General features: G+C 39.7%; 1 protein-coding gene across 1 annotated transcript; it reads right to left on the reverse strand.

Annotated features, from left to right (window-relative positions):
* Positions 1–2,623: 2,623 nt before the first annotated feature.
* SCIN (scinderin) lies at positions 2,624–51,406 on the reverse strand (the record flags this gene model as incomplete). The annotated part of the gene is made up of 16 exons (XM_080340322.1): positions 2,624–2,757; positions 3,948–4,008; positions 5,212–5,289; positions 7,001–7,122; positions 7,599–7,776; positions 8,288–8,458; positions 10,792–10,882; positions 11,067–11,188; positions 12,372–12,587; positions 12,787–12,875; positions 14,638–14,770; positions 17,283–17,375; positions 31,885–32,034; positions 44,987–45,148; positions 46,692–46,846; positions 51,208–51,406. 16 exons carry the CDS (start codon positions 51,404–51,406, stop codon positions 2,624–2,626), a joined length of 2,154 nt encoding a protein of 717 aa, XP_080196448.1.
* Between the last annotated feature and the right edge of the window lie 20,683 nt (positions 51,407–72,089).

Here is a 72,089-nt window from a genome sequence, read left to right on the forward strand (position 1 = left end):
TTGTGTGCACTACACATATATGTATGAAAAATAAACTTCCTCGCTAGCAAGTAAACCCAAGAACAATGTTGCCAGCAGCTGTTGTGCTTAAAGCCCAGTTGGGAACACTGTGCTGTTATGAGCTCTCAATGCTCTTCTCAACATCAGTCATCAATGTGCCAGAACAATGTATTGTAAACCCAAATGCCCAGGCCAGAAGACCACAAAAGCTCCTCTGTCTTGTACAAGGGAACTGAAAAGAGGCTTTCACAGTGTTGCAGAATATGCTGGCAGACTGTGCCAGGTCAGAGCCCTCAGTGTTCCGGAAGATGTTTTGGTACAAGGAGGGCAAATCTTGTCTAATCCTTGGTTAAGAAACTACTATAAATGTTATTTTTTTTTTAACTGAGAAGCATCATATAAATGTGTCAAAGACAACCATCACATAATTACAGGCTGCTCAGAGTCTCCATGAAGTGCAGTAGCTGAGAAGCTGAAGAGGTCTTTGTGCTCCTTCCAGCAGGAGAATGACATCTCTTTATCTACTCTCACAAATAAAAAGCAAGGCCTATCTTTTAAAAACAAGCATCCACCTATTTCCTCCTATCTTATAAATTTGTCGTTTCTATAGTCAATCATTTTTGCAAGCAGAAAGCTACAAAACCAAATAGTTTTATAGCAACAATGGTAGTTTTTCTTAAAGATGAAATCACAAGGTATCTTTGATTTTTGTAGGTTTTGTAGGTTTTGAAGGTTTGTAACCTTCAAGTTGTTGAGAAGAGTTAACCCTCCATTGGGTAAAATGGCACCAATGTAAAAACAAATAACCTCTCATGGTATTGTCCATCTAAAAGGGAAGGTGCCTACTGGGATATTTAGGAAGTTTTGCTAGACATCGGTGGAAGCACTGAGCAACAAGATGTCAGAAAGAGGAAGATCACAGAATCACACAGAGTCACAGAATGTTAGCGATTGGAAGGGTCCTCGAAAGATCATCTAGTCCAATCCCCCTGCCGGAGCAGGAACACCTGGATGAGGTTACACAGGAAGACATCCAGGCTGGTTTTGAATGTCTCCAGAGAAGGATGTAGAATACTGTTTTTTTGTAATTTTATTTTAAATGAAATTACATTCAAATACAGCCCAGCTATATTAGCAGAGAGTTAAACAAATGTTTAAAGCTACCAAACTCCTATAATTAATCTCTTAGCTTCGCAATTATTTTGTCATTGATATTGACTATAAGCTCAGACTAAATACCCACTTTTGTATTACCCAGATTCAAAATCATAATCATGTTAAAAAAATACAAAAATGTCCAAAATTTCACTTTCCAACCTAACTTTTAAGAATAAAAACATTGAAATGCCTTCATTAAAAAGCCATATTTAAATGATTTATGGCTGTACAAAAGGTTGTTTAAAACAAGCATTATAGGATAAGTGATCAAAGCAGTGCTAAAAATTTGAAGCAGTCCTTACACACATTTTTATGGCTAGATTACCAATTAAAAACCACTTTCCAATTAGAAAATGTACTCTTAAAATCACTAGAATTAAAAAAGCCCAAATACTTGTGTCTGAGAGACATATTCTATGATGCATACTCACACTCCAAATTCCCAAGACATGGAATGCTACTGAAACAAGAGGTTTCCTTGTGCTTGCTGTACTTCATATTTGGCTAAAAACTGCTTAGAAAAATAGTAGAAACACATCCTGCACTTGATGAGGTGAGCAGTCCACACGTTGGAAAAGAACTGAGTACTGCTGACTAAGGCATCTGAAACAAAGTATGGCTTAAGTGCAATCTGGTTAAGGCAAGAGTACATATGTTTGAAGCTGTTACTTCTTCTGCTTCCACTTAAAAGCACTAGTGCACTCCAATGTGTTTAAGAACTTTGATTTAAAAGACCTGGTGGAGCTGAAGATGCTTCACAGAGATAAATCTAAAGAAACTCATTACAATGAGCTAGACAGTCCCTCAAAAAAACCTTTGTCAGCTTCATATTATTACAGCCATTCAGTCCAAAGCTTCAAATACATGTTCTAACAAGACAAACAAATCTGTTAAGCACAGCTTTCTCAAAATACTCATGCCTTATTTGCCCTCTGCAAGGCACAGCTCCCACTCTGGATCAGGCATCATCTGAAATTATACGTGAGTTTGGCAACATTTTTACCTAGTAAGTAAATAATGTCCAGTCCTACTCTTGCAACAGATATAGAATTAGCCCTTTATGAGGCCAAATTCTGTGCAATATTATGCTGACCTTAATGTAATGGAATATCTGTGGCATCAGTTTGGATTTTGAAGTTGAGGCAGGATTTGGCCCATTTTATCACATTAAAATAATCTGATCCACAGCTTCTGTTTGAAGAATCGATAGATTAAACAAAGTATTTGTAGCACTTTCCATATTTGCTACATGAAAGGCCCACTTGCCCGTTTTGACCAGTTTACAATTATTGTTTATGCTTTCCAGTGCTAAGAATTTCTAGGTTACTCACAGAAATACATCAAAGCTTGGGAAAGTGTAACAACACGTGCATCATATTGTTGCATAAGCTTATGCTTAAAAATACTAGAAAGTAGCTGGGCTCTGATCATTCTTTGGCTTGAAGCTGCAGCCTCCTTGGATAGATCAGTTCTTCCATTTGTTGGCGTCCCAAGCCAGGAACCAGCCTGTGAATGTTGGGGGTTCATGTCCCTGCTTCACGATTACAATGGGGGTCCCTTTATCTCTGCCAGAGGGATCTGTTTCAATATAGCGTTTGGCTGAAAACAGAGAGGAAGTAAAACATGTAATATATTAGTTCATTCCTTTGGTATTAAAAATACATTAAAAGCCCCAGTGAAAGAACCCAGGGCTACTATAATGCAGTATTCAATTAAATTATTTCAAAGGCAATGAGATGACCAGGTGATTGCTGATTTCTCCAAGCTGCCAGTGAAGAAATTTTCCACGAGGTTAAAACAGAGATTGCTGCTCTGATCGGTTCATTGCCATACAGCTGGTTTTGGCTCTTGAACAGGAGAAAGAATTTGCTGGTGCTGTGCAGATGCACAAGCTTCATTCACATTTTTCCTATGTAAAAGCTAGTATTGTTTCCCTTGACATCACAACATGACATCAGTACATATCAGAAACACAGTTAGGTAACCCGAGCTGCTCCAGGGAAACATCTGCAAGCATTTTTAGCACAAACTTTGTCAGAATGGCTCAGCTACTTGAAATCACACCAGAGGTGACGTCTTTTTTCAAGGAGGTGCACACCACATGAGTTGTCTTGATTTATCCTGCAACTGGAATTTCCTCCTCCAAATTTAATTCAGTGAAGGGTGGCAGTGTAAGGACTTGAGGATTTGTTGGCATTCCTTTGACTATATTCATTAGTGTAGGGTGTAGCTCAGTAGGTATCTTCTTTTAAATTCTCTCTCTTTGCAGTTTCTTTTTATTGAGCTTTCCTATATATTCTTTAAAAAGCTCTGCAGCCTAGCAATGCTATCTTGATTAATTTTACCCTGTATAAACTTACAGATAAGAAAGATACAATGAGTTTTAAAGCACATTTAAAGGAAAAAATCATCTTCTCCAGGATTAAATCCTAATAGGCTCAGCAACCCTTTTAAACACTACCCTGTTTCCCCGAAAATAAGACCTACCTCAAAAATAAGCCCTAGCATGATTTTTCAGGATTTTTGAGGATGCTCAAAATATAAGCCCTACTCCAAAAATAAGCCCTAGTTACAGTTCATAAAAAAAAAATCAATTTAAATAGTGTCCAGGAAGCTATACATGTAAAAAAGTAATAAGTTTTGGAGCAAAAATTAATATAAGACCCTGTCTTATTTTCAGGGAAGGAGAGCATAAACATAACTAGATTTCTTCTACATCATCTTTTTCACTTCTTTAAGCAATATTGATGCTACTTCACCCAGAATTCTGCTAAATTGATTTGATTTACCAGATTTAACAGATTCCTGTCGCTCAGTTTCATTAGCATCCTTCCCAATCCAAACAAAAACCTGCAAAGAGAGAAGAGAAAGATATAGCTCCCATGTTGTGATAAGGAAGTTGTGTACAGCAGGTAAAGTACAAAATAGTTGGTTCCACTAAGAATATAAGAATATACACTATGAAAATACTGGAGAGACACAGATCTCTCACACACCCTTGCAAAGAGAAATCTCTGAAACCTCCCTGCTCTCTTGACACTGGAAGGCCAGACCTTTATGCACTTTGATGGAAGGAACTCTAATTACCTTTTCCACAGATACTTTTTACAATTTGCCAAGGAAATTGCTCTTTAGGTGCAGGTAAAAGCACTTAACAGGAGCTGTCTCTGGTTTGACCTCTGCATGCCCATCAACGCTTGTGCCCTGTGATCAGTGCTACCCAGCGTCACTGCTGGATAACCCACTGAATAACCCAACAGCCCGAGCCTCGATCTTTTTTTTTTTCTGTCAAGGATCCTTTTGGAAACCAGCTACATGTCCTGGACTTCTTCTTACCTGAGTCCGTATGTCCCATTTACTTTCCATCCAGCTCCTCCACCCACCTTCCCCAATCACTCCTTCCCACATGGACCTTGGACATTCCTTCTCATTTCCAAAAACCTCAGTCATTTTTTCTGTAAGGGTTAGGCTGAATAAGACAGCTAAAGTGTGGGATCTGTGCCCTTCTCCCCCTTTCCCTCCAAGGGGAGAGGAAGGATAGAGAGAACGCGCTGTGAGGAACAGATGTGCCCTCCACACCCACAGTAAGTTTGCCTGTTATCCAAAAAGCTCTCAATGTTTTCAGTGAACCTGGGAAAATGACAGAGATTGTTCCTGTCACCTCCACCTAGTTATCCTGAAGAAATCTGTGTAAGGGTCTAGTGTTTGTCCCCGTCTCCAGTAACACTTTTTGTAGGTGCTGTTCCTACATGGATTTTGTGGCTTCTGAATAATTTTAATGCAAATACTTTCTTTTTCTAAATTAATATATTTTAGTGATAAAGCCAAGAACATTATTGAGACCCTTTCAGAATACTGATGGGGCTTATACTCTCACAGCCCCCATGGGTTTTAATGGGAAGTGCCTGCCATTGTCTCACATTAAGCTTGTATATTCATTCATGTATATTTACACTAGCACATCATATAGCTCAAAAATATAGCTCGCTCTGGTATACTTTAAAGAAAACAAAACCTCTTCCATAAAAAGCAGTGGTGAAGTGCACAGCTTACCTGCTCCCAAGTATCCAGCAACATGACATCATCTTCAGCCAAATCATCCTGAGTGAATTCTCCTGGGACCTCCTCAATCTAAAAAGGATATTATGTTTGGTGGGTTTTTTTGTTTTTTAATGATTTATGAAGATATTCCAATTTTGTTCAGACCAAAGTTATTTTGTAAAGGATAAGTCCAGAAGCTGTTGTGTAATTCTTTTTGCTCCTAAAAAGTCGAGCCCTAAACTGATTTGATAACTGTGTCATGGGTGTTTCATTGAAAGGAAACAAATCACATAATTGCATGTCCTATAAAATCAGCTCTTAGTTTGTCAGAATTGATAGGATATCCCCAGGAGAGGCAAAGGTTTACACTGTAATTGTGACTATTGTTGAGACTGAGGTCTACCAGAAAAAGGGGACAGGGAAATTTTCATAGAGCACCTTGTACCAAACAAACTAAATAAATCAGCTGCTAACGGCTGATATATTCATGCAGCTTACTCTCAACAATAAGGAAAATAAACTGCTTTGGTTTGCAGGTGTTGAGCTCAGTGATGAAATACATGCCCAAGCAAGCTTTGCAGGTACTTGACAACGAGACATTACAGTTGACTAAGCCATCGAGGATTAGTCCCCAAAGGAAAGGCAGACCTCTTGCTCCTTCCGAGGATGTTCAGGCAGACAGAAAAGCAGTTGAATGTTGTTCTGTATAAGGAGGAGTGATAATAATATAGCTACTGGTCAGCCCTCTACTTTTGAAGGACTGTCAAGGGTTTGGCTATGCTTGGTCATGTAGGAGTGTTAAACGGAGAATAAGCATATACTGCAAAAGACATTCCTCTTCCCCAACCTGTGTTATGGTGGCCAGAAAGTCATAATGATCTGACCTGCCTCTTCTGGTGAGCTCTAATGGTGGTGATTCTATTACTAGGGAAATGCTACAGGACAGATGAGGTTTCACAGAATTTGGAGGGAATTTAAAACAAAAACCAAACACATACATAGCTCTCAACAGACTATTATAGAGAGGCTGTGTTTCACAGGAATGTTTTAGAAGCTTGTTAGAAGAATACACTTTACTACTCTCATAAGATTTTGAAGTCCTTATTAAAGGATCCTTTTTGTTTTATCCCTCTCCAAATGAATGGGCTGTGCCTTAAGGAGATTGCAGAGTTGGTAGCCAGCTATGTCCCTTACCTAAAAATTAGAGCATCCTTGCCAATCAGTGACATAGCATTGCCCTCCCAGAGTACGGTAAGTAATTAAGCCTGAATCACAGGCTTAACACAGAGCACACAGCTCTGGGTATTTCTGCTAAGGAAATAGGCCTTCCTGCCTCCTTGAGCACAGGCCAATACCTTTGAGGCATAATTACATGTCTTAAATCTATGGAAAATTTCAGACTGCTAGGGGTTTTTGGCAAGGGACATTTATTTTCTTCACCACCACTATCCAACACAAGGCACTGACCTGCACTTTCTCAGCAAAATAATAGCAATCTGGCAGTGCTCTGCAAGAACACAATTGCATTTGACTGGGCAAGCATCGCATCTTTTTGCACCTGCAAGCCTCTAGTCCCAGGCTGGAGCTGGCTCTGCGTGCAAACTTCTGCAGTATTAACTCTTCTGTCTGTCCTTTGCATTTGGATTGATTTAAAGCACCAAATGTCAATCCTCTAGCTCTTGCCAAGCACAGCTAACTAAGCCAGATCCCCAAATTAATTTCATGTCTGCTGATTCCTAAGGCAAAATGAACCAGAAACTATATAATTAAACAGAAAGGAAAGTACCCCCCATATACTCACAATAAATCTACCAGTCTTATTAGAACAACCATACAGGCGAGGGGGATGATCTTCAGCCTTTGTCAAGAGTTGTGATGAGGTCTGATATTTTTTTTTACCTCCAAGTGCTTTCCAGAATTCCTCTGAAATACACAATATATAATTTATTCAGCAGTTAATTTAACATTTAATGTTTTAGCTCGTTAGATACTCTTTCAAGAATCCCCAAACAGTATTTTTGCTGTCTCAAAGATGACCACATTTTCTTACAGTTCTTCCTGCAGTTTGTCAACAATAAAAATATCACTTGCACACCTAGAAAGAGCAATGTGCTATGTCTTTTTCCCCCTCTAGGTACTCAAGGTAAACAAAGGATGGACCACATTCCTCTGCAGCTCCTTCTACTGCCCTACAGACTTGCAGGGCATCGCACTGCTGGTGCATTAGCCACTTCTGGATAGATCTGTGTGATAAATGTCAGGTTGGATTTTCAAAGGCAGAGATTGAGTATATGCTTCTGCCTACAAAATATATGATCGTAAAAACAATTTAGGCTGTATCTCCACGCAGTGCAGTGTATTCTCAGCTGCCTATTAGCAACCATGGGCCTCATACTGACCGGGTTCCTGGCCTTCATTAATCTTTGCAGTCTGGCATTTAAGAACGCTGGCAATGTGTTGAGCTCCTTGTTCCTCTTCTTTATTTGCCCCTTTTCCTACCCAGGTGTAGCCAGAGTTGTTTGGCAGTTTCAGAACAAAGACATCATTAGAGTTTAGTGACAGTGAGTCAACATCAACCTAGATCAAAAAAGAAATTGTTTTATTCTCCATATTTTCAAATAATGTGGTCACTATTTTGCATGTTTATATAAAATATGTAGCTAGATGTTAATCAGCTATGCTTTTTTCCTTTAATTTTTCCATAGATTTATACTGATATAAATTAGAGAAGAACTTGAGATAGAACTACCGTGAAGGGCAAAACTTAGGACTGTTTGGCAGAAGGAAAGATTATCTTATAAAGTAGGAAATACTGTCTCATAAGGGTTGCTGATTTCTTGTCTATTCTTTGTCAGCTAACTGTTCACTATGTGTTTTCTTACAGTTTCTTCTGAAAGATATAGATTGGTCACAGCCAGTTACATCATATTCTCTTTGATTTGTTGGACGGGTTGGTCACATAGAGCAGTGGATTTGGAGTCCTGCATTCCTACCAGAAGCGACTACCCACCAAGATTAGTTGGAGAGGCTTGTGCAAGCTATACCATTTCCCATGGGGAATAAATTGTTTACTTAGCAGTGTCCTTACCTCAGCAATCCGAGTAATAGCTGCCAGGTTCCTGCGGATTTGGAAGAGTCGTGTGGGTGGAGCGGGTTTCTGACCTTCCTTCTTGGATGTCCCGTCCTTGTAGACAATAAGTGGTTTGTTTTTGAACAAGCTCAGTAAATGTGCAGGCTCTTTGCCTTGGCTGACTCGGACCTGTACATATGTAAAGAAATGCAATAAAATAAACAAAAGGACACAGGTAGTTATTTTTGGTCTTTGTTGAATAGCATAGGGGACGTTAGCCAATAATGCTAAGTACGTTAGCACAAATGAGAAGTTGTAAGCTGAGAAGATCTAAAAATATAGTTCCAGACACATTAAAGTTAGAGCATTTGTGAGATTTTTTGTCAATCATGCTGACACAAAGACAAGATTCAAACTTTTAACATAATGTTTAGCTGATTAAAATGGCTGCTACCTACTGTAACAAGAAAATTACTCTTTTTTTCAAAAGAACAGTAATTTCATAGAGTTTTATAGGGTGACTTAATTCCCCTGAAAAACAATCTTGGAAATTTCCGTGCCCTGTATTTAAGCAGAAGAGAACAGTTATTCATCCTCTTCATTAATTCTGTGTGTTTTATCTGCAAGAAGATGAAAAAGATGAGCATAAATCTATCTTGCAGAGGATAACATGGATGACAAAAATGAACTTCCGTTAGCTATGAAGAACAACTATTTTTAGGTTAATGCATGATAAAAGTTACTTGTATGCAGCCGTTTATTCTTCATTTATAACAATACCACCTGCCCAGGTGGAGGGCCGTGGCTCCCCACCTTTCACTCACAGAAAGAAAGGGAAAAAAGGGGAATAAGGCATGGTATGTAGCCCACAGAGAAGCGGGGACTCCCAGCTCTGTAGCCCTGCCCGGTGAGGGCTGGGGCAGTGGGGCTGGGGTTGGTGGGGCCAGGGGCAGTGGGGGCAATGCTGGCTGCAGGAGCAGCTGCTTTTGCTTATCCCACCACAGGGCAGACCAGTAGCATTGCCTGATAAGGATATCCTAGGACATGTATACAGGATATCCGAGGACATGTAGGTGCCAAGCTGCGGCAAGGGTTTATAAATGCCAAAACAAAACAAAAAAAATCCAAAGAAAAAGAACAAACCAACCCTCCTCTGGGAAACATGCCTACAAAACAAATGGGCGAATGACGTTTTAATTATCATTTGTACTGTAGTGCCATCTAGTGACCACAAAATATTACCTTTAAACCTGTCAATGCTAATACAGGCGTTAAGCACCGGTAATATATTCTACGTAGCCGTGTGCATGCATACAAATGCACATATGCATATATACATATGTGTGTATACATGCACATACATATATATATTCCTAAATTAATTGCAGGCTAAAAGTACTTTTAAGTATCATGACTACTGCAGCAGGAGTGATCTCCTTCAGCTTTAATAAAAAGGCTTTTTAAGCACATTATTATTGTAGCTGTTAGTAGTAATACTATTATTACTGCAGTATTAGTATTGGCCTTATTTATGAGGCAGGACCATATTGTGCTGAACTCTGTCCAAATATAGAACATGTGTTAGGAATATTTCAAGGAGTAATTAACTAAAAGTGTTCTAATCATTAATATAATTTCGATCATAAATCATAACCAATTAATAACTACAAGTATGGTCTGCTATGTAAATTAACTGTACCTTGATGGGTGGGGGAAGCCCTTTACTCTGGTAATTAAGAAATGAGAAGCACAGAATTATCTCCTACTGCCTAGAAAATCTCTGCCCACCCCTACTCATCTTCCAGCTCTAGCCTCTCTGAGACAAGAGGAGACCTCTCACCTCCCCGCCTCCTCACCACTCTGCACTAGCGATGAAAGGTGAGTACACATTTTAGTCATGCTAGGGCTAACTCATCTCATCACACCTTTTAGCTGCCAATGTCCTCTGCTTTGCGTCGCGCACACCATTTCTGCAAGTGGGGATGTGCAAGCACTATAGGATAGGATAACCCAGGTTATGTTCCTCACTACAGCAGGACCAGTCCACACCCTGGAGCACAGTTTCTGCAGGCTCTCCCCTTCTGGCTATCATGTGGCTTTCATGTGTCCCAGTTTTGGCCCTCTAAAAGTCAGATGTCTTGTCTGAGCTAAACATCATAGCTTTCTACATAAGTTAATTGCCCTGGGAGGATCTTATCCTTTGGTCTCCACTGACCACATACAAAGTTTGTAAGGCTAGGCAGGACTAAAACCCAATTTTTAGACAGAGAAAGTCAAAGGAAGACAAGGCAGTTTCAGGTTGTGTTATATCTGTGTTCTTTTGGACATCTACATTCAGGAAGGATGATTCAAATTGGAAAATCTCTAGTGACTTTAAAAAAAGCCCATGGTACTTGGCTAGATACAGGCCATGAGCAGCTGATATTCCCAATCTTCAAATGCTACCTCATCCTTTTGTTTCTCATTAACATGTGCATATATTGCAAGCTCCATTGCATTTTATTTATGCAACAGACACTAACCTGCACAGCCTGACCGTTCAATAACCGATCCAACTGAACAGTCAGAAATGCAGATGCAGTCAGTTCATCTCTTGTCGCATGGGCTCCTTGCCTGGGAAAGACAATAAGAAAGGCAAGGGTTAAGTCCAGTTTCAAAATAATCCAGAGCTAACACCTAATGACAATCACACAGTAAACAACCTTGCATCTACATGTGGTTCTACTCAAAAGGACATAAAGTCAGGATAAAATAATATCCACATGCTGGAGATCTGTGCACAGCCGACCCAACGTACCATGTGTAGATGATCTGCCCTTTAGGGTAAGTGTAGAGGATAATGTAGCAGTCACCACCATAGAACTGTCCGTACGTCTCGGGTTCCACAGGAACCCTGCCACTGCTTTCCACACGCCAGATCTGGGGAAACAGAGAAATCACTGGAGAATGCTGAACTTCATCCTGAGACTCTTCAAGAAGCAATTTATTGTGTCATCCCTTGAGTGACCTTTGTTTCTGTTTTCTAGTGTTATAGAGTAAAACCAGGAAGGTTTCTTCATGAGGAAGATAGATCCACCCTGCACCCACTGAATGAATGAATAATGACAATCAACAAGCCATTGCAGCACACTTTGGCTTGATGCTTTAATGCCACATGATCACCTCATAATGCTACGTTGAACTTACTTTCTTAACATCTCAAGATGATAATACGATATGAATGGCATAACATCATGATTCATCACAGAACTATCATATCATTTGGGAGAGGCACACTAGAGTCAGATAACACACTGTTAGAGGCAGATTTCTTACTATTTGATTTACCACAGCCCAGTTCAGTTAACAACTGTTCTCCAAAAACATACTGCTAAAAATATACAGTAAAAAAAAAACAAAACTTCAGATCTATGCTCTGGCTCAAGCCTACAGACCATCCCAAGTATGAGGTTGGAAACCTAGAAAATATGAACTGTAGGTATTTATCTTTTTCTTCCAGAATCCTAACATGCAGATCTGTAGTCAGCAGGCTGTGTTGGTACAATGCCAAACCAGCTCTGTGTAGTCCAAGGATGTTCCTGCAGTGGGATAAGCATAGATCAAGAAAGACTGTACAGTCAGTCACCTTTTTCTCTCCAAATCCAGGCTGAGAGACACACTATGAACTAAGAAGGCTCCTCTGGAAAGCAGATTGGATACATACATAAAGACACAGAACTAATTTCTTACTCCAAGGGCAAGTTTTCCCATTCCAGATTTCAAACTGATGTGAGCTAGGGGGTTTTCTTTAGGCTAAGTACCACATTTAAAGTATAACTTTCAGAAGTATTGTGAAAAGGTGAAATGTTTCTGGTGCTCGATTTCTGTTGATGACTGGTAAAAAAAAAATTCATAAGCACCAAAAAAACATGACCCAGCATGCACTGACAAAGATATTCACTTTCTATTTCAAAGTACCTTTTCTGATGGTAGAAGAAACACTGCCACTAATGTAGTGTTACTCAACACAACAGAGCAAATGGCAAAACATAGAGTGGCAGCTTATCCCATAACAGAATAAGATAGATAGGTAGAGTACAATTTAATACAACACAAAAATTACCTCTACTTTCCCTGAACCGTCATCTACCATGTTATGCTGGGCAGCCATTTGTGGAGACTCATGTAACTTAGTAGCATCAAATTCAATCTGCTCAATTTTAGCCACTCTCTCTGTGACATATACTTTGCCAAAACCATCACTTTGATCTTTATCCTTCCAGTCTTTGAAAAATTGTTTGAAAATCGGTGTTTCACCTCCTTCAGGAAGGACTTGAATCTGAAATGAAGCAAGACGCGTGAAATGGAACAAAAGCAAAACTGACAGTTACTTGAACATAAACTTTTCTGAATTACCTGTTAGTGAAACATTGCCCTTATGTCTTATAAGCCCTTACGAGTATTTTTTTGCTGATTTAAAAACAAAGTCTTTAACAGAGCACATACTCTCCTGGTATCATCTCATAAACAGATCACACCTGTGTGTTGGCAGGGTAATTCATCTGCTGTATGAATTGTTCGGCATTCTTCATGGCAGCTTTTCTCTCTTGCGGGTTAGCATCTTTTCCTGGTTAAAACAGAAGCATAACAACACATGGGAAAGTACAATGAGCTCACAGATCCTCCAAAAACAGGATGTCCTTGAGACAGGTTCTCTTTGACATTGCTCTTGCCTCAGTCTTGAACGAACACAAATGCTGGACATAGCATGAGCAGTAAGATTCACACAAAGTTGAATGGCCAAAACAGTACCTGAGTGGCTTTAAAAACAGTCAAAATAATTTTCTTTTTTCTTAAAAAAAAAAAATGCATTTTTTTTTGCTTAGTGAGCGTGTTTCTCTCAAAAAATGTTGTTCGTAATATCTGTGTGGTTCAAGTACAAGAACACTCTGGCTCTTTTCTCTGAATCTTCCCTTGCTGGGCTGCAATGTAGTAAATAATGTGCTGTCCAGAGCTGCCTTCACTTCTTCAGGCAGTGCCACAGCCCAAGTAAAAGAAATTCCCAATTTGTCTAGCTGGCCTGTGCAATTTACCACCACCCTTCCTTATCCATTGCTCCTTGTTCAGCCCTGCTCAGTGTCAGACATCTCTGAAAATCTCTGCGGGATGATATTGTGTTATCAGGTCTGTGGCCCAGCTGGCTGTCAATGACTATACTCCAAAGACCTCTTAGTCTAATAAGATGCTCTGATAAGCTATTCATTGTATTCCATTTTGAATGAGACTATTAGCGAAGTAATTCACACTCAGTTTAGCGGTCTGAAGATTTCCAGCAGAGATGATAACTGCAGCCTCCCAGTGCCAGAGTGAGACTCACAGACTAATGGGTTTCTTCCACACGTTATTGTTACCAACAGTAGCAAAGTGAGAATGCACAGAAGAGCACATGGAGCCACATTCAAAGAGCCTAAATTGTATTTTATTTATTTGATGCCTGATCCCATTGGCTTGGTTCTTCCAGAAGCTGTCAGAGCATGAAAACCAGGTTTGGGCCATCTGAGCACAAGGCTCCCAAAATGCTCTCTTTTAAAGGATGTTTCCCTCCCTCCTCCTCCCCCCCAAACTGGAGAAGTTTTCAAGCAAAATGCTGAAAATGCTTCCTGGAATGACTTCAGCAGTTTGACAACTGCGTTGATCAATTATATGCTATGGCACATGGTAAAAAGAAATGCAAAGGCTGCAGAATAATTAATACACTGCCTCAGACAAAAAAGGGGAGATACTCAGCACTGAATGCAATGGCAGCACCACAACAAACCAGCTACAAGGTGTCCAGACCTCATTCCCCAGTAGTATTCTCCTGGAAAATGTTCAGTCAAAGCAATTGCAGACACTCCTATGAGCACCGATGATACCACAGAGAAAAAAAGAAAAAAAGAAGCAAAGTATCTGCAAGCTTATGCTTTTAGTTAGTGCCTGGCACACACACCTTTCAATTTCACACCTCTGTGGAGCAGTGTATGGAAATATAGTATCTACCCATTATCAAACCTTGTGTCTAGATTTTCTCCCAGAAGATAGGGGTTTTGTGACAATATGAAGGACTTGTAGAATTTTTTGTTTGCTTTGTAATTACCACTTAGATAAGCATTTAAGCACCCAAGCTTACAGATACCCCCAAACCAGCAGGATCCTTAGACAAGACTCAGTGTTCTGAAGCCCTTGACTAAGTGAGCAATCCTTGTCCACTGGCCAAACCAAGGAAGAAATATGTGCAGGGTGCTGGGTCCAGCCAGTATTAAATTCTTGTTCGTGTCCCGAGGGTGTTACGTCAACTCCTTAGATATGTCAGTGTAGCTTCTGCATTTGCAACAGAAGTGATCTCTTACCTTTCCACACAAAGATCTTCTTTGCAGCACCATTGTCCAAAATGAAGCACTCCTCAGACAAAAGCATAGCCATGGAGAAGGGGTTTTCCTCTGCTACCACGGACACCTTCATGGATCCACTTGCATCCGACACCTAAGAAAGCAATCAGTTGAAATTTAGATCAGCTCTGGCTTTTATAACCAAATTAATTTCTGCTCCCCAAATTACTGTAAAAATCAGTCACTATTCCTATATAAATGGCTGTGTGAAATTTGTGTGCAGCTGGGAAAGTAAGGTAGGCTTATGTTTTTTGCTTGTTTCATCTATTTTACATCCAACAGAGGGAGATGTAGTGTTAATTTTAGTGAGTTTGTTGGATCCCTGTCTCACAACTTCTTAAAATAAATGGGTTTCTCTTCCATTTTCGATTCAACTTCTCATTCAGTGAACACCTCTACAGTTAAAAACATGTATTTTCTTCAGCCCCTCCTATATGCTCAGCTGAACTGGTGGAATCCCTAGGTGTCATCTTCTGCTACCAAGCAACCCACATTGAAGCCAAAGTTACACATACATGGTGAACAAGAGTATTTGAAATTATAATTGAAATAGTCCTACATTGATTGTAACAAGTGAAATACCTACATTTATAACCTACATTTTTTCAATTGGAAACTGTAATATAAGACCTGTTGCAGACTCTGCTTTGTAACCTCTACCACCACTGTAAGTTCATTTAAAACCTTTTAAAATTCACACTTGCATGGCTGAAAAGACCAGTTATTGCTACTGAAAATAAGTTATTACTATTGTAATAACTGTTATAGCAGTCTTTATTTCTTTCATAATTAAATATTAATTTTAAATACACCATTATATTGTATATTATGAAGGCAGAAGATGGAAATTACCACTGCATATTAAAAAAAAAAAAAATAATAAAAAGCTATTTTACCTACTGTGAGGGCTCATCATAGACCTATCTCCTGACTTTGGCACTCACTGTTACATTGCAGCATATTTACATTTAGCTAACAGAGCTCTGGACCCGGGTACTTAGAGGAATTTATTAGATATCCACATCATTTTCTGAGAGTTCTAGGGATTCCAATATTCACTGCAAGCACTTTTCTCCAGTATTTTGTCTTGCTACAATGGTTCTGATCATACCTGCAGGTTTTATCTTTTTTTTATTTTTTTTCCTAGAACCCTACTCTAAACATAAACATATGCCAGATTTTTTTGTAGGAATGGAATGATTAATGGGAACTAAAGACAGCACATGGACAAAAAAGACTAAAAATGTACTTGTAAGAATGATCATATTGGCTTATTGTAAACTCCAGCCACACAGATGGGTAGACGAAGAATCACGAAATGGGCAGGGAAAAATGTGGCTCTGTCCTGCTGTGGTCTGTGGGATGCAGGAGCTGCCGAAGGAGTCACCTACCCTCTCCTACCTTTACAGCAGCTTCAAAGCCACTGTAGGTGGTACCTAAAAGGTCACACACGTGGAGATCCAGTGGCACTTAGTGCTGTCAGGGTGTTGCCACCTGTTGACCAAACCCCTCTTGTTAAGTGACAATGGGGAAGGGAAGGAAGGACGTGGCCCGGCACTGACAGATTCTTCTCCCTCACACAGGGCAACCTCATTGCATGAGCCAAAGTGCTGACTGAAGAGAAAGGTCCAGATCTCAATGCTAATGAGAGCTTGTCAAATTAAAAAAAAAGTATCTTGCAGTCTTCAGAAGAAAATAATCTTTTTTTAACTGGTAGTGGGGTGGATAGTCTTTTCTAAATTTCATTAAAAACATCCCCCTTTTCCAAAGACGTTCTCACTTCATTTCTCAAGTGGGAGAATATGAAAGAAAGGGAGCTGGAGGGCGGCAGAAAGGGAAAGAGAGAGAGAGAGAAAATACAGGCTTGGAAATAGTTCTTTTCTCTTTTTCTTTTTCTTTTTTTTTTTTCAGAAACAGAAAAAGGAATAGTTCTGTAACCTTGTGTATAGGCAAGATACTGTATTGTTAGTTCAAAGAATAAATTCCATGCCTCTTCTAGGAAAGAGCAGTATAGCTAGCATGATATGAGAAAAAATCAGAACTTTACTGAATATCATCGTAAAACTTCTACTGATTTAAATGGAGCAAACACTTAATCCATTTTTGTTTATAGGTAATTTTTCTGACAGTGGCAATGTCCTAGTCAGCTTTAAGCCATTGCAGCTGAGGAAGGAGGAAAATGGCATTGCAAAAGAAAAGAGTTTTGCATTCAAATTCCTTTGGATTTAGAAATAAAGTATAACATAACTGTCCAACTAAGAATAACTAAATCATATATGACTATTAAAACTCTCACTGTTAAAATCAAGAAGCCAGTAAATATAGTTTGATTTAAGACCAGCTAGTTCATCTTTAGCCTGCACTGAGTGGTTCATAGTCCATGCTTGTTTCCTGAGTAAACAGGAATAATCCATTTTTTTGCCTCAAATTTTCTGGGCTGCCTTGATTAACATATTTTGAGAAAACACTTGTCCATTGGCTGCAAACCAACTAACACAACTGCAGTTCTGTACCTGAAGCCAGAACTCCATATAGGAGGCATGAATGAATGCATGCATACTGTTGAGTGTACCTAACTAAAATAAGTAAATAAATAAATAACTTACCATATATAGTTTAGCACTTCTCCTGTTTGTAATATCAGCCAGCTCATCGTCATCATCATCACAGTCGGGAAGTGCTGGCTTGCTCCCTAAAACCTGTGCGGCAAGAGAATAACAAATTCAATGCAGAGAGACAGTAGGTGCTCCAGTATAAATACCTAAACACTGTGATGCATTGTCCCAGTTATCAGTTAACTGGGATCATCGTTACATATAATCCAATTGAAATCCAGACTCATGGGTGACTTGTTAACAAATATATGGATAATTTTAAATAACTGCATCAGATCTCCAGCAGCTTTAGTTCTACATGCTGTCTTTCCTGCAGGCCAACTTGCTGGTCATCTATAGATTAAGATAGGAAATAATATAGAGAGGAAAGCTTCAATGGATACATACACAAATACACAGAATAGAAAGGTTTCTGCGGTCCTATTCTATGTACGTGTTTATATGTCTGTCTTCCCCTTTCCTCCCCCAGTAACTTCTAAACTGTCAGCAAGTACATCTTACAATTTTTGGACTGACGTTACTCTTAAAATGTTTAGCAATACTAAAATTAAATCAGACAAAGTGAAATATATGAGTTGAAATTATATTTTTAAATATTTCAATTGACAATATAAAATATCAGATGAGTTCAAAAATCTTAAAAACTACAGATTTTTAATCTGTTAAGGCGGAAAAATGAGGTACGGTCTTGAAAAAATTTATGAGATGAGAAAAACATTTTCCTGCTCCACCACTGGAATATCAATTTTAACACTGTCCTTGTTTTACATCTTAGTACTTTTACACCATGGGTAATGTTATAACAACTATCACTGCAATAAATACACAGAGGTTCATCAAGAATATGTTATAGTCAGGTAGTCATTATGAGATCCTACTTACCCTTTCTTAATGATCTTTCCTTAATGATTCATAGATGACTAGATCAAAATGTTACATACAGAATATTATTGATTTCTATGAAATTATGTCCTAGAGTGGAGGTAGAAGTAATTGATACATCAAGTAACAAGGGCTGTGCCCGCCTTCCTATTGACACAGCACATTTGTGTATAACATGGAGTCATATGAAAAACCACTGTAAATATTTGATAACAGGGAAGCCTGACAAATCATATAGATGCAAAGTATTTGGAAAAAAATATAGCCTAATATTTAATATTAATCTGCCATCTGTGAAGTTTACTGACCTGGTAAAGCCCCTAAAATAATTTTTAAAAAAGCCTCGTTAAGTGTGATTGCTGCAATTTAAGCAAAACTATTTTACTGGTGATGCACTGAAGAAAAAGTAATGCCCTGAGTGTTTCAGAAAGATGTTACCAGTAGCTATCAGTCAGCACTTCCTGAATTCATGCTACATGGCTGCAGATTTATTAATGTATAGGTCAAGTGGGGCTTTTCACACTAACCAGCAGCCTACACACAAGCAGTACAGCACCACCAATAATGTTGTATTTATAATGCAAGGGTCAGAAAATTGCCAAATAACAGGCATGCCTCTTTACCTGAACAGACACTGAACACTTTTGAAGCTTTTATTACATTTGACTTGCAGTAACAATAAAGACGGTAAAGGAGTCCTGTTAATAAAATTTCCAGAAGTTTATACTCATTAGTTCCCTGCTTAACCAGGTATTTACAGAAAACCAACCAAACAAAAAACCCAAACAAACAGAAAAAATTGTGAGGAAGATGATAAATCCAGAAGATGATACAAGTTTTAAATTATGGGAGACACATGAAGACACCAAATGTGAAGAGATGCAGCATGCACTATATATACACTCAATATATGAAGTGATACAGTATGAAATACATATAGTTAGTACACTTTTGTATTGCTAGAAACAACTTATGTCATTCCCAACATGCAATAATTTCAGCCAGCTTGTCTTATAGAGTGGAGGATGAGGCAGATCATGGCATAAAAAAATTCTGTACTTAAACAGAAAGCAATTTATGCTGAAAAAAAAGTGTTAAGCTCTGTCCCAAATAAATGCCTTCCAGAGAAGTTGTCTTTCCTCCTCCTAAGGCAAACTCCAGTGCTATGGCTGAGCCCACGTAGCCACACATATGCCTGGATGTTATGACAACTGATAATTTTATCAAGAAGTTTATGAAATGTGTATTGAACAACAGCTAACTGCTATGCTGGAATTGGGTTGTATCATTACCTAAGCATATGGCTGGCTCAGTTGGAGCTCTCCAGGGCACCTCACCTTTATAAAGATAATTCTCATGTGATGCCTCAAAAAGAAAACAAATCATGCCAGCTGAGACTATAGTCAAAGGCTCACAAAGCCACCCTATGCACCTGAAAACAGCAGCTCTCTCTTGGGGACTCAAAACAGCCTAGCCACGCTTTTCCCTGGACATCAACCATGTTGTCAGCTTCAAACCATACGTCTCATAAACACACAGGTGCATGCACAGGTTTTGAAAACACTTTTAAAATTATTATTTTTATTATTATTATTCTTTATTCCAGTAGAAATAATCTAAAGGATAATTACGGGCCCTGAAAACACACCCATGCCCCAGCTTCTGCATTCTTTGAGCTTAGCATCTTTCTTTGCAGCTGCTCATTTCAAGACCACAGAGACTCTTCATATCACTTAACTATTTCTGCTATTGACAGATTAAGGTGTCAAAACATCCCTTGCTCTCTGTTGCTCCACCACAAGATGAGGCTTAACCTCTCCCCAGCATTGCTTCGTGCGTGCAGGTTCATCAGAGTCCTGAAGAAAAGCATGAGCAGCTCTGGCCTCAGCAAAGGCACACAGAGGAGTAGTGCCACTTTTCTGCGGTGACCACTGGTGTGCATACTCTAACTTCATGGTATATGTGAGGTTGTTTAACCACCCGAGGCTTAGCCTGCTTCATAGCTATCTCAGAAAAAGATACGCCTAAAGCTGGTTAGAGTAAAGCTTACCTTGCTTTACATGGCTATACCTAATGCCAGCCTACCTCTCAATGACAGCACTAGACTGCTGAGTTAGCCTTATTTTAGCAAAAGTACTAATTAATTTCACACCTTCAGACGTTGTCTATGAGGGGTATAACAGAAAGTCAATCTGCATTAATTTAAAAAGTTTTGTTTTGTTAAGTTCTGTTAAAGCTTTGTGTTGATGCTCTTCAGCGAGCTCAAGAATATCAGAGTGGAAACCAACAGAACATTAGTTCCTCTACAACAACTGCCCAAGTTCACTCTTATCTTGTGGTAAATGCAATGTAGCTTATCCTGCCTGCAAAATCATAATCGCTTTTCATATTCTTATGTGCACAAGCTCTTCTCTGTAAATATCTGTACCCCCTCAGAGAAGTGCAAAATACAGACCCAAAGCTTTTACTGACAAGTGAAATTCCACTCTGTTGCCCTTAAAAATGAATAAAAGCAATCACAGACAAGTTTTCTAATCTGTAGGAATGTGACAAGGTAAATAATTTAAAATAAACTCATCAAAAGAAGAAATTTAGCAAACATTGCCTTCATAACTGGAGAAGCCAGCTCTGCATCATAAAATAGTTATTAATTTAATGAGAGCAAGAAGTTTAAAGAGTTCAGTGAGGCTGAAAATCCAACTAGGAAAACAATACTTGAAGAACAGGTCAGGTGAAGGTTAATTAAGAGAGAAAACCAGTTTTGTACAGTTTAACTTGTGTACACTAGCACTATGTTTGTGTTTCTTCTTACTATACACAGTCTGGGTTAGGCTGCTGAGTCTGAAACTGAACTATTTGTTGTGGCTGTGATCCCAAGTGTCAGTTCTCAAAAACACACTCCAATGTCCCTCTTTATATGCTAAGAGCATTAGAAAGAAAAGTAAGATATTTACATAGCTTAAAGCTGTCTTGTGGCCCTGACATTTTATTACTTAATACTTCTGGAAAACAACCAGGATCACTAGCTCGTCCTTTCTTGCAGGCTGTGACATAAGCAAGCATATCCTGCTCCTGCCAGCTCAAGGGACATGTGTAGTCTGTGACAGGGAATAAATCCTCTGTGCAGGACAGCAGGTCTGAACTAAAGGCTCAGCGTGAACTCATTGGTACATAAAGGCTTAGATTTTTATTAACCTTCAAAGCAAAGAAATATATTACAAGGAATCTCTCTCTGAAATAAATATCCCCCAAATATCTACACCAGTAGCCAGTAAAAGGAAAGAATCAAGCAGAGAGGGGAAAGGATGAACATGATGCAGCCTAGTAATCACCTGGCTGACCCTGGTACCAACATAGACATATGCCCATAGGGTCACCAGGCAAGGGTGGCTTTAGGGCTTTGCTGCTAAAGCAACCAGCTACAGTTTCTTTTCTAATCATTCTGGGTTACTGGTTCTCCTGCCAGAGCACAACCACTGCAGAGGGTGTTCTGGTCCAGACAAAAATGACTTTTGACATTGGCCAGATTATGAATAGCTGAATATGCTTATTTCACTGGCTATTGTAACCTGGAACTCTTCCCATCAAACTGAGCAAGCATTCACAGTCTTACAAAAAATTACACTCCCAACAGGGAAAAAAATTCCTTTCAGTAAACTGTTCCCAGGTAGCTAGCAGGGTTTCTGTCTGAAATTGCCTCTCACTAGCAATTCCAGCAACAACAGATGTCATTACATGCTCACCATGAACACAAGACCTCCCACCTCCCTGAACACAGGCTGAAAATAGGATGGAAACAGCCATAATGTACTAAGAAAAGGACACAAGGATGTTTTATGCTAACAAATGGTTCTGGCACATTGTTACTTTTTGTTTGTTTGTTTTACCATGTAAGTTATTGCAAGGACTTCCTGGTATTAAGGTACCTGTATGCATTTGGCTTGCTATAAAATAGCAAAAGGCATAAGTTGCTCACGGCACTTTTGACACATAAATTATGGCCTACATTTTTAGCCAGTTTCTATTGTCTCAGGAATTTCAAATGCAAATCATAATTTTATTCATAGCTCTGTGCTTAACTTCCTAAAAATAGGGCATTAGGCTTTGTCAGTTTTGCATACCATATTTGCAACTTCGCATATCTGTCTGGGATAACTTGAATATAAAGCCTTTACTGGTATGATAACTATATTCTAACATTCATTTTCTGCTCTATGCGACAGGCCATGGATAACATGTTCACAAAAAAAGGTATCTAGATCAGTCCTGACAGTACAAATTTGATGTTTTTCAATAGTTTGCCTCCGAGGTAAAACAAGCTACCTTCTGTCCTGCTGGGACTGCACAGCTGGCAGTATCTAAGCAACCTATTTACACTGAGATCAGGTATGCATGAAATTAGTTGAGGAAACCCCCAGCCTATATTCACTTCACATGTCTGGCTTTCAGGATGCCTCCAAGATGAACAGTGATCTAAAGAAACCAGGAGGGTGAATGGCAGTAATTATGCAAACATAGCAGAATATTTGTAACCATTATGGCTGCTGAAAATTGAGAATCGAGCTGTTCAGCGACCTGCCTACCTGCAGCATATCAAAAATACAGTAAGTAATCACCCTTGCATCTTTTGTGTATTTGTACTAATCACTTCTACCTCATTTTTTAATCTTACTCCTTTGTTACATTCTCTGATACCAGCAGAAGTATTAGAAATGAGACCTGAATCCCATAGAGACTTGCACATGTGCTTGAGATGCTAGTTTCTTCTGCTTCATTGGGACAAAGTCAGGCACACACTGAAGTCTTTGCAGCTTTGCAGATCTCAGTTTGAAAGCCTGGCGGACAAAAAAAACTTATGTGCTGCATGACAGTGCATGCTTAAGTATTGGAAAATAATGGAAATAAACCAGCAACTGATACCAACAGGGAGCTCCAGACACAAGGACTATTTATCTGCTAAAATCCACAAAACTCCCAGCTTTTCGTTCCTTAAGTGCCTTTACTTTTGCAGTAGGGCATTTGCAGTGCCACCATGCAGGCTGGACCATGTCCACCGTGGGTTAAAAAGAGGAATATGGCAAACACTTTGCAGGTGATTGGCAGCCAGTGACCCTGCAGGAAAACAAGTGTTCCCAGTGGCTGGATGGAGAGGCTGGCAGCTGTGATATGCAGCAGCATCAGAGCGAGCAGAGTGAGCTTCAGCAAGGTGTTTCAGCACTTAGTCCATGAGATGAGAAGGTGGAAAAAGCTGCTCTGGGCACTGAAATACTTTCCCCATGCACCACTGGCTGTATGGACAAGCTCAGCATTTCCAGTCCCATACAGCCCAATAGATCAGGTATGCTGGGGGATCCGCTCTGGTGCGACACCCAAACTCTTGCATCCAAGACAGAGCACAGATCTGGACTCTTAACATTTAAAAAAGCAAATCAGAGAGTATTTTGATAAATTTTCTCTAATGTCTCTTCATGAATCTTGAAATAAATTTTTATTAGTACAGAAAAAGAGAGCAAGAATGTTTCTTTCACCTGGTTGCATAGGGGATACATCCTGTTTAGCTCCTTACAAATCATTTCCTCCAGCTAGTTTAGGTGCCCTCCACTAACTAATTTCTGGTTTTAGGTTGAAATTTTGTGTAAAGGAGGCAAAATGTTCAACAAAGGGGCTATGATTTAGAGCTCTTAAAAATTAGAAGTTCCAGCATTGATACTGCAGTATTTAAATTCATCCTATGTAATTTTATCTACCTCTCATTTTTACAGGCAAAGCCAGGTTGTATCAAAGTCATAGGCAGTTATGTAAACAAAAGTCCTGCCCCTAATAACCTGCTTTGCAGAAAACACAATAATTATATTTACATATTTCTTCAGCATTACACGCTTGGTGTTGGAAATACTGAACTGATCCCACAACACATGGAACAGTTTCTTCTGTACAGCTGTTTCTTCACCCATGCCAAAATGTGCGAGGACTTTTACTCCAGTGTTATATGGACTCGACAGAGAACAGCAACCTGTTTTCAGCCTCCTCTGAAAAAAAACTACAACATTTTCCTCCCTGAGACCTCCCTGCATTGCAGAACTTTCACTGAAGAAAATTCAAAGGCAAACTTGAGCAGAGATCCCTTGCGAGTTGCTCTGCACAGGGGCTGCGATGAGGCAGTGGCAAAAAAAAAAAGAAAGCAAGAAAAGAAAAGAGAGAAGAGAGAGAAAAGAAGAAGAGAAGAAGAAGAGAAGAAGAAGAGAAGAGAAGAAGAAGAGAAGAGGAGAAGAGAAAGAGAAGAGAAAGAGAAGAGAAGAGAAGAGAGAGAAGAGAAGAGAAGAGAAGAGAAGAGAAGAGAAGAGAAGAGAAGAGAAGAGAAGAGAAGAGAAGAGAAGAGAAGAGAAGAGAAGAGGGCAAAGGGTGGGAAAGGAGAGGGGAAAGGAGAAAAGGGAAAAGAGAAAAAGGAGAAGGGAAAAGAGAAAAAGGAGAAGGGAAAAGAGAAAAAGGAGAAGGGAAAAGAGAAAAAGGAGAAGGGAAAAGAGAAAAAGGAGAAGGGAAAAGAGAAAAAGGAGAAGGGAAAAGAGAAAAAAGAAACATTCCTTTCAAGGGATATTTATTTTGGGGAGATGCTGGATTCCAAGAACAGCATATCTCTCATCTTTTTAGACAACAAGGAAACTCTGCTCTTTCAGTTCTCCATGGAATCCTCCCATTGGTAGAAAGTACACGGAAATAACTGCTAACAACTCCACGTGGAGATAACTGCTAACAACTCTTTTATTTGGCCTTGTCTTCTTAATTATGCTCATTTAATAACTGAAAATTATAGTGCGCTTTCATCAATAGATTTCTTGATAGTCTAGCACAGAAAGGAAAAATGCCATTAAAAACTCCATTAATATTCTAACATGTGATTATAAGATGATAATTGACTAACGTGGTAACCCTGCAAGTGCTACAGCTGCTGAAGAAGAAAATATAACAAAGATGAGTGGGTTTCTTACCCACAAGAATGCAAACCAAACATGTTATAATTTAATTGTGAGCACTTCCAGAAATGCCTTATGATTTTAAAAACTCACTAAAATACCTAGTATAGAAGTATCTTTCCTAGCATCAGAAATTAGGTTTTTAACTATCTATTATTAGAGCTGTTCATAAACTATTTAGTTCCTGCCATGCAGTACAATACATCTGAACATTTTCTGAAGTAAAATTTCTAATGCAGGTACTGAAATCTGTATTTAGAGACTTAATTGAAAGCCTGACTTTCAGATGTACTTGCCACCTGCAGCTCCTATTCAGTTCCCTGTCATTTAAGTACCTGGCCTCAGGCAGCCAAGGCTGAAGCTTTAAGAACAATTTGCAATGTTGCTGATGAATCCTCCTTACCAGCCTTTGCTGTTCTCGGACAAAACCCCTGCTGATTTTCTACTCGGGCCTGAGGATAACACTAGGCCAAATACTCAGCTGGTGCAAAGCAGGTAAGCTACGCTGAAGTCCAGGCCATGCGTGAGATCAGGTTGCATAACTGAGTCCTTTAAATGCAAATTTGCATCAAGAAAAAGGACTGTCCTTAATGAAGGAGATACACTCAGTAATTAGAAAGAAAACAGGATGCCTGGTTTTGACAGCTTGAAACTGGCTCCCTGCAGAGCAAGGGGTTTGTACTTTGTATCCACATTCATAGCCCATCATAAATTTTAATTAAACAGTATAATGATTGTAAACTTCCACTCCTCAGACTGGACAGATGTTGCTGTGAAAGGAGCACAAGCATGTGTAGTATTCTCCCCCCTGGACTATTCTGAGTTTATACCCTACAAACTCTTACTCATTACTCAAAATGTGAAAATCCAAACTGTGTTTTTGCTGATGTCTGCATGTATCCAAAACTGTTCCAGTAAAGAAGTGTATTCGTCTTCCTCAGGGGTACATTTGACCCATAGTTTCAAAGTTTCAGCCTGAGAAAGTTATCTGTTCATCTGAGTAGCAAGTGCAACTACAGCTAGTAACTAAAGCTGGTAGTTTTGTTATTTTCTGCTCATTTGCTTTCTTAAGTCTTTACATTCTCATGAATATGTAGTTAACTTTTGTGTGTGAGTCTGACTGCGTGACTGAGTCTTTGCACTGGGGACTGGCACAATTCCCATTGTCCTCACCCCTCTGTCCAGGGCTTCATTTTTCTTCATATGTGACCTTTCAGTAATGCCTCTGCATTGAGACTGAAATTAATTTCTAGTATTTATTTCATTATAGTACTTATGCTTCCATATTCCCAAAGACATACACAATTTGCCCTAATATTTCTGCATTAAGGTACTTTCATATTGGGCAGTTTCTTGCTAGTGAATAGGCCACACTGGACGATAATGGTTATATGCAAGTCATTGCTTATGAAATCATGGCATTTGGGTAAAACAGTGTACAGGCTACATGATTAAACAATTGCTTAATCCCTAACAAATGCCTGGAATTTGTATTCCACAAAAGAAGTTAGCCCTCTTCCTCCTCCTGTACATGCCTCACTCCTACTGTTCCTCCACTCCTCTGTGTACAAAACAAACCAACCTCTCCTTAGCATAACTTCACCCCATAATACAACCAAAAGCAAGGGCACAAAAAGAAATAGTTATACCATGAGAACAGCAGTAGCAGTTTTTGCTTTTGCAGAGCTGTGATGGTAGATCCTGCTCTTGCTGGGAAAGAAGTAGGTACCAAAACAGGGGCAACACGCTGCTCTTCAAGCCTTATGCAATCATTCATGTGACAGGACCGGACACGGCAGGAACCCACCAAGCTCCTTCCAAGAAGCATGCCCTTGCACTGTCAAACCCATTTGTGCTAGTCACAAGCCACAGCAAGCCTTAGTTTTCCCCAGTTACCTCACTGTGATTTGTGTCGTCCTTAGACATTCTCCTTGTTTTGTAGCAAATAATTTTTAGGGTCTTGAATTTAACATGGAAGGAGAGGGTGGTCCTGTTTTTCTGTCTGTATGCCCAGACATCTATCCAGCTAATTTAAGGTTTACCAGAGCTTGACATTGCAGCAACATTTGCATTATTTGGGTCTCTACAGCCTCTGTAACTTGTGGGCTCTTATTTTTTGTGCTCTTGAGATGTTATCCACATGACCGAGTTAGAACAGTGTAGTGCTACCAGTTCCTTCCAGTTACAGCGGTAGAAAGGTGTGACTGGCTGTAACATGATCAAATCATTCCCATACCTCTGAGTGAAGTATTTATTCACACCACAGGCAAAAACAATCATCACTGAACACAATGGTGTTCAGGAGTTCTCAGAATGCAGCATTTCTTACGAGCTTGAAAGAAGAAAGGAGGAAGAGAAAGCCTGCGTTATCAGAAAGGAGGAAGAGGTTCCCTCTGTTGCTCAATATTTAAACTAGCTGAATATTTACACAAGTATTTTATGACAACTGAGTTTGCACTCACCTGTTGTAAGGCCACTAGAACTTGAAAATAACCAGGCACACAACTGGAAATGCTGAGTAAACAAAAGTCACAGCATTTCTTGCTTAAAGTCAGAAGAACGATTTCAAAGATGACCTTCATTTTCTTGTGGTTTTAGACATCAGCAGTCACATTTCTCAGGTTTCATTGTTTCAGCCATGGCATCAAAAAAACTTTACAAAAATGAAACAAAAGCCAAAAGCCTCAGCAGTAAAAGCTGCAGCAATCACAGGCTACCAAGAGCTGCAGTTTTAAGGAATTCATTTGTGGGAAAACAATAAAACAGTCCTAAGAATCAGGCAGTTTTGACTGCATAGAAAACAAGAACCATCCTGCAAAGTGCTAGCTGATTACTTCATGATTAAGTAGAAGGCACAGACGCAGGCTCAATACTTAGTTAAAACTCAGTTTATCTTACTTTTTCATTGGCGCTTATAACCTGCAGACAGACGGTCACAGCTGCCTGTGATATTTAAAATCTATCATGGCGAGATGAGTCTATGTAGTCAGAATAGTGCTGTCAATCTAAAAGTCTTTTAAGGTATCTAATATTTCAAATTACACAAACATAGTAAAACAAATATACTAACACTTTCTCTTCCTCTCCTACTTCTCCCCAGAAGTATGATACCATATCAAGGTGTTGGTGCACTACCGATGGAGGATTGGGTGCTTTGCAACTTTCTCTTGGGTGACTCAACTGAATTTTTGTGTTTGCTGCTGTCAAAACTGCTCATATATCCAGCTTCTAGCCACTCTCCCAGGGGAAGGAAGCTGTTCGCCCAGCCAGCCCTACAGCGTGCTCCAGACAGCTCTCTCCCACGTCCAAATTGTCGAAGAAGTGCCAACCTGTTCCCAGGTCCTGGTAGCTGAAAGCAGTCAATGGCCCTTGTCAGGCTAGTTCACCTCACCCAGGGCTCCCCAATCCCAACAGGAAAGTGGGCAGGCCAGGCAACACCAACCTGGCTCAGCCATTGCTGCCTCTGCTAATGCCATAGCAGGAAAGCAGAAGTCTGTCAGGGTTTGTCTAATCAACCTGTGTGTCTCGCCTCCATGGTGGAGGGTAGGCAGACCAGTCTTGCTTTACTGATTGAGAGACACAACTCTGTGCTTATGGAGTAGGTATAGGTCACTATGAGCTCTTTACATTGCTACTGGTGGTGGGTGTGTCAGCCCCCACCTGGTGAACGCTTTTCTAGCAGCTGTGCCCAAGCAAGTTTAGCCACTGAGATGGGAGCAGATTTCTAGCCGATGGGAGGGGGAAATCATTCCTGGCATTTAGCAGAGGAGATAATTTTAGGCAATCTCATTCTGAGGTAAGTCACATAGCAGATGACAAAATTAATATTAAAAGTACATAATTCTTTTCCCTAGGAAAATAAAGAGTCAATCTTTTTCTAAGAAAGCTGGAGATGCAAAAATCCATCTTTCCTGATGCTGAGTGAAGAAACAAGCACAGTGGTGGTTTCAGAGCAGTCAGCCTGGGCAAGTGCTACAGCAGGTTAGAGACAATTTTGTGAGAACAAGGAGAAGTCACAATGAAGATCAACAGGAATTGGATGCAATTTGGTTAGAAACATAGATTAATAGTACTTATGTTTGTGAAGTTAACTACCCAGCTAGGTTACCAGCAGCACATTTCAGAGCTTTGATTGGGACAGCCACAGCTGAGCTGCAGACCTGGTTATGTGAGCAGCACTTCCAGAAGCAAAGCTACCCAGCACAATGCAGGCTAGAAGGCAAACGCTGGCTGCAGACAAACTCACTAAAATCAGGCTCGTGACAGCGGCAGTGATTAAAAGCCATGAACCTACATGCATTGACCTACCCATTTTTCTTCACTCTACATTCACAATGCAAAAGGAAAAGCAGAAACTTTTCCATACACTGCTGAGCAAGTGAAGAAAAGATTTATTCCCTGATAAAACAACAATGCACTACAGGATCAAAATGCAGCCTTGGCGTTTTTTCCTGCTTGCAATTGTGTCAAGGTTACTACGAAACAGTTGCACCCAGCTGAAAAAGTCTGGCAAACAGATGCCGGGTGAACCCAGCACATCCTGTGACTCACAGCCCATCAGGAGGAGGAGGCAGCTGGCCTTCTGATAGCCATCCCTGTGGCAGGCACGCGTCCTCACTGCAGCAGCACCGAAATCTGACTCCTCCTCTGCACCACAGTCAGATAAGAGGTGCAAAGTGCAGCTGTCCTGATCAGCGCTCCCAACCCACACGTGAGCCCATCCCATTGGCAGCCCTGTGCAGAGCCACGAGCAGCAGACCCAGTTTGGGCTTGGCAGAAGGTGGCTACTGCCAGGGAACCATGCCAGTGGGTTCCCACAGTGGCACCCATCTGTGACCCGCAGTGGGCAGCAACCCAGCACTGTGATTCTAATAAGGAGCGAGAGGTTGGGCTCTAATTGTCAACCAATGCTCTTTTCATAGCAGTTATAGTTGTAAAATATGCGCCACACAGAGCTGGCATCAGAAGTCTGTAAAAGGAAGTAAAAAGCCAGATAGAGGATTGCGTTTTTTGTTTACCTTCAAAAATCTCCAGTACACTGAGTGTCATCTCCCTATTTCCGAGCACAGCCACATCTGTGCTCACATCACAGGCAAAATGTTTTTGCAAACAGATGGACAGATCATCCAAAGGGGTCACCACAGCTGGCATGGCCAAAGGCTGACGGCTCAGCACCCAGTATGTTTTGCTGCTTAGACAATAACTAGTTATAGAATAGAATCATAGAATAGTTTGGGTTGAAAGGGACCTTCAAAGGTCACCAGTCCAACCCCCCCCTGCAATAAGCAGGGACATCTTCAACCAGATCAGGTTGCTCAGAGCCCCATCCAGCCTGGCCTTGAATATTTCCAGGCCTGGGGCATCCACCACCTCTCTGGGCAACCTGTGCCAGTATTTTACCACCCTCATCATCAAAAAATTCTTTCTCATGTTCATGTCTAGCCTAAAGTTCCCCCCTTTTAGTTTAAAACCATTACCCCTTGTCCTGTCATAACAGGTCATTCTAAAGTCTGTCCCCGTCTTTCTTGCAGGCTCCTTTTAAGTACTTTTAAGTCTCCCTGGAGCCTTCTCTTCTCCAGGCTGAACAACCTCAGTTGTCTCAGCCTTTCCCCATAGGAGAAGTGTTCCAGACCTCTCATCATCTTGGTGGCCTTCTCTGGCCCCTCTCCAACAGGTCCATATCTTTCCTGTACTGAGGGCTCCAGAGCTGGACACTGGACTCCAGGTGGGGTCTCACCAGAGCAGAGCAGAGAGGCAGAATCACCCTCCTCAACCTGCTGGCCATGCTCCTTTTGATGCAGCCCAAGATATGATTTGCTTTCTGAGCTGCAAGTGCACGTTGTTGGCTCATGTCCATGTGACAAAATTGAATGTAAGCACCATCAAAAATAATGGCATACCTGCATGCACCATGAGCATTACTTCCTGAAGTTACTCTAAATACAAGATAATATTATAACAGTACATTTTCCATTTGATTGAAGGACTGCCTTATGACCCTGCTTCCTTCTTCCTTCTTTTTAGAGAATGAATGGAAAAGCTTAATTTAGCACACAAATGCCAAGTGACAATGCTTTTATTAGTGTGTGGCCTGCAACTACATATCAGTGCTCGTTAACTTTTTCAAGATCCGAAAATGCCATAAACTGGGGATATTTTTTCAATCTGCTTTTATCAATGCAGTTATAAAATCTAAATTCTGCTTTTAAAGTAAACAGTTGAACATTCTGAACATCTGAGGAAGGGGGTTAGTAGGGTTATTAGAGTCTAGTTCCATAAGAGTTTGCAATAGAAGCAGTTATGCAAAGAAGCATGCTGGTCCCCCTGGACCTCCATGCAATTTGCTACATTTGTTGACAACCCAGACACAGTGATCTAATGTTATTCCTGTAGTTTGGTGCTATCCCACCTCAATCCTACTCTTTCCTTACACAGAGCAGATAGTGTGGTGCACGTATGAGGTGTACCATTAATTCAGTCACCCTATGGGTAATTTAAAAAATCAAACATTCAATTCTTAAAGAAGTATTCTCAGATGATTAATTATCTCAGACTCTACTGCCCAATAAACTTAACACTGTTTGGATAAGGAGGGAAAATAAGTATAAACTGGCCTACCTAATTCTGATTCCTGGAGTTCTTCAAGAACATAAGATTTGAGCCCAATGCTATTTTATTCTTGAGATGTAAAAACATTTTATTCACAGCTATGTCAGTAACTGCTACACATATTACAATACCTCTATGAGCTGGTCTGGTTCACTGCCTTCTTCCACAGTAATTAATTTAGATCTTCCATTTCGTTCATTGTCCCGAATGCCAACAGCAACTTGAGTAGCCTTCAGCCGCTCATACTTATTGCATGATGAGCCACACCACTGATAGATTTCCTAAAATAATTAAAAGCACACAAACATTAGCAATAGATTCAACACTGAGCAAAATTATGAAATTAATATTTTATTAATAATTATCTTACTGAATCTAAATGTCCAGAACATCCATGAAGCTACATCTTCCAGAAATACTTTCCAGAAGATATTTACTATATCACCTAGATATTTACAATATACAAGATATTTATGTAATGTAATTTAGCATACACATATTAGGAGGCTGCTTGATCCCAGAATAGTCAGGGTTTTGGTTTAACTGAGTTTTATCCCAAAGGCTGATATATTTTTAGCTATCTAAAAAACCTGAAAGTCCTGAATTTGCTACTGCAGGTTGTTTCTATTTCACATGTCTGTTCCTCTTCTATGCTACTTCAACAGTGCTGATTCTCATCTGTGGCAAGAAACAAAGTAATTTCAAAATCTCAGGGGAAACTCTGACTGTATCTGCTACTCAATGATAAAGTTACATTTCCAATCCAGTTTTTATTTTTGTGATTTTTTCTGTATAAATATGCTTTTCACACACTCAGCTGCATGAAACCACAAAACCAGCTCAAGTGCAAACAGATGACATAGGTGTTTTCAATAAAAGGTCTTCTTCACTGGAAGATTTTTCCTCAGTGTACAGCTGTTCCAATGCTCATAAAAGTTTATTAACCTCAGACTAATGCAAACCCTTTCAACTGTACTTATCACAAACATTATTAGAAAATCCTTTTAAAGATCTACAGATAAGGACTATGCAGTTTTTCTGGTCAGTTAAACCACCAAGTTCCTCCGCAGCAGAAGATGGACTTATACCTTGTCTGCCTTCCTGCCTCAGGAACTAAAATAAAGAGACACATCTGTAGTAGATGCCTCCATTCAGGGACCACAGCCACTAGGTCTAAGCCCCATAGGTGCATTCCACCCCATCATGGTTGCCATGTTTACAAGTTGCTCCTCAGACACCACAGCAGTAGCTCTTCATGTTGATGGGCAAGTGCTCTGGTGGCCGCAGCCCACTCCTAGATAGCATCTTATGGACCTCCAAGGCCTTTCTTTTATCTGGCTGAATATGTAGTGAATGGGTATGTCCCATGTACGACAGGGAAAGAGCAATTCAACCAGAATGGAGGATGTTCCCAAGCAACCTCTCATGAAGAAGGGCCACCATAACCATACTGAGACAGGTCATCTAATCCAGTCACACCACAGACCAAGGATCCCCAGTTTTTGCATCCCAAATTCAGATTTCAGTCCTAAAGCATCATAGAATACCAGGTTGGAAGGGACCTCAAGGATCATCTGGTCCAACCTTTCTTGGCAAAAGCACGGTCTAGACAAGATAGCCCAGCAACCTGTCCAGCCAAATCTTAAAAGTGTCTTAGTCCCCCCTATACAAGAAAGACATGGACAGACTGGAGTGGACCCAGAGAAAGACCACAAAGATGATCTAAGGACTGGGAAGTTGCCACATGAGGAAAGGCTGAGACAACTGGTTTTGTTCAGCCTTGAGAAAAGAAGACTTAGGGGAGACAACATCACCATGTTCCAGTATTTAAAGGGTGGCTACAAAGAGGACAGAGACTCCCTTCTTACAAGGAGTCACATTGGAAAAGATGATGGGTAATGGCTACAGGTTACTGCTGGGTTAATTCCAGTTGGACAAAAGAGGAAAATTTTTCACAGTGAGAATAATCAGCCATTGAAATAATCTCCCCAGGGAAGTGGTGGATTATTGATGAAAATTACTGAGAAGAGGCAGGACATAAGGTGCAGAGCTGCTAGAGCCTGAGCTGGAAAAGGAAACTCATTAGTTTGGCTGGTTGCTTTTCTTCTGGAATAAATTGTTTCTTCTTCACATGATTCTATCAAATAGCCCAAATAGTACAGAAATAAAAGTAAACAGTCATTTTCAACTTAAAAAAAAAAAGTCTGAACTGTTTTGTGTTGATCCACAATGCAAATAACAAGGATTTAATCAGAGACCTCACTGAGTAAATTACTGGGGTCTTAGTTTCTCTATGTATATACAACCATATAAAACTTAGATTTCAGATTAGAACCTGTCTCATTCAAAAAAAGCTTTTAAAGCTATTTCTGCTGAGCACTATTGTTATTTAATACTTGAAATGGTGGCCTGAGACAAGTGAGAGATGAAGTACAGCTTTTCAGCACTAGCAGATGCAAACTTTTGAAGACAGCTAACATTGATGCCGTCTGCCTGAGAAACAGCGTTAGTAACTTCTGATATTACTTTTCACCCGCTTGGAAACTCAATGCTCTCACAGCCAAGTTCCTTTCCCTTTGGAGGCATCCTTCAAAAACAAAGTTTTAGGCTTATGTCAGGATTACACAAATTCCCAGAACTGGATCCCTTTCAACTTTCAGACGTTATGCAATGAAAGCTGTGAGGTTTTTAGCTTGCCTTCATCAACGTGACTGCAGGCTTAAGACAAGAAAAAAAAAAAATTGCTTCAAGTTCTGGTTAAAATACTATGAGTTTACTAAGTATCTGCAATCTGGAGACATACTTGGCTTCGAGTCTGAACCTTGTCTTAAATCTGATTTTAATATTTCCACAAGGAAAAAAAGAAAAGTGTTCATACTTGAGGAAAGAGAATTTTCTGAAGAATTAATGAAAGACTGCTTTGAGTGTGCAGAAAGTCAAACACTGCAATTTGAGCTGATCTTTTAATACAGTTATTACAGCCATGCATTCACAGCTTCAGCCATCTCCCAAAGTTTTTGGAAGACTTCCCAAACACAGACTCCTTTAGTTTCTGAGAATTTCAGCACTCAAACTTACTCATTCTCATCTTGGCCTACCCCCTGCTAATTGAGTTTATTTGAAATTATGTGAGAAAACAAGAGTGACTAGAAATATAGCAGCAATAGATAGGAAGTCTTTATTTCCCACAGCCTACAGAAGCAATAAGGAAGGTGAAGATGACATATATAGAAACTTAGCTGAAGAGGTTAGGCAACTAATGCCTTATCTCAATTTATGTGCTGCAATTCATAGAGATTACTCATTCAGAAAGGTTAAAAGTTCAGTTTCAGTTGTCCATGTCAGCCTTTTCTTGTTTGTTTTTTTTTTTTTGGTAACTTGCCATACAACCTCAGACAAGTATTCTCATCTACAAAATGAACAGTATTTACTATACTAACCACAAAGGATACTGTGAGACTTGACTTCCTCAGGCTGAGGAAGGAGAAAGACCTTTGAAAATCTACAGTAATAGATTTCAGATTTTTTGATTTGCAGACTTCATTATTTTCCTTATGGAGTCCACCTTCCTAAACTACAGAAACATTCCCACAAAATAATGTGGCTTAAATACTTCTTTCTAAACTAAAATAGATGTATGTGCAATTTTGTTAGCTTTAACCTTGAGAAACCTTGTATGGTAAGGTTTTCCACTGCCAAATGAAAAACCTGAATCAACAAGCAGTGTTAGAAAACATCCTTGATCTAGACTTCACATGGATGAGCCATACCAATCCTATAAGTTACATCTTCCTGGGTTATTTGAAAAAATGGTCAACTTAAAAGCTAGAGAAACAAGATTATTTTCAGCACTAGAGAATAAATACAGTTTTCTTTATTAAAACCCTGAAAGCTAAACTTCATGTACTGTGTATATTAATAGAAGGAAGCGAGCAGCCATAAGTCATGAAAGTGTCCCAAAGTGTATCTTTAACTGTATTACTATGAGCACTAAAGAAATATCTTAAGCATTCAGTGCCACAACCCTTCAGTAGCTCAGATTTAGTTAATTTTCTCATCTGAAGTAAAATCACCTTCTGAATGATTTTAAAATGTATCTCAATTTTGAGGCCTCAAGGTAGAAGTTCAGCTGGATATTTACAAGTTTATCTTACTGATAGAACTTAACCATTTCAATCTCCAGACAGATTAGGTTTTTAACACTTAAAAACCAGAAAAAAATATTTTAGAAATTAAAGCCACTTCTGGACAAGGCTAATAATTTAAATCTGGATTTACCTGAAATAGAGTCAGCTAGTTATCTAACTGTGTCTAACAGACCACTGAGCTTTTGAGTTGTATTTTTCGTCTGTTTATTTTTAGACATTTATAAAGTGCTCAGTTCAGGCCATAATATGGTATTTAGCTTTTGCTCACTCAGTGCTTTCACAATTTCTTAGCTGTACTACACCTTCACTATTTTTAGGCTTGTTTTGCTAGCCTTATTTTGAATTGGCAGACTGACAAAAATGTTTCCATTAAAATGAAAATAGACTTCAGTGTTCACTCCCCTCAAAAAAAAAAAAAAAAAAAAGAAAATAGGAACTTCATTCACCAGTAATTCCTGTGCCAAACCCAGTTTATTTTCAGAATGTTTGTACTAGCAGTATTTGTTTATTTTCTAATTTATTTAACAGAGTGTGACAGACCAGGGAAGAGAGCTATTCTGCTACCTGGTATCAGTAGTTGTTGATATCAATATACTTGTTGAATCACAGTGGAACAATTAGCAGCCGAGAGTGAGAAAATGTTATCGTGGATAATCACAGTGACCACCCTGGAACTTCCGAGGGAGGTGGGGAAGGGAAATCGGGTCTGTGCCACACACACTGTGGTCATAGTGAGGTCTTCCCTCATCTCCATACTCCGGGGGATGCGATTTGGCCTTCTAGTTACAGAGCAGCAGGATTCACTGCTTTTATTCCTGATAACTTTTGGCTTGCAGGGTGACCTTGAGCAAGTCACATGAGATTTCTACAGCGCATTAAAAATGACCCAACACTATAGTCTGTGGCAGGATGATTATGTATGGCTTGTGTAATTCTAGTACCTTGCCACTTTTCCCTGTATAGAGAGGGATTATGGACACAGTATCACAGTATGTTTGGGATTGGAAGGGACCTCAAAAGATCATCTAGTCCAATCCCCCTGCTGGAGCAGGAACGCCTAGGTGAGGTCGCACAGGAACATGTCCAGGCGGGTTTTGAATGTCTCCAGAGAAGGAGACTCCACAACCCCCCTGGGCAGCCTGTTTCAGTGTCTGTCACCCTCACTGAGAAGTTTTTTCTCAAATTTAAGTGGAACCTCTTGTGTTGCAGCTTGATCTCATTACCCCTTGTCCTATCATTGTTTGCCACCGAACACAAACCTCCTGCATTCCTGCTCCAGCCCCAAATGACACATAGAGCAAGAGAAGGAAAAAAAAAAAAGTGCTTATTTCAGATGTGACATAAAACCAAATTTCCCTTTCTAGCACACAGCCACCTCTGTTTTAAACTGGCAGCCTGCTGAGTTTGGAGGCAAATGAAAATATACTCAGTGTCCTGGTGTTTTCCTTGTCAATTTTAGCCAGGACTAAAAACGCAAGACCAAGAAGCTAACATCAGAGAAGAGCTCTCAATTTTGTTCTAGTTAAACATGTCTTTAACATGTAAGTGTTTTAATCCTATGTCTTTGTTGAAGTACCTATTAATTTCCAAGCCCGTACTCTAACTGCTGATTTGCATTCTCTTATATAAAGAGACATTAAAAAGCTAAATGAATTAAAGAGGTTTCAAAACTCTATTTGAAGCAGATTTGTTGCAAAACTTCAATTTTGGTAGAAAATAAAGAAGTGTTTAAGAGATTAAGTCTCAGTAATCTTAAGATATAAAACTAAAAGTTTAAGCTTTCATTAAGGAAAGACTTTAAGCCAATTATCACAAGCTGGTGTGCCTATATTCTTTGTTGGCAGGCCCTGATGCACTCTAGATGTGTTCACCTTTGCCTGTACCTACACCAGAACATGCTCCCAGAATGTAATTGCACCTCAATTAAAAAAATTACCACTCTTAGTTAAGAGTCCACTAAATCTATAGTGTGGATGGTGTCATGTCAACATGACACAGCTCATGCTGACTTAATGTATGTCAGTCTGGATGTTGTCCTCTGCTCCTCCAAACCACAACGCTAGGTACTGAGGCATGGCTTTGAAACACAGGGGCTTAGAGCAAAAAGACCTTCAGCTAAACCTTCTTCACTCATGGGAAACACCATAACACATTCTTTCTACTCTCACAACTTGCACAAAAGAGCTAAAAGCAAGAGAAGGTTTGTAAAGTTATTACTGCCGTAATTCCTTTCTTCTCTTGGGCTTAGCTGCTTCTGTTTGTTAGGCAGAATCTGATTAGAGCCTGGGCAAAAAAAACCACATCACAGAAAGCCACTGCAGTGGTTTCACAGTGAGCAGGTAGAAGAAAGGCCAACAAGGCTTGTAAAGAAAGGTGGGTCAGGAGGAGCTGCAGTGCAGGAACACCCAAAGGAGCTTGTGCTCCTAATACACATGAGTGAGTGAACCAATGATACCACTTCTCAAAGGAAGGAGGAAAAAAAAACACAACTTGCAAAGCTAGAGACAGATTGAACATGTGCTAAATATTGGCAAAGCTTTTATACATATCCTAGGTCCTGTGTTTTTTTTCCTCAAGGTAATTGGCATGCACTCATCTGAGACTCCATTCTCTTCATGGTCATTAATAAACAGATGTTCTGATGAGGCAAGCGTTAATTTTAGAGGAAACTGTTATTTGTTAAAGTCTCATCTCTTAATGTTAAGAGATTTAAAGGAAAACACCAATAGAAAATACAAATAGACATTGAAAAATCTTTTACATTAATTGCAAACAACAGAAGTCCTTTGAGTACCTTCAGTTCTCCATAGAGGTATTTGTAAAACAATGGCATATTACCCTGATGTCTATAATTCAAACACCAAAACTGAATGGAAAATAATTGGAAACCAAATGGAAAGCCCTAAAGCAAGAGTGTGGAGTTTGTTTGGTTTTTTTTTCCTTAAAAGAAGAGTGCTAAATCAAGAAAATAGAGTCCAAAATAAGCAAAGAGTAAAACTGAATAAAAGTGACTACAATACAGCACTTTGATAGTCCACTGACATTCAGTTTTTTAGGAACTGACATACGTAGTGAGAATAATGTTTGGCTTGAACAAACTTAATATAGGCTTCTGGAAACATTTTTCTCCTTAAATTATTCAATGCTTTTATTGTCTTGACATCTGAATTCTTGATATAGGGATATAAAATTAAAAAAAAAATAATCATTTCACATATTCAAATCTGCCTTTTACATTTAATAAAACTGTAATACAGTCAGCCATTGAAAGTTGTAGAGTTTTGATAATCCAAAACAAACTCTGAATTCACTCAGGCAGAATTCTGCTGAGGCCACCACGAGCCTGGCCCTGCTATGATTATAGTGGTGTCATTGTAATCAGCCTTTGAGTCTCCTATTTGATTCATCTGGAACAAACTGACAGAGTAAAATGAGTCATATGTACCAGAATCATACACTTACTACATTAATTTTCCCCCCTCACACCTGTTTTGCCAGTATATTGTGGGAACAGCTGTTGCTATACCACCATGGATTAAAGGCTGTTGTATCAAGATATTCATTCTAAGTAATAGCAACTCAAGCAACAAAACATCTGGATGCCCTACAGCATCAGGGAGAAAAGTAACCTAACTGAATCCTTGAGAATAGGTATATGTCCTGTCCTTCTGAAGCTTTAAGGATGGTCTCTGTTTCAGCCACTTTTCTGCAGATGAGTGAGGTAAGGGGAAGCTTTCCAGTCCATAGAGTATCAAGGAAAGCTACATACTCTGAAGTGGGTGAAAAAAAGGCTTAATATATATTTTTCTCCATTTGATGACTTTGGGACTATAACAGTTTCCAGAATACTGGAGTTCACACTACTGGACCTGTAAATACAATTGGTTCATAGATTCACAGAAAAATGAGATGCTTTCTTACTAAGATACACTGTGCATAGATATAACCACATTTTTAAGTTGTTAACAAGTCCATAAAGTTAATAAGGAACTAAAGCAGTTTAGTTCAAGCTCTGCTACTTGTTTGTCAACTCCCTGCTACAGCATGAGCAATAATTTAACCCTTAGCTGGGGCAAACTGGGGAAGAGGTTAATTGTAGGAGAAACATGTGAATGAAAAACACAGAAAAAGGACATGACTAGTTGGTTGTCAGTGCCAGGGAAAGCAACTAGAAGGAGAAACTTACAGCGATGAACTCCCAAAATGCAAGAATCTGCTCTTCCAGTCCTGTTCATACCCAAACAGTAACTTTATTACAGCGATTAATATGCTGATCGTGGTTTCTCTAAACGAAGTGAAGCAAAGCCACTTAGAGATAGTGCAGGCGAGAGGCAGGGAGATTATAGAAGCAAGTAAAACTACAACTATGCTCAAGGTTACAATGTGATGCTGAATCATACCCCATAGTCATAATCACAAAGCAAGTATCTGTCCTCTTGGTCCTTTACTGTTAAAAAGCAGAAGTTAATTAGCTTTTGAAAATATAATTTAATCTATAGAAAGTTAACAGTTTTTATGATAAGATGTTGTCATTACAAAGCTAGCCTTTTTGCATTATATATTTTTTCCTAGCATCTTTGTGCAAGACAGCAGTCTTTTTCCTTTTGACATATCTATTATGTCAGGAGTTCAAGTACAGCTTTATTCAGTCTCATACTTGTGGGTTCTAACACCATAATTTGCACTTGTGATTCATGGAGCCCTTAAGAAGTACATACATTGATTGTTGGATGGCACAAGTTGTTTTTATAATAAGCACACACCAGGCTCTTAAATTGCAAACCAGCAACCTCTTGGCTGTTTATAAATCAGTTTATAAGCATCACTATAGGAATGGAAAAGCTGGACAACTAAGTGCCTTTTACCATAAGTCTTCACTTAACTTGATACAGTTATCACCTCACCATCTGCATTCTTCTTTGGGAAGAACGGTAACATTTCCTCAGCAGAACGTTGATTGTACTGACAAAACTTTCCAGCCTCGATCAGGCCCAAGCTCAGAACTGTTTGGTACATATCACACATCACACATCCTTATTTTATTAACTGTCTCCTAATTTCTTCCAGGAGGCCAAGGAGTATGCAGCCTAGAGCACCCTGTGCTCTACCATCACTTGGCTCATAGCGCCACTGCTGCCTCCCATCCAGAGGCAAGTCAGTCAGAGGGAACCAGCTCTTACATTTTATTGATACTAAGCTCTATCTAAACAAATGCATATAGAATATTTTTGCTAGTCAGTCAGGATACAACTTTAGACAGTTTGGGAAGCTCTGCTGCATGAAGGCTGAGTTGAGAAGCTTTCAATAAAATCAGCTGATTATTTCATGTTGGGTTTTTTTTGCTGTATTGCTGCTCCCATTATTTCTGCTTCACGCTTTGATAGCTACCCAAATTATCAACATATCTCAACCTCAAACCTTCACATTTTGCACATCAGTGTACACCAATGTATGTAGGCTGAATTTCACAACACTGATATTTCTTTCCCACTTTAAACCAATCACTAAGAAAATTGACAGAAAGATATTAAAGTCTTTAGCACATCTTACCAGAAATACCCATATATAAGCTGCATTAACATATGCATCCAGATAATACTAAAATAGCCTGGGAAACACTATGTATGCTATTCAGTGATTGGCACAATGATTAATGTTTTTCCTTCCATTGTCATTTTCCATGCCCTCTCATGTTCCTTACTGTTTTGAGAATTTGTCTTTGTGATGGAGGAGGAAAGAGGGATGTGGCTAAGGGGAGTCGGCTGAAGGATGGGGTGATGCAGGGAGACCTGCATCTGGAGATAAAGGGGACAGCACAGAGCAAGGCCAGACAGTTTATGGCCACCAAGAACTGCCAGACCTGTCATGGTGCCTCTCAGGTGAGACATCAAGAAGAGCTCAGCACCCTCCAGCCAAAAGGATGGGATGGGAAGTGTGGTAGACCACCATGGCTTCTGAGAGGGCTCGAGCACAGCTATGTCAGGACAGTACCTGAGAAGGTAAGGTGTGCTTTACTCCAGACCTGCACAAAGCATTTTCAGCAAATGTCTTGCACTTGCCTTCCCTTTCCTAAAGGCTTCCTCACAGGGAGATCCCCAGGATCATAAAGGAGGTGTCATGGAGATCTCTTATTTAAAAAAAAAAAACAAAAACATAAATCTGGGTCAGGCACCCAGGGCATCCTCCTGGACCACTCACTGCATTGGAACATCAGTCTGTTGATCACAGCACTTATGTCATGGTCTTACAGAAGGTTGTTTGAATAAAAGGTCTTTGCCCATTACCCACAGCTAATGACTGCCTTCATATCAAAGACAGAGTTTTCTCTACCATATGCAGCTATTCCAGTCTAGAGAGGTCAAAGGAGGCAAAGTACAACCCGAACAGGATGTTTGAAGTGCTGTAAATGTAGTTTAGTAACATATCTAGGTATAAGGTAACCATCAGAACATGAACTGTAAATGTGTGAACCTAGCTGGAAATGCACAGCAACACTTTCAATTTACGGCATTATCACCAGGAGGGAAACCTTTGTGACTTCAATGATTTATTCCTCATAATTATTGCTGTTCTGAATTTTCTTTATCTGTTCAAACCACAGGTTTAAAATACTGCTGTAATTGAGCTCAGTGGGAAAACTGCAATGATTGTTCATTATGTTAGATAAATGGCTTGATGAAATGTAACAGGAAATGGACTGGCACAAGGAGTTTTGCAGTGACATGGAGACGATCCTTCTAGTTAGCTAAGAGACTGAGGAAAGTAAGCCTTGGAAATTCATCTTATTTGACATGCTACAAAAATTTTAAAAGCACAGACCATAAGCTCATGTTTTTATTCAATTACTGCCCATTATTTTCAGACAATGACTTAGCAGTGCCCTGCAATGAATCCCAAGACTCAAGGCAACCCTATTTACAATTCATTTCATTTCAATTATCAAGGAATGTACTTGAGATTCTCTTTTTTTTTTTTTTAAGTACCCCTACATTCAATTAGGAGCTTCTGTAAAGACTCGCATATTTACAGTGGACCTCTAGTCATGGATAACGTCAATCTGTCAATCTTATTTCAGCTTGAAATATAGTTCTTGTAAAACTTGCTCAAGATTTCCACCATGACTGTTTTCTAGCACTCTTGGTTCTCTATAGGCACTTCACTAGACTTATCTACATCTTGAAGGATGTCACACATTGCCTTTTCATTTCCCAAAAGAAAGGTGTGGTTTACATAACCTCTGATGAAATGACTACAAATGTCTGGATGCTGAAACACTTTTTTCCTTAATTGTTAATACATCCAAGAAAACCCATCCCTTGTATACCACTGATATGAGAAGACCAAGAACTCTTATTGGTCATGTGATTCAACTGACACTTCCTATAGCATGGTAAAGAAGAGATCTAGATGTTGTGCACATCTTCTTACAAAGGCACAAGGTTGCATCGCTGCTTGACCTCCATCTTGTCAAACAGGAAATCAGAAACCACAGTGATTTCATACCAAAAAAAGGCTCACAATGTGTGGTCAGTGTTAGAAACCAAGACCCTAAAGTAGTATTACATTTCAATTGGTTAGTGACAGAGCTCTCCTCTCAACAAATGTCATCAAAAGGGATGAAGCCCAAACTATACACATAGCACCACTATCCACTGAAATGTGTTTCATCGGTGTCATTGTCATGTCATCAGTGTGACCCAAGTAAGAATTTTAGGTGAACTGGGTAACTGCAGCACAGTCAGGGTCAGTACAAGTCAAATTAATGCAGTACATTCAGTTCTACTGGGTGGCCATGGGAAATTAACTCCAAACCAGAAGACTCAGGCCGTGTGACAACCTGACAGCAAAAGCAGTGCTTTCTATCAGTGTTTAGTTCCAGCTTTCCCACCTCCCATGGGTTAACTCTGAAAGAGAATAGATTATCTGAGTGATGATTTGAGTCTTCTGTGCATCCTAAATACAAAGTGACAGAGAGAGATGTTGGGATACTGATCACTTGGCAGTTTCAGATGATTAGACCACCACGCCATAAGAGGAGTGGGATTAAGCTCAGAAAACACTGGTTGATGTTCTGTCTGAAGGCTGCTAAGCATGATAAAATGCTAATAAGCATAATCAACACAGACACTTGATATTACCACACCAGGGGACACTTTTCAGAAGAAATAGCCAAACCTATAACATGAGTTCAGAGTAGCTCCTCTTTTAAACAGAACAGGGAACTCTTCTCTGAAATTTTGGTGAAGAAGCTGACCACTTCCTTATGAAGAACACAGTTAAGATCAGCTACAGTTGCTGCCTTGCTGATAAACTGTTTTCTTTCATATGCTCTTAATTTTATATGCAAGCATATCAGGCAGTAGAATAATTTCAAACTGCTAACTAGCATCTAACTAGTGTGGACTACATCCCAGCTGCCACTTTTAGAATTCATTTTAAGACTTTTTGATACTAAGGTGACAATACTATACTTTAAGCCATCTGATGCAAGCAAAATTATCTTATCTGTCCAGATGCATCTGTGCTAAGTCTGTCCCTCTACTTGCTTTCAGCAGAAAGCCTTGAAGTATGGGATTGCTTCTCAAGTGATCGCTTGAAATACTCAAGTAGTTTTATAACTCATTGTATGACAAGTTTATTATGACAACTTCTTTTGCATCTATTTCTTTAGAGTGAATTTTCACAATCAAAGTTTTATGAAGAAATGCTCTTAAGAGAAAGGTCCAACCTGTGTTCTGCTCTGAACCTCAGCACTGATCCCATTCAGCTGGCAGACAGCGTCAAGGTTGGATACAATTAACCATGAACAGCTTACTGTTCAAACATTAGTAGTATAAAAATCTCAATATCTTGAGTGGGAAAGAGAACCATTTCCAGAAGGATAATCTGTGCATACTTCAGAAAACATTTAGGGCAATTTTGACCCTTCGAAGTGGGGTCAAAATGGTAGAACTGAGTTTCTAAAACAGATTCTTTCTGTCAGTTTGCACAAATGACAAAATCAGTTGAGCATTTTAGCATATGATTCAGACCTTAAAAGGGATGCTGCATCTCTGCAGTGTGTTTAACTCTAAGAAAGACTTACAGTTCCAAGGTCAATAATGAAACAATCTCCTCTATTGAAGCTGGTCCAAGCCAGGGGAACTTCTGTGGCTCTTACAACTCTCCGGCCCTTGATATGCAGAAGCCTCTTAGCACTCAGATCATTAGTAACAACATGATTAAATCCAGATGCAACACCACCTGCCTGAATGAAACAAAAACAAAGCAGCAAGCTTTATTTCCATTTAATTTCTGCAAATTTACCCTCTTACTACAGCTGAGGAGCTAGCAGAGGAAAAAAAGATTAAAAAAAAAAAACACAACAGCTTATGCAGTGAGAGGTGAGCCAAAATAATATACTGTTTAACAGTGCTGAACACAGACCAGGCCGACTTGGGGAACACTGCTGCTACTGAACTCTCAGTTGTGAGCCTCTATCTGACAATGGAGATGTCACTTGGCTTCAAAGGGTTTTCAGATGAATGGGAAAAGGGAAAGCACAGGATTTACTGTACTTTCCTGCATCATCCAGAGGATAAGGTAATGCTGAGCCACATTGTTAGGACAAAAATCAGTAGGTCATCAAGTAAGGACTAATAGAAAGCAGAGGAATATGGAGCTCCTGTACAAGTTTTCACAACTTCTTTAAATTCAGAGGTTTGGAGGTTTTAGTGCCTAGTTATGTGTACAGAAAGGAGTCATTCCACAGCAGCTCTGTAATTTTCTGAAAGGAATATTTGCAGCTTAGGAGGCAATCTAGCAAAGAGCATCAAACTGGGGAAAGCGAGACCAAACTATTGATTTTGCAATCTATAAAGTGTAAGTTTAAGCCAAATTTGTTCATGTAAACTAACTTGGCCATTTGCCTCTGAGGCAGCATTCTGCACGCCTCCAGGAGACCCAGATCTCGGGTTGAAATAGAAAATGTATCTTGAAATTACAAAGGAAAAAGAGTTGGCAGGTCACTGTCAAGCTCTCTTACGTGAACAGAGTTAAAAGCTTCAAATTAGTTGTGTAGACTCTGACAAGTTACAAGCTTCCATAATGTGAAAAAGGCTGACTGATCAATGGCTCCCAGAGCTCCTGTTACAGGGAGATTCTCAGGCGATACATTACTTTCTTCTTAAAAAGCACAGATGTCTCAGAAAAATTCCTTCCAAAAGAGTCTGCTTCTGGAAGTGACACAAAGCAGCTGACAGTACAGCTTTTTAAAACAATTTTTTCATGAAAAGTATTTGGAAGTTTGTTTTACCTACTTCAAATTAAAGAACAGCAGTAGGACTGTGAAAGCACCATTTTTAGACAAAAGTGAGGTTTTTGTCTTTTCCAGTCTGCTCATGTTTTTAACCACTCAAGCACATTGGGTTCTGCATTTGAACAAAATGATTCAGTCTACAATACAGAAATGGTTTCTGTGACATGTACTGCCTCCAAACCACAGAGTCCCTACTGTGAGCACCCTTAGACACATAAGTATGAAATCTCAGGACAGCTTGATTTGGGGGGCATAAGAAAGAAAATAAAACACTGGAACCGGTTTTCAGTTATCAGAACAGACACTGGTAAACAAGCTGCTGCCTTCTGTACAAGTACTGGGACTCCTATAGTTTAGGATAGATAGATCTAAAACCACTGAACATTAAGGCAAAGATTTTAAACTTACCATAACAGATGCAAAAAAAAAAAAAAAGATTTTTTTTACTTGGGGGACAATGTTTCATAATACATTTTGACCACTGGCTCTTTACCTTGTATTTAATTCCTCCTTTGAAGTAGCTCACAAACTCAGTAGACTCATATCCTTGGATTTCTCTACTCTGCACAGGCTTTCCTCCTAAATAGTCATCCATTTGAACAGTGAAAATAGCTGCAGCGGTGCTTTCGTCCTGGGTACATTCTTTCCCTGAAATAAGATTAAATATTATGTAACTTTGAATTCTGCTGGAAAAAATGTTTCTGTGACCATCAGGCGTGGCCTTCAGCAGGTAGTACAGCCCATATATATGTTGCAACAAAGCACTACATCATAAACTTGTTCACCACCAAGTGCACAGTCATCCAGACCATTTCTTAACAAGTTGTAGAACTGCATTCGTAGGAAACAAAAAGTGAACAATAGCCAAGTTTGTCTTCTCTCAGCCTCTTTGAACAATAGAGCGTTTTAATTGAGTTTAGCATGACAAGAGTATATAGTAATGATTTTTGGACTTTGATCTGAATTGCAAAGGCCAAGGAAGGCCATCAAAGGGCTGATTAGATGGTGAACCTATTTAAAGTAAGAGCAACTTGCCAAGCCACAAAGATAAAATAACTCAAAGAAAGTCCTCTTGACACTATAATGCAAGCAGATGGTATTTTCCTTAGGTATCTTATTAAATTGCCTGGTACAGCTGGGCAGAAAGAAAAGCAGCTTTGGGGCTCTGATATTTGCTTCATGAGGTCACACTTTGGTACCTTTCAGAGATTAGCCTAGTCTTAGGACTGTGGCAAAAGGGCCTCCTTACCTAGTCTGTTGATGGCCTAATCACACTGCAAAGCAGGCTATATATTAAGTCAAAACTTTTAGCATGGGCTCATAAATTTTTGGTGAACATTTTCAGCAGTTTTGATTGTTTCAAGAAGAGCACAAGCAGGATCAAAAGTCTCAAACAACTGGCTTCTCAAGAACTTTTGAAGAGTAGGGAAAGAAAGTCTTCTGTTTTGTATGTATTTTTTCTTTCTCAGTAAGAGGGGCATGCTAGTAACAGTTCTCAAGAGCAGCTTCTCACATTAACTATTCCCTTGCTTCTAGGTGACTGAGTGGAAAAATACCACAGAGCTGTAGACAGATATACCTTTCACAGGCTGTAGGAGAAGGGGGAAGTGTGTACTGAGGTCTTGGTGTCACCCCATTGTGTAGTGAGTCATTGGCATCACAGAAAGCCCACTGATAAGGTATTAGGAAAGAATAAAGCATGGGAGAGGGAGGACAGGGATGCTTAAGAGCATCAGTGACCTTGCTCCTCTCTTAGGGAGGGTGAGCACCCTATTCATGGCCCAGCAGAGCAAATGCCCCAAGACAACTCCCTTCTGCCCACCAAACAGTGGTTCTTCTCTCAGGAACAGTGTCACCACTGCCACCACCACAGCTTTTGAGAGGACACAGATGCAATGGAAGCCTCCAGAAACAGCAAGGATGAAACAGGGAAGGGATCCAAAAAATAACAGAGGCACAGGGAAGAGAAGAGCACAAGGCCTGACCAAAAGAGGTAAAAAACATTACTGAAAGAAGGATGTAACACAAGACTCTTTGAAAAAAAAAAAAAAATTCCTCATCATTCAGAGACAGAAGAACTTGCTATGTGGCAAGACACTTTCTCAGACCTGGGTACCACCTTAAAGATGGTGGTACAGATTTTCTTTTTTTAAATAGAGTTATTCATATCCCTTAGGAAGAGATCCTTTAGACTACTTGCAATTACACAACAGGGTTCAGGGTCAAAGAAAACTGGGTTTGGAACAGTTTCAGAGATAAGAACCACTACCAGGCTCAGTCTCACAGCTGCTATGCAATAAAATACTCAGTGACTCCTCATTAAAAAAAAACCAAAACCACACACAACACAAGTGAATATCAATCCCAGTGTAGGTTATTCAAGCTTGCATGAAAAACAGATTCATCTTACAGTCTGAGGCACAAACAGCTATGAATAAACCAGAGTATATAAGGAAAAGAACAAATATTTTTACCAGACTAGATCCTGGTTCACATGGACAGGTCTTAATCTCTGGGGACAAGGATTAAAAAAATAGTCAAAAACCACCATGCACAATTTTATTAAAGATAATAAGTGGGGTATAGCCAGTCTTACTCCCACAAGTAGCCTCATACTGGCATAATACATGTTGTTTCTACTAGTGATAGTTTCAAGTTGAGACAGCTCCCTTAGGATTAGTAATTTAGCAACTACAACATCCCTCAAGTGCCAGTCCAGACAACTGAGCCAGGATCTCTGAGCAAAGTTAAAAATGGATACAGCTACTATGACACAGATGCACATAGATTACTTGGCCATACCAACATCAGTGCAGCACCCAAATTAGATTGTTAGAAATTATCCAACCTGGACAGCACTTCATTGTATGTGAGATATTTGGTGAAACAGTAGCTTTCACATAGGAACTGTCAGGCCAATAGAAAAACTGTTTGATCACTTTAACCCTAGGATGTCAGTCACAGCACAAGACTGTCAGCACATCAAGTTCATAGAACATCTTCTCATGGTCTAGACCTCCTCCTAACCCCTTGGGTATAAGCAAGGTACTAGGTGGAAGTTTGCCCCTATATAATATGAAATTCAACATTCTGCTTTTTTCTGAATTTGGGAACTTTCTAGTGAAGTCAGAATCCTTTCAGACTCAAAGTCACCATATGACACCCACACAATTGCACATGCCACAGTTGACAGGCAGGAGTAGGGACATGTCAACAAATGGTAAGGCCTTGGTAAGTATTCAAGTCTAAAGTCTGTAGGGCTTCCACCAATCTAATTTCACAAGAGTTCTTCCCATCCTAAAGTCTGACTGCTAATGACTACTGTAACTGTTCAAAGACAGCTTATGCAAAGTCTTCAGAAAGACCCTACTGAGGTCTTCCTGGCCCACAGGTTGTAAAGCCTTTTCCCATGAGCAAAAAGTTTGGTGTATATAAAAGCAGTGAGAATCAGTCAACAAGAATACCAGAATGATTCAAATTCTTGCCCTGGGTGTGACTGCCCTTGCCCATATACACCTGTGTGAAGTTCTGGTCTCCTGCTGCTATTAAGCTTTCAGCAGTGTCTAAGCGACTCCACTCCACTACTGGAATATCTTGCAAGCAGGAAGGGATTTCCCAGTAGTTGGCCACACTGCTGCCAGTCTGCCAGCTGACTAAGAACAATGTGTGCACAGATTACCTTAAGCTAGTCACAATATGTGGACATCACTACATCAGCATGAGATATACATCAGCATGTACAACTAAAGGTCTTTAGCCAACAGCAGAGAGGTTTTAATTAGTGCAAATATCAGTCACTGTATTGACTTCACTTCCAGTCACTAAGAGTCTTTGCATCTTTCCCTGGTGTCTACTGTACCTTAGCTGCTACGTAAATAGTTCTAACTTCATCAACAAAGCTCTCAATAGCCAAACCCTGCTGTTAACTAGCAGTGCTGTGGCATAAGAACATCTGTCAGAAATTAATTTATGCTGCCATCTATGATTATAGTCTTGTCAGAGACAGACACTGTCCCACATGCCAGCTGGATAACTGGTAACACATGCAAAACTACACAAGCTTGAAACATTTATGCAGAAACAACCACCGCTTTATCTGCTGTTCTTTTTCAATGCATCTAAAAATACAATGAGAACCACAGAAACTCAAACACATTAATGTTAACACACACTGACATGTCTTTATGTGCACTCACTGAGATAATTGCCTACAAACACAAACTGGATGGTGAAATAAGAACAAAGTAGTAGATTTCAGGCAGCTACACAGCAACCACTGTGGCTGGATGACTTGGTGACTAGACAAAAAAGTCTCAAGAAAACTCCAGAAGAGGAGGAAGTCACCTAAAATGCATCCTGATGTCAGACCTCTGCTTTGCTGTAAACACTGTGCTAGTCAAGGTTGAAGGCAAAGGACATCAGCCCAATTGCAGTGTTTGGAGGGGGTTTACTAGGCTGTCAGACTGATATTAAAGAGGTTTTACAAAAACAAAAAAATGGTACCTTTGCCTCCAATTTCTGTATCATCAGAATGCAAAATTAGTCTAGCTGAAAAAGGCAACATGTAGGCACAAAGTGGTGCAACAACACCACAGGGAAATGGCTGAGATGAAAGTTGGTCCTTGTAGAAACAAAGGCAAGAAGACTCTTTATCTGAACGAAGGCAGATTTCACTCATGAATCTTGTTTGGATGCAGCCAATACTTGACTTTAACCCTTCAGTACTCTTCCAAATCAACATTGCAAAGCAAGCAAATGTTCACCTTTCTATCATACCCCACTCTCACTCATGCCCAGAGCCCTGTAGTCCCACCACATCAGAAGCACTGTGGCTTGGCATCACCCAGATCCTTGGCCGTAGCCCTACTTATATTATTTAAGCGCCTCAACTTGGAAGCTGCACACGCACAGCATTTCTGAAGAGAGGAAAAATTCAGTTCCCGATCCCCTGGAGCTCAGCGAAGCCGCAAGACACTTCAGCACCAGCACCCGAGCCCCCCGCTGCCTACCGAGCCAGTAGTGGAGGCGGTAGGCGGTGCCGGAGGGGCGGAGGACGGTGTACAGCACCAGGTAGGCGTCCCCCACGAAGAAGTCGCCGTGGAGGCTGGGGGGGACGAGCACCAGGTCCAGCTGCTCTACACGCCACACCTGCAGCCCGCTCTGCCGCCCAGCCTCGGCGAAAGCCGGCAGGGGTCGATCGGGAGCCATGGCGAGTAGCGAAAGGCAGCACCGCTGCCTCCCCCGCGCCGCCTTTATAGCGCTCGGCCCGGCCCCGCGGGCGGAGCGGGAGCAGGACCGGCCCCGCCCGGCAGCCGCCCGGGGCGGGGGTGCGGCCGCGGCCGCTGCTCCGCTGCCCCGCTGCCGAGCCCGGTGAGTGGAGCGGCCGGTCCCCTCAGGCCAGCGGGATGCACCTCCCAGCCCCGGCTCCTCCTGGCGGTCCCGGTGCAGGCCGGCCGAGTTCTTGTCTATTTATTACTCTTATTAGTTTTTAGCACGCCGACAAAACAGACCCGACACAGCTTTTCTGTCTGTGCCCAAAGGCATTGCAGAAGTGTTATATATAAGAAGCATCCCTTGCTGCAAACGGAGAATTTATCTTTATTCTAAAATGAGGAAAAAAAAAAGGCAAGAAAGCAAAGAACAGCCGGCCTGACCCACTAGCTACAGGTGTTAAAGGGTTGCTCATATTGCCTATATAGTTATCACAGCCGCCCTGTTTTTGTAAGCTGCTTGTATCAGAATACAGACAGTTTCTATAGCTTGCATTTGCTGCTGGGCTCTTTTTTTACCCCAGATTGGAATGACAGAGCACAGCTCTCATTCTCCATCCAGTAACTTTATTTTGTTTGTTCAATGTTGCCAGGATTTTTGTTTGATTTTTTTTTTGGGGGGGGGGTGGTGAATCTTGTATCTTTTTGAAGATTCTAGATGAAGCCCAGAATTTGTTTCAATTTCCTGGTCTCAGAAAATGGAAAGCATAGTACTGGTGTTTTTCCAACACAGTGCAACAACAACTTTAAAAGGGCTAAACCCACTTCCTACTTGTCCTAGCAGGTTGTTACAACATAAAATTTATAGCAAATCACTGCTTTCATCTGATGTTGGCAGGAGATAGATTAATTTGGGTAGGATACAGATAGGTACAGCTCATGCTGTCAGTTTATAAAAAAATTACATTTCAGAGAGGGTTGAGTTTAGGTCCTGGCTTAATTTTAAGGCTCATGATTTCCCCACTGGGTTATTTTATCAATTTAATACAAGCAGAGCGCAGATGTTCAGCTGCGCATGGATCACGGCTGCCTCAGTAAGGAGGGAGAGGCACAGAACTAAATGCAACAGAACAGCTGGAGAGCATCTTCTCTGGCATAAAGTTTAAAAAGGCACCTCATCTAAGAAATCCTTTTAAGTATCTTCCCTGCCTTCTTTTCATGCTGTCTGGTGTACGATTTAGCTATAGAGGGAAAAGATACCATTTCACAATGTGTACCTACTACTATCTCTCATTTTGGTGAGTATCCTGCCATCAACTTGCCAGACAGAGGTGTACAGGCACCCTAAGCTCTAGCCCCACTGTTAAAAAAGGGAACCTGTGGGTGCTCTGTGTTGTCCAAGGTCCAGCTGAACATTTTACAGCTGACAGCCAAGATTTCATCCCTTATTCTGCCAGGGCTGAAGACCTGGTGAGTCTGAGCCTACTTGATAAAGCACTATGCCTCCCAAAAATACTTTTCTCCAGATAGTTCACCATGTGAAGAAGAAAAAAAAAATTTGGAAGAGCAGCCAAAAAATTCCAGCAGTTCCAGTTTCAATATGGTATCAGATGTTTTGAAATATGCCTAAGTGGTTTCTGAGATTTACCCTTCCATCTATGCCAGTTGTTCTTCTTTTCACTTTTACTCACTCACACCAAGCAGTTTTTCTTTTTCTCATTGCATGTCTTTTTGTATCCTTTTGCGTTGGTTAGCTTTAGTCAGTGTGCGTAGAACTTACCACATTCTCAATAATGGTATGGATTTACTATTTCTTTTGAAGCAGGCGAGTTGCACTCACTTTGGAAATGTGCTGGGTTTTGCCCATATGTGAGCTGAAACCAGCCCAGTGTTAACCAGCTTCATGCCTCCTCCCTGATCTGCCTCTTGCCAAGATGACATTGTTTGTGCACAGATTGCACAGGCCAGTGAAGTCAAATTTACATCTCCTTATTCTAGCTTTAAATTTTAAATCGACTGATCGAATACTACTTTCAGCTGTAATCCCCCTTGCTGTCAGGAGAGACATGCTCATGCCATTTGTTCAGCATTGACCGTGCCCAGTATCACACGCCAAAGGACAGAGGTTATAGACACAAGAACAGTTTAATTGTTCTGCCTCAGAGTCTGTGGCGCTACTCATGCACAGAGGATATTAGTACTCATGACAGAATTTTTTCATGCCCGAATTTGTCTTGCTAGGATTATGTACTATGTAACAACTTACTGTCTGCCAGCCAAGAAAATCTTGGGTTGAAGTTTTTACCATAAGTGCCAGGATATATGTTTGTACTCTTCAACACTGATTTTTATCTGTTTGCAAATCTTGCTTTTGCAATCTCACTGCTGCTATGTATGCCTGTCATTTTATGAAAGTTGTGTTGTCTTTTGTCTTGATCCATTTGCATCTAATTTTTTGTAGCAAAAATAAGCACTGATATTGTTAATATTACACAGATTTTCATAACACTTTGAAGAGTCAAGAGCTTTGTCATGTGCAGTTATTAAAAATGAAATTTTGGAGAAAAAAAATGAGAAGTATCTTAGGATTTGTACATTAAAAAAAATTTAAAATTACTTTCTACATGCTTGTGCACGTTGTTTGCTGTAGTAATTGAAGTGGAGAGGACTACAAAACAACATGGGTTTTGTGACTCAGAAGTCCCAAGTCGAATTGCAAGTATTACACTCACTAGAAATTGCACTAGAATGGAATTCCAGACTGCCTTAACACCACACACATCATGTGCTCAGCAGCTGAGGAGCTCTGACTCTCCAGATTCATTCTTCAGCAACAGTACTGCCTAAGAAGGGCATCCAGAGTAAGCAATTTGAATGTTGGCTTCAGTCAAAGATTCTAGGAGAACATTTTTGACACTGGGCTAGTGGGAAGTGAATTGTTAATTATTAAATACATTGTAGCTCTCTGCATTTTTCTTATATTCTTCCCCTGAAATATTCAATAAGCAGCGTAAAAGTTTTATCAAGAAATACTGATGATATATTCATCCCAAACCACAGTACATTATATCTCAAGGAGTCAGAGAGAGGGGACTGAAGCACTCCTTCAGCAATCCCCTATCTTCCAAGAGGCAGAAGGTCTCCTATATGTTTATATGACATGGCATTTCATTGCATGATCATCGGAGTAGACAAGATTCAGAAAAACATTCTCAGACTCATCATTTTACCCACCTTGGCTATCTAAACAGAGAAATACTGTCATTATTCACATCAATGTCCATCTTTCCTGCTCTTTTGGTCTACCATAATAATAAATCACACTGTTCTCTACAGATACGTGACTCAGTAATTTTCACCAAAATCATCCCACTGATCCTTAAGTTTGCTTCCTTATGTTTAGATGTAGCAGTCTCAAGTTTGATGGGGAAAATCTCCAGCTCTTTGCAAAGAGTTCAAGTTTTCAGTGAATCAGTGGATCTTGATTTGAAATAGAAATATGAAAGGTCATTATTTATTAAGAAAGATTCAGAGATATTGGCCAGTAATTATTACTCAGAGAGTTTAATTAATACAAAGCTACTTTATATCAAGTTGATAACTTTGATTATTGCTACAAACCCTTTTTTTCTGTTTTTTATCAGTTTCCAGAGTATTGCTGGGATTCAATTGCACATTGCATTGTGAAACAAGATGTCTCATGAAAAATGAAAGGGCTACCTATGAGGTATTTACAGAATTTGTCTGCATAGACTGACATTCTGTAAGTGCCAATGAGTAGTATTTGTCCATTTTGAATTTGAAAATACTGTAATTTTGATCTGACTATAATTTCAAAATGATCTTTTGAGTGTCAAGAAGTGATAATTGAAGGTTCTTATTTGTATGTTGCAGCATACAGGTTTTGCTGACAGTTTAAGTTATTTTTGAATACTTGGAAAAGAGGACAAGAAAGCTGTGACATTCCCATTTACCATCAGTGCAGTAACTGAAGTTAAAAGCATCCAAGTAAAACTGAGGAAAAGAGGCTTACCCAATCACAAGAAATTTGAAGAAACACAATCATCTTCTGGACCATATGCAACAGTCACTAAGTTCATAGATACGTCTCCAACAAATCTTCCACTTGTTTTCTTAAAGCACAAATGTATTGTTATACTTCAATTAATGAAAAGCTAAACTTTCTGAGAAGAACATATTAAAGAATTATGAATTTTGTTACTGTGTGTCAGCTTTTATGTATTAGCCAAGTTTAATTATACCAGCACAAAACACTAAGATCACTAAGAAGAGTTCTGTCACAGCATTTTAAAATTAATACTCTCAGCGTTGCTTCAGTTTGAAGAGGGCAGACAAGTTTCCTTGATCAGCCTTCCCAAATTAAGCAAGTAGTTCCTGACATCACTGGCATTTAGTGGGGATATGCCCACTGAGTTTAGCAGACCCCAAAGCAAAACTGTCTGAAGGTGAACAAAAGCATCCATAAATTTCTTTCTACATCAGGGTCACCAGATTTATAAAATTAGTTTCTTCCTTTTTTCTGAAATATTGAAAGTATACTAATTTGGTAAAAAGCTGACGAGATCTGCAGACCTGCTGGAAGCAGCTTCTAAAATAGTTATCTTTTGATAGCGGATGTTCAAGATGAGGTTTTGACGTTGCTTAAGAGGTCTACAGAAAGATCTATTTTAAACCAAAACTTGGGACTGATTCCTGTTTCAAGAATCTGAGACATACTTACTGGAAAAGGACCCGATCTCTCGATTTTCTGGTTAGCACTACGTGTTGAAAGCATGGAGGTGCCTCGACATAAAAAGTTGTACTGTCAACATAACATTTATTTCTATAATAAGTTGATTTCATGAATGTAAGTGACAAGGAAAGACACGGAACAATATTTTATTTGGTTTTGCCACTTATCAGAAACAATTTTTTTTATTAGAAAGTCTGAAGAACACACATTTCATATCAACTCAAATCTGATTAGCAAATCATGCAACTCCCTCAGCCCTAGACTCCAAGGCAAAAATTAATCTTAAGGGAATCAATACATTTTCTAAATGTCTTGTTTTAAGGAGCCTATTATTCTAGAGAAGGCATGTCCTCAGAGACACAAGTGTATTATCTTTGCAGACCCTGTTCTTCTGACTCCTCTTCCAATTTGATTGTCCACTGACAAAGTGCAGATAACAGATAAAATAAAGTGCAAGGTAAAATGCATAATTGAGGTAAAATGCGTAATTGATGTGAGACAGTGAAGTGCACAGGTTGTTTACACACCTTCAATCTTATCTAGCATTAGGCATAGTTCCCAGAATAAATGAATCCTCTGATTGTAAAAAAAAAAAAAAAGCTAATGTCTGCAGTACTTATCCCCTCATTTCCTCTGTGTCAATAGTACTGTATCTACTTGTGCTCCCAAACAGAACTACAGCATTCAGTCCTTCCAGAATAAAACAGTTGAACAGCTACCAAGCACCCTTTAGCTTCTCCCCCAGATCAGTATTTTAGGTACCTCTTTTCCCTGGATCCCCTGTTCATCCTGCTGATGTAAATCCCATCCCACCATCCTGGTGCAATGCTCTGAGGTCTCTGGCACTCTCCTATCTCATGTTTCCAAGCTCTGCTCCTGACCCTTCTTGACTACATCTGTCTAGAAGCCAAACATAAACATTATCTCTACCCCAGCCATTCCCCCTTCCTATATGACTTGTTGGAGTGCATTTCTAAATTTCTGCTTTTAAAAATAAAACCCTGAACAGCACCACAAAAGACTGTGAGATGCCCACTCTTATGAGATCTACAGTGTTGCCAAACTGTGACAAACTGTGTGGTGCTGGAAAACAAACTAACAAACAAACAAACAAAAACACAAAAACTCCCAGATCAATAACATCAATAAATACATTTGATAAATTTTGTATTCTTTTTTTTTTTCAATGCCAGAGCAACACAGCACTATGCACATGGACCATGTCCTTGAATTCCAGAACTGGAAGTCATTTAAGTTTTTGTCCATCTCTTCCTGGATTCAAGAGAAACATTTTCCTTACTCAATGCAAGGTAGCCAGCATGATGTGATTACATAGCCCCTGTGTGCTTGGGCTCCTGTCTCACTCAGGGCATGCCAGTCAGCTTTCATACACATGATCACAGGGAAGGGTGCATATTGATATATTATTTTAAAATACACCAAGTCATTGTATTCTGTTTCCTTCCTTGCCTTTTCTACAAGGCCAGAAAATTTCCTCTGTATACCCTTTGGTATCCTTTGACTTTCTCTGTCTCTAATTATTTTCACTAGTAACACTGTTTGTTATTTATTTTCAAAAGTACATAACCATCAACAAAAGCAATTATCCTCTCAGGAAAACATGTAAAGGAATGCATCTGTTTATGGCTTCATGTTTTGACTTTCAGCTGGCTGCCAGGTGATTGCTGTTTTCCTAAGCATCTCTTGAGATGAAAATTGAAGGAATATCACCACTACTTAGCTACTATCTTCTTCAACTATGTGGGAATCAAGTGAAAATAAACTGTTTATCTTTACAAAGTAAAAGAGATAGGTAAAGAACTGGCTGAGGAACATGCTATTACAGATAAGTTTATTGTGCTAAATATAATTTTAGTACAGCCTACATGACAGACACTTCCTTGTTTTATTTTTCCACCTAAGAAAAGGCCTCTGTGGAGGAAAAATAGCACTTCAATGTTTATAAAGCTTTATGTTTTCAACAGTTACAAAAAGACTTTGTGTGTTTCATGAGCTGCCTGTTGGTTTGTAACTTGAGGAAATCCCATGGTACTAAAACTAAACTGGCTTTTTATTGAAAGAAGCATGTGTGGGTGTCCTGCAGCAACAGGAGCCTTTCAGACCTCCTCCAAGGCCTCTCCCTGCAGCTCCCTAAACCCCCCACTCCAGTCTCTTCTCTGCTTGTACTTCACCACGATGTGTGCAAAATTCAGCCAGAATATTCCAAACACTTCCTGAACTGTTACAGTGACTGGTAGCGAAGCAAAAGAGGGTGCTAGTCTTATCCAAATGAAAAGAGGGATCCCAGAACATTTTTCATCCAGGCTTCACTCCTTTGTTTAGAACTGCACAGCTCTCCTATGTGTCTTATTGGATGCAGTTAGTACCTTTTTGAAAAAAGCCACTTATTTAAAACAAATTAATATTTTTCTTCCTTATATGAACTAAATAGCACAAGTTTAGCTAACCGTAATTGTGTTATTAAAGTAATAAAATTATCCTACTGCTATCACTGTAACATGATAAGGTGTAATGCAGTGCTCAAAACAATGTTTAATGGAGCAGAGACACATCTGACATAAAATTATTCTTTACATTTTTTCCAGTATGTTAATTTTAATTGTGGTCAATATGAGATTTTTTTTTTTTTTTTAATGCAAACAAATCTGCTATGTGTACCAGCTTTTGTAAATCACATCTCAGAAAGATCTTAATAAATTAATAATACTTCTTTAAACTTTAGAATGTTAGTCTACTGTTACTCAGGTTGATTGCTTCATGTCTTTTTATGATTTTGTTCCATAGAAAAGGCATAAAATTTGTTATTTCAAAGGCTTAGTGTGGCGAGGATATTAATGCTTTCAGCAAGACTGATGTGATCCTGGGACCCTTTACAGTACCTGTAATTTACTGGCCACCTGAGTATTCCATGTGTATGCACTTAATTTTTCAGATGTACAGGTTTGGGATGGAGGGAGGAGATAGAGAAATGTCTTTTAGTTGAGCTTGGGCATAAATTCATGGCAAATAAAATATAAGCAAAGTTAGAGAAATGCTGACAGAGCTTAGATTAGAATTAGGAGTCCTGTGTATTTTTCAAACACTGATTTTAATCTGCATGGTAATCATTCACATGAGTAGGATCTCAGTTTGAGAAATCACATGGCTAAATCTAGCTCAAAGTACAAGAGCTTTAGAGATGACATTGATATTGAAGGTGGGGTGGCAGGGTGCACAGAGGATATTCTGAACAGAGACCTTGAAATCTTTCTGTCTGTTTTATAACGAAGATATATAAAGTAAGTTCCACACATATGCAAAACATTAGTATTAATAACTTACAGAATCTACTGATTTAACTTTATAGAGTCAGTATGCGTGGGTGGCAAATCTGAACATACTTTCGTGTAATATCTGCTTCTTCTGGTCATTTGTGAGATCACGGTATTTACAATTAACCTGTAAACCTGCTTCTTCCTTTTACTATTTCAGAAAGTATCCAAATACACTTTCTGCATTTGTATAAGCTGTAGAGGTTTTACAAAGTAATTCTAAATGAATAATCCAATAGTGCTGCCTAAAACAAGAGAATCAACTTCCATAAGCCTGTTCCAAATTAGAGCAAAGTCAATGGAAAAATACCAACTGACTGGAACAGATCTTAGATCAGCAACAATTTTGGTAATGGATACTGGTCATTTCTCGTACACTGGGCTAAGAGGTGTACACGCTGTAGTTGACTGTGTGCCCAAATGGCTGACATAGCTGTCAGCAAGATTTACAGTGCATTTGCACCCCCACAATGACAATGCAAAAGTAAAAAGGATGAAGAGATTTTGCATGGATCTCCAATTGCTGAGGCATGAGAAAACCACTTTAGCCAGTCCTTGATACAAAAACTATGCTCAGCTTTATCTAGGGTTTAAGAGCTTTGTGGAGCGTGTTGGACGATACGGAGACAGGCCCAAATGACAAATATCTCTGAGGGGGATTCTCAGACCTCCTTTGGGCTCTGGAAGAACTCGCATGTGCAACAGAGGGACAAGGAGATGCTAAGCTGGGGCCAGTGTGAAGGGCTGCCACCCTGTTCAAGAGAGCCCTTTGTGTGCATATGAACCCTTGCAATGGGCAAAGGTGTGCAGAGATGCAGCAAAAGGCCAGTGAGGCTGCACTTCTGCTGGGTGCTGCTGGATGCTGTAGCTCACCAAGCCAACATTGCATCCGGTGCAGAGCTGCTCTCCAGAAGGCACCTAGATCTCCACGTTGCATGGCAGCAGCACCAGTTCCTTCAGACCAAGCCTCTGCCTTGTATTGGAAAGCCTGGAAGGGTAAAGGGCGCCTGTAGCTGCACAATCGCTAAGCAGCACTATGTCTGCCTTTCACAAAAGATACAGCTGAGTGTCACACCCCCGTGGGAATTTGGAAGAAAGTTATCTGTCCTGTCAATAGTAGTATTGCTCTTTAAGCTGCTTCCTAGAAAGGATGTGGTGTTGGAGAAAAAGAAAACTTAATACTTCTTCATAGTGTTCTTAACAGGAACACTTTTTTTTTTTTTTCCTTAATTATATATTTCACATGGTAAGTGTATGTAACATAATATATGTAATAAATACATTAAAATAGGTGAGCAAACTCAGCTAGCATTTTCAAGGAACTATTAGGTTCACAACTCTCAGCTTAGATTCTTAGGATATCTCTTATTGTGTTTCTGGCAGTAAGAAACATAATCCATGCATAGATTTATTGCAGGTATCTTAGTTTCCCTAAGAGCCTTTGTACCCGGAGGCTCTATCAACCAGCACTCTCCTCACTGCAGAGCAGCCCCATGGTTTTTTCCTGGCTCCTCTGACAGGAGAGTGGGGATGTCTAAGCCACGACATGAGTGTCCGTAACATACCCATTTGTCCCACACCCCACTGCAAGCAAGCACAAGGGACTACCTTCATCTTGTGGGTCAGACTAAAGGTCAACCTTTGTCATCCACATTTTTAAAGATGAGGTGTCATGCATGGAGGATAAAGAGAAATTCATTTCCCTTTTCCTCAGGAACACTGGAAATGCCTCCACGTGTGTTATAATGATCAAGTTTGCCTGGAAAAGTATGCCTGAAACTGACTCTTCCTCATGCTTTTGGGGCAATTCATTTACTTCCTCTGTGCTTCCTTTTTCCCATCTATAAAAAGACAAAGTCAATAGCATTCACCCAAAGGACTGCTATGTGCATCACTTCATTATACTGTCAGCCCTATTACTACAGGAAGGCCTAGCTGAAGTTTTATGATTAGCCATCAGTAGCATAGATACAATGCTATTATATCATGATTGTATCTACCAACAAGAGATCTAGAACCTAACAACCTTTAAAATTTAATTTGTCATAAGTCTTTCATTTGCCATGCACAGGGGAAGCACCATTCGCTTGTCTGTGTTTGCCTGACATTCAGAAAATGGGGAATTTCCAGGCAAACTGGGGACTTTATTCTTTCCAAACCTGAATTTGGGAAACTCCAAATTTCTAACAAGTGTCTGGAGATGCAATGCAATTGCTCCCTGATTGGCAGAAAGCTCTCTTTAACAAAAACTACACCTTTTTTTAGTGTTAACATCTTACACAATTTTTCTTTTCACTAAGGATTGGATCTGGGAAATCCTGGAGAAATGCCAAACTCCACAACAGTCCATACAGAGCTGAGATCATTGCTTAAGGAATTCTTACCAGTGTCCCAAGCTTTCCACAGTGGTGTGTAGCTCACTGTCTTTTGGAAAGGGCAAAACAATCCAATGTGTATTTTTCTTATGCTAAATCACTGTCTGGGGTACATTTACTCTGTAGCTTACAGTTTAAATCTAGAGATTTGAGTCCATATTTATCTCTGGATATGTCCCCAGAGCCTCCAGCAATGCACACCATGACTGAAAAGTACTTCCCCCTGTTACACTCAACACCTCCACACACTGTTTATAAAAGGAATTGAAACTACTTGACCATGTTGAGCTTTCAGCAGTCAATCCCATAGCAATTAGAGTCAAGAGAAAAGCAGCTGTTCTTGTTGAAGGAAGAGGAAGTGTGAGAGGGTTCATGTTGGCACAGTCTGCTGATCACCAGCTCTTGGGTAGAGAGGACAGGGAGTTTCCAAAGTAAGCTTATGATGACATTCAGCCTCTCTAATTCTCAGAAGTGTGATGGGTTGTGCCATTTTGTTTACCTGCAGATAACTAAGGGTCTGGTAAAAGAAAAGAATTAATGCATTGGAAGAGTCAGTAAGTAATTTTTAACAATACAGAGAGATATACAGAGAGACTAATTTGTTAAGTAGAAAGTTATAATATACTGCTGCCTTCCATGTTATTTCACAAATCATGACCTAAGGGAAATAGGTCAAATACTCAGTAATAAACCAGACAGAGCGTATTTAGTGTGTTTCTGTTCTGGTATTTACAGTAAAATACCCAGATATTTTGCTAAAATATTTGAACATCATTGATAAAGGGGGCTTTCTGTGCCAGGTTTTGTACTGTTTGCGGGACAGTCTGCTTTCTTATGGTGGAACAGGGCTCTCAGAGAGCTCGTACCTCACAGGATAGACACAAGACACTGCTCAGGACCACTAGTATTTCTCATACCATGTACAGGTAGACATATTTCTTGGGACCAGAAGATCGATACGTTAGTATGGATAATGGTGTGGAGTCCCCATCACATTGCTTTCTTCTCAGCACTATGCTGTTTAGGCTGAGGTTCCTGTGGAAGGAAAGACATTGTCATTCAAATACAGTCATAACCCTATAAGGTCACATTGGGCTAGTATCACCCATGACGGAAGAAAATACAGCTTTACAACAAAGTGGTTTCATCAGTGAGAAGATCAAGATTTTCCTCCATGAGAAGTTATTCTAGACAAGACAGAAGCAGAAACTGATGCATTTTTCTCTTCCTCCCAGGACTCTGGCAGCTAGGCCTGGGGACTGTGTTGGAGGGCACTGTGAAGTGTCCACAGCCCAGGAACATTGAAGGCGAGCTGTATTGGAAGCTAAAAAAATGTCTCCTAACACATTAAAAAGCAGTCCTACTTCCTCCCTGCCTTAGATGCTGCCCAACATGTTCCTTCTTTGAGTGGGGGTTACTCCCCAAGAGTAATCTCATTCAAGAGATTTGGCAAGCGGAAATACAGAGCATCCTGGCTACAGCAGCAGAGGACTCTGGTCAGACAAGTGTATTTTTCCAAGAAGCCCAAGCTATTTCAGTGAAGGTCAGTATTGTGACAAGCACATTTTCATTGCTTCATCTCACTCAGATTATTGACATTTTAGCGTAGACTCTGGGACAATGCTGCATTGTCTGCATGGATACACTGAGCCCATGTAAACGAGGGTCATTGTGGATGCTGCAAGAATCTCACTTGATAGTAGCCTTTCCCTAGTGTAAGACAGCATGAGGAAAGGCTAACCAAGCTATTTGCATTTTTTGTTCTGAACTCTAAGAAAGGCTTGGAGCTGTTTAGTTTAATTGGGTGTCAATGTCCTCCTGACCCTTCCAAACCAAAGGAATTATGGCTACTACCAGCACTCATCAATCCTTTCTCATCTAAGACCATTGCAGAGCAAAATTGTGTTTGCCTTCTGGATGAGACAAGAACCAGCCTGCCTAGTCTGGCAGAATGGACACTCACGTCTCTGCCTGCCTCTCCCTCCTGCAGCTGGCACAACTTTTGCTCCACATGATCCAAAAACAGTGTGTGAGCATCACAGTGCATCTGTGCCTCTGAGAGCAGAGAAGGAGAGGTACATCAGGGCTACAAAACGAAACAGGAGTGACTGTCATGAGAATGATCTTTGACAGGTTTGTCAATTCATTCTCAGGTGTGTTTCAGACTTGAATCGGAGCGCAACACATCAAAATGCCCAGAGACATTTGTATTCAGGCAATTCATGTGTTTTGCAAATGTGCATATTGACTTGCCACTGTTCAGTAGAGCTATGTTCACAGCTTGGAATATGTCACCATCTACACTGTTTCCCTAAACAATTTATTTTGCCTCCAACCCACTCTTAATGGAAGATGTTTTATAATGAAAATAGAGACCTCTACATTTAAGTGTTTGGTGTATATTTATAAATTTTCTAAGCATCCACCCAGTGTCTTTGTACAGCCTAATATGGACATCTTAGTTCCTACAAATGAATTGCCATGTGCCATGCTATATCATTTTCCAAAGGCAGAAATAAGAACGTTTTCCCCAAGACATTATCTTTCCAAAATACATCAAAGTCAGGAAAAGCTGGAAACAGTATTATATTCTTCAAAAGCTAAAGGAAATTGGTGGTCCATAGCCACTAGATCTCCAGTGCAGTGATGCTTCCCTTAGGACATGCCAGTCACTCCTCAGGCTGCATGATCCAAAACACTCTGAAACAAATGCAATTCAGTAGCAGTAGTAGTAGTAATAATGATAATAATAACATTAATATTAATTTTAAGAAGCTTTTGATGCAGAGAAAAGCAGGAAGTTGTCTTTTAATCTGACTAACTAAATGAAGCAGATTTAGGTGGCCAGGGATCTTTTGGTAGTAGCAGCCATGGATCCCATTTGCTTTCACAAGTTTTGTATGTATGAAATCTCCTATCAGAGTCCTTTTACTTTCTTTTTCAGTGGTTCAAGTCCAGGGTCTGAAAATATTGAGCAAACAGTATTTGTAAGTTATAGCACAAACTACCTAGACTATAGGACTTGAAAATATATGTTTATTGTTGATTAGACAGAATTCCAATAAAGGACCACCCAGACATATACGGTAAAGTTTATAAGCAAAAAAATATTCTGTCCATGGCCTTGCTATGAATGTACAAAGAAAGTAGTCTTTTATGCAACATGGTATGTATGTGTCTGTTCTTTAATGTGTAGTTAATTGTTTCCAAATAAGCTATCCTTATATGAGGTGAAGCTATAGAAACTACACTAAAGGGCAGACATCCCATTATGGACTACACCACAGTAGGAATGCAAATATGGACTATTGGACAGCAGACATTGGACTTCCTTCAGTTGCCTGGCAATAAACTATGATTACAAGGTTGAAATCGCAGTTTTATCAGCAAATCGACACTGGCAAACAGATTTTTAAGCTAATAATCTTGCTCGTATCAGATATCCTTAAAACTGAGAGTCTTTGCATGAATGAACTAATGTATTTTCTGTGATCTGAGTGTGTTATTTAGAGCTAGGAAGCAGACTTCCTCTGATATTGAAATTAGGGGAATAATCGCTGTTTGGTCATTAAGCTTCATCTGAGGCCGCTTAAGCCAGCTACATGGCAGTAGAGGGGTTTTACACACTTAAACTTGCTCCCTACTGTTCACATAGTGATTCCTTATTTTTTCAACACAATGAACATGCATGTAGTTGAGGACTTACCCATATTTAAATACTGTGATTTTAACTTCAGATTTAAAGGATCTCTGGTGTAACTTGTCACAAGATTTGTTAAATTAGGTTCATACTGCACTTGAAAAGGAAAATACATTGTAACATCAGAGAGGCCATCATGCCTACAACCAAAAACACTGAAGTAAACCGAAGAGTAAAATTTACATGTTGGATTTGGGAAAGGTAAAAAATACAGCTGTAACTTTTTTTTTAAAAAAAATGCAAGATTTAGGAGATTTAATTAACTGTTAATTAACTTGTTAACAAGTAAATTGCTGAGCTGACAAGCTCCATTCCATTACCCTGATGTTCTTTATTTACACAACTCCTATCATCATGGTCCCAATCTCAAATGAGTCCAATGGCGTCCTGTTACAAATATAGATGAGGAACAATAACAGAAGAAGAACACCCTTCTAGAGAAAGGAACTGTAATACTAAAAACATGAGGGATGTGATTTCTTGGCATAAATATGTTGCATGCTTTGGAGTTATTTGCATTGAGTTATTTGCATTATTTTTCAAACCTTTCCAGTGAAGCTGATTAATCATTAACATACCCTGCAGTCATCTGCATTACAATGAGCTTAAGAGCTTTCTGTTGCTGGAGCATTTATGAGTTAAAAGCAAGGCTGAAACAAAGGAGTCATTTAATATCAATTTCATATAATTTTTTAGATATGTATTCTTATTGCTTGGAAGCAAAAGTGGTTTTGCTTTCAAAATGAACAGGATTTTAAATAACTGGCGGTCTTTTCTGCAAGTTGCAAGAGGAAGTTTTGTGTTTGGTTGCTGGTAGTGCTGCTCTTCACCAAACCACATGTTGCAGACTCAGGTAAGTGTAGGATAAGATATGACATCAGCATATTGGTCTTAAAATCTTTCTGAGACAAGGTGAAAAGAGTGAGTTTGCTCCATCAGCCCATTCTTGAAAAGCAATTTACTTCTTTGTGTAGATCACTTATATTAGACTACATCACAGATTTGACTGTCAGTTTTCCCTGGTCTTCACCAGTTTAAATGGATATCATAAACCAGTTGATTTCTTGTGAGTTATTATGCAAGATAGAAAAATCCATAACCATGATGTTCTGGAGGTATCAGTATTACCTGCATGAATAGGAAGATATGTTTCTTTGATTGGCTGAACAAGATAAAATCAAAATGGTGGGGCTAGGCAGCAGGATGAGTACCCGCAAAATCATGGGGAGAGCAGAAGTGGTGCATGAAGTTACATGCTGAAAACTTGATAGTAATTAATGTTTAACTCTGGACTGAAAAGCATGATGCACATCAGAAGTATATAGGAGAGAATGCCGCAGGGAGAAGGAAACACTGTACACTAGTAATTTACATTTCTTACTTGTTACCTTTCTCTTAATACACCTCTTTTTCTAATTTTTTTCTGATTGACTTCTGATTTCCATTTAATGAAGCCTTTTCTATTGGCCTCAACGATGAAAAAAGTACCTCCCATCTAAGTGAACACAGAAGTTGCCTCTTTTTGTGTATGTAAAATTAAGTCTATACTTAAAAATTTTGGACCAGTGCAGCTAGTCTTTAGGTACATTTTCTATTTAGAGATCTTGCACTGAGATTGATCATTTCCTTTTAAACTCCTGACAATATATCATTAAGGGTTATCCATAGGGGACATTCTAGTTGAGGGGAAAAGAAAAAGAAGAAAAAAAAACAAGAGTAAAATCCCTTGTAGAGGCAAGTTCTTAGTTCTACTGAATTTGCATCACCGTGCAGTCTGCAGTTTACTAGAATTAAGCAACCTGAAGTTTCGGTTGGCAGAGAAGTTATTGATATGTCAAAGCAATTAGACAATATGCATTCTTTTTCTCCAGACCTCAGAGCGGAGATCCCCTCTACCTCTGGACCAAGTCTGAGAACGTTTTGTTGTTATCAGGAACTTAATTGGGAAATTTTAGTTGTAACTTTCTTTTTTTTACTGTTCCCTTATTTCTTTCCAGACATGCTGACTTACACTTAACTTGTTTCACTCAGATAGAAATAGTAGTCCTGAGATTAGAGCATTGATTGGTGACACTGAAATCCCCAAACAAAGCGCCTGCTTCATAACAAGGACCTGAAATTTGATTTCATACTCACAGCTAAATATCTTGGTCATGTAGTTATTTGGCTTTCTGGAATTGGCCTTTGGAGTCAGTCAAATTCTTAAAGCATTGGTTTTCTCCTGATATGGAATGGGGAAGGTTCTGAAACCTCAAGAACATTTCCTAAGATACAGATGCTATAGATAATCTTGCTATAGCCAGGCCTTCTGAAGTGGTGACCTTAGAAAGTACAACATTAATATTGAGGGACAAACATGCTTTGTTTTCCTTTCCACTGATTTTGAAAATTTACATTGCTGGTTAAGACTTGAGAAAAAATAAGATGTACTTAAACAGAAATGTTTTGTTTAATGGGTTTTAAGATAAATTATCATTTAATTACTATTATGAAAACTTGATCATCATGAAATAAAGCACATTTTCCTTGAGAAAAAATTCTTTGGGCCATAATAGCTAACTAGAAGCTTGCTTTTAATTACCTTAGGTAAACTGAAAAACAGGGAAGTTAAATTCCTGCTATAGCAGCTTGGTAAATAAATTAAGGCATATTTATACTCTCGTGAAGAGAGAAGGAAGAAAAAGTATTTCTTGTTTTCCATGGAAATGTAACATTGGCTATATGCCATTTATGTGGTTCTTCAATAAATTACATGTCCAGGTATAAATGTTTGCTTTGGAGAGCAGAACGCATTTTGTTTACTCTCTCAGTTTTGTTTCTTATTTTAGAAAGAGTAAGTTTGCTGAATTGCTCCTTGGGTGAGATTCTTTGAAGGCTCAGAAGAGAGGAGATAGGAAGGTTTGTAATTGAAAATTAATTGAATATGGATAGAATACTGAATCTTAATAAAAGATACTTCTCTTTGTTTTTATGGAACCTGATTTTAAAAGATATTACAAACAAAAAAACCCAACAAACCAAACAAACACAAAAGAACACAACAATGAATAAAAACAAAAATAAAAATAATTTTTAAAAAATCTGAATGAAAACAATTTAGGTTGAAGGCTTCTCTTCCTTAGTGGTTTTAAGGGTAAACACACCGATTTTGGAGGGGTGCACTGATTGAAGTTGTATCTTGGATTTTTAAATTTTCTTTGCCTCATTTCTGTGCATAATTAGATTTTCAGTTGCTGTGAAAAAAGGACAGCTTCTTACCATATAGGATGCACAACAGCTAGCACAATGAGCTGCTGGTCTCAGGGCTGCTAAATGGAAACGTTACTGTAAAATCCTTCCAACCAGCATGTCAAGCAATTCAACTGCTACCTGTTGATCTGAGGAATGCAGAAAGTACTGGCTGATGTAGAGAAAAAGCTGAAGTTGAACTGATTAGCCCCAATGTCCGTATTTCAATCTACTCTGCCAAGACGAAAACCATCTTTTCAGCTACAAAGCACCAGAAAACGTGGAGCTCCAAACCTGAATTCATCAGCTTTCCCTACAGAAGCCTTTTTGGCAAATAATTTGTGACAACAGAGCTAATTATCAAAGTTAGATCCCAACTGCGGTACTAAAAGGTGGGATTTCTTTTTCTTGGCTAGTGAGACTGACATCTAGTGGCTTCATTTACTGATCTCTGAGCATCCTTTGTTTCAGCGGGGTTGCTTTATAGAAGTGTGGGAGCCAGACACTTTACCTGCCTATCATCATGCGGTTTGGGGTCTTCATACATACTGGTCTTATATTTGCCATTCTTCACAAACAATATTTTGGCCTCATAAGAGCTGATCTGTGGAAAGCAAGTGACAAGCTGAGGCAATTCTCTTTTCTGTTCTGAGAGAAGAAGGAGCAGCCTGGACCTAAGCCTTGAAAGCTGTTGCATTACTATGGACTCCGGTGTCATTTTAGGCTTCAGTTCCCTGTTTCCCTTTCTTTGTGGCTTCCGAGAAGTGCTGGATGATTTATAGAGCCGGTAGCTAAAATCAGGAAGCTGCTTTAGCCACGCATTGGTATTGGCTTTGGGTTGCTGCACTACAGTTTGCTGGTGGAAGAAAGGCCAGTCAAGGCTCACAGAAAATTCTGTTTGACTTTCAAATGAAAATTGTCGCTTGCCTTGTTGGAGAGTGAACACAATGGACTGACAATGGATTTTTTTTCTTCTCAGGTATTGTAATCTCTGTCAAAAAGAAAAATAAAAAACCCATCACACTTACATATACAACAGAACTTTCATTATTTGCTATTACTTGCAGTCTGCCTAGCCCTATCTCTATGACATGGTACATTCATTGAAGATAAATGTGTGCTTGTACTTCAGTATTATTTTGTGCCTGTGCTTAGAGGAAGAACTATTGCTTCTTGATTTCCTCTTTCAGTTATGCAAAGTAAGCTGAAGAAGCAAACCCCTAACCCTAGAGAAAGCCCGTTTGAAGACAAAGGCACAGATGTTGAAGAATCTACATGTTCACAGCAGCCTGTAGGAATAGAAGACCTGATTTTTGTTTTGCCTGAAATACCCATCACTAAGTAAGAACACAAATACACATTTTTATTCTCATCTTATTTAACAGAATATCCTTGAGGGGAGACTAAACCTGTGAGCATACAGCTCAGCTCAGCAGGGATTTAGTGTTTTCTGGGCAGTGCTGGATGCATGCTAGCCTCACTTTGCACGCACTGGAGTTACAAAATGAACCTTAAATTAAGGAATAGTTAAAACTCCAGTTTCCATCCTTCCTGATGCATTTTCATGTTTCTCCACATTCCTGGGCCCGTTCAGGCCACAATATTAATTAGACCTGCCCCACTGCTATGCTAATATGTGCCCAGGTGTTATGTTCTGCCATGGGCAGAACTAGCCAGTGCCAATCGAGCTTCACCTTTTCCCCCAGGGGAAGAGGGAGGCCCTCTCATTTACCCAAGGATGCCTCTGGGCAGGGTGAAAGTCCACTGGAGCAGCATTAATGCCCTAATAGGCAGCAAACTATTTGGCTCTGTGTACGAGCTAGATAATGCCTTATCTCTGTTCTGTTTCTCACTTATCTTAAAGACACTCCCAGAATCTGTCACCTTTCTTGCACTATATCTGTAATAGCAGCCTTAAAGAGCTCCTTGGATATTCTGCAAAATCTGGAAGAAACACATAGATCATAAGGGTATTGCAACTGGCCCTAACACAATACAAAACATTTTTCCTACTTCCTTTAATAGTCAATGCTTAGGAAACCTGAAGGGAAATTATAACCTTACAACTTTCTCTTCTTTGTGCTTAATCAGAGGACATAATGTGTTGGGTTTTTTTTTTTTCCTAAGAGAAGATGGTGGTCCATTGAAGGATAAGGGCAAATGGAAATGTGTTCTTACCAAGAAACTTGTGTTTCCAGACAAGGATTTGGGTAGGCAGCTTGCTGGAGATAAAGTAAGTTCCCACAAACTGATTTTGGAAGGTCACATTTCTGTGCTGTCCTTTTCAAATTGCTTTTGTTCCCAAGCCATGCTCAGCTATACTGTGCTATCAAGCTGGGTCCCTTCCAGCCCAGGACCCCATTGTCTGGAGCTACAGAACAGCCTTCAGGAAGGGGGCAAAACTCACAGTCCCAGCTCCACAAATTATTCTCAAGCTTCTCAAACACTGAAGCACAGCCTGGCCCTGCTCCTGCTTGGGAGGAGGTGAGCAGGCTTGGGTGGGCTTGGGTGGGCACTCTCCTTTTGTCCTCTAAGGCAGCCCAGGCTTGCCAACAAGTGTGTGTGGGGGCAGTTTATAGGCAAACTGTCCCACCACAACCAGCTACTGTGCTTATCTGATCATTTAATAAATTGAGGACAAAAACTGATAGCTGATAATTTATATATTTAAAGCAGCCCTTTCTTGTTTTGCAACTAATGGATACACTGGCAGACTCACCAGGTGTGCTTTAGGTACAGGCAAAATAGGAAGATGTCAAAGTCAGCAACCAGCTGTGCGAATGAACAGCAAATGTGCTTCTGCTTTTCTAATCTGTGCCAAAGCTGTGATAACCTAGATTTTGCATTGCTTCTGCCATCACAAGAAGGGTATGTATGCACTTTTCCTTCCACAGGTACCAGGAGCAGAAAGGTTCAGCTCTGTGGAGCTGCACATCCTTCTCTGCACCTCTCCCTTTTTCTAGCACTCCTCCCTCCCCACAGCACTGTCAGTCCCACAGTCTGGAGATAGCAAAATTCAAATTTTGCCTAGATTGCCAGGAAGTCTGAAAGCTGTACAATCCATTGTAGCAATTGTATCAAAAAGGCAGATCTTCTCCTTTTCATACATCAGATAACAGACACCACTAATTTATTAGAAGAGTGAATACCCATTTCCTCCTTAGTCCTCAATCCTCTCTTTTCTCCAGTCCCAGTATTTTTCCTAAACCTAAGGTTTTCCATCCAGAGGAAGTTTCTAAAGCAATGCAATGCTATCATTCTCCGTTAATTTCAGCAAAGAGAAAGTCTGTTTA

The sequence above is a fragment of the Nesoenas mayeri genome, assembly GCF_963082525.1.
Source record: "Nesoenas mayeri genome assembly, chromosome: 2".
NCBI lineage: Eukaryota > Metazoa > Chordata > Aves > Columbiformes > Columbidae > Nesoenas > Nesoenas mayeri.